At 33.8% G+C, this 72,089-nt stretch overlaps 3 protein-coding genes across 3 annotated transcripts; all 3 read right to left on the bottom strand.

Annotated features, from left to right (window-relative positions):
• Nucleotides 1-10,449: 10,449 nt before the first annotated feature.
• LOC100924237 (olfactory receptor 10X1-like) lies at nt 10,450-11,381 on the bottom strand. The gene is given in 2 exon segments (XM_012550101.1): nt 10,450-10,862; nt 10,865-11,381. Coding segments are annotated over 2 exon segments (930 nt in total).
• A 24,268-nt stretch (nt 11,382-35,649) lies between these two features.
• Nucleotides 35,650-61,411, bottom strand: LOC100923970 (olfactory receptor 10R2-like). The gene is given in 5 exon segments (XM_031968683.1): nt 35,650-36,615; nt 44,686-44,739; nt 44,741-44,768; nt 45,810-45,848; nt 61,398-61,411. Coding segments are annotated over 5 exon segments (1,101 nt in total).
• Nucleotides 61,412-67,290: 5,879 nt separating this feature from the next.
• LOC100926920 (olfactory receptor 10R2-like) lies at nt 67,291-68,352 on the bottom strand. The gene has a single exon (XM_003767902.1). It carries the CDS (start codon nt 68,350-68,352, stop codon nt 67,291-67,293), a length of 1,062 nt encoding a protein of 353 aa, XP_003767950.1.
• Between the last annotated feature and the right edge of the window lie 3,737 nt (nt 68,353-72,089).

The following is a 72,089-nucleotide window of genomic DNA, read 5'->3' as shown; positions in this document are numbered from 1 at the left end:
TCTCTAGAATAAAGAATTTCCTGAGATTGATACACGGTCTGTGTATACTTCACTTATGTAAACTTATGTTTTATAAGTTCTTGGAGTTGAGCAATAAAGCAGATTCCTATCTTTACCCTTCCTGCTGAGTCCTGCCTCCTCAAACTTCATCTATCACAGGATTCCAGCTGGCTTTAGGGCCCTTCCAACAACAGAGAATAGTACAAAGGAGGATATAGATACATTGGAGTTGTTCCTCTTCATTATATGGAGGGTTAAGATACCTACATGGCAGTCTTGTTGAGATCAAATGAGAGAAGAATGTGCCCCATAGTTTAGTTGGGACACTTTCCTATGGCTGAAGCTGAGAGTGAATCTGTTGCCTTCTACCATCTCTTCCTGCCTCTACCATAAGGAGGTTAGGGAGGGTTATTTGTCTTGCTTATTTTAGAATTTGGAAGTTATTCTTGCTTTGGGTATAGCTTACATTATATTTCTATTATTTATGTACAAATTTTAAAATTCATGTTCTTTGACTATTGATACCAAGCTCTTGATCTTATTAATTCTATTAATTCCCTACAAGTTTTTTCTTTTTTCAATTAACAAGTAACTGTTGGTCAATATGGCAAGAAAAGGCACGACTTTCTGTGACCTCCTCTGACCTTCTCTTAAACTAACAGTAGATTAAACCTCTAAACTGGAGTCACAGAATATGTAAATGTGAATGTGATGAACTCTCCCATAAAACAGAAGCAGATAACAAACTGGATTAAAAGCCAGAATATACTATACACAAATATTTGGAGTACAACACATTTCCAAAAGAAGATACCTTGGAAGAACTTCAGAGGACATCTGTTTCAAAAGAGGAAGGGAACAGTCTGCTGAGCCTAGACTGCAGAAGAGGGAAAACGGGCAAGGAGCTGAGGCAGGGGTCAGAGCATTGTAGCTTCCATGTGCAGGGGAATCTTCTGTGAGGTTCTCAGACTACTATGTCCTAGTTGCAAGTGAGTGATCTAGGAGATTGTAAATGACTGATCCATGGAAGAATGCAGGACCTAGTTGCAATTACTCATCACCAGAAGACAATCAGCAGAACTGTCCCAGGACAAAATAAAACAGCTGATGCTCCATTGCATTAAGAGCAAACCTCAAGCCTTAATAAATGAGCAAAAAACCAAAAAACATTCTCATCACAAACAGCTTTTATGGAAGGAGAGAAGGACAAACCTTAAATTCTGAAGTTCCTAAAGGAAAATCAACTCAAGATGACCCCCAAAGGGAGATATGAGGTGGTCCCCATTTCACAAAGCTTTCTTGGAAGATTTCATAAAGCATCTTACAAGAAAGTTAGAAGAAAAATGGAGAAAGGAAATGAAATCTTTGCAAGAAGGGATGGGAAAAGCAAATAACTTCTTATAAAATAGATTTGATGAAATGGAAAAATCATATAACTCTTTACAAAATAGATATGAAAAAGATACCAATTCATTGAAAAACAGAATTTGTGAAGAAAAAAATGCAATGAACAAAACAATTCAATTGGCCAAATACAAAAGGAGCTAAAAAAGGTAACTGAAGAAAATAATATACTAAAAATGAGAATTGAGCAAATGATAGTGAATGACTCAATAAGACTTCAAGAATCAGTCAAACAAAACCAAAAAGAAAAAAAGTAAAAATAGAAGAAAATATGAAATATCTGCTATGAAAAACAACTGACCTGGAAAATAGATCTAGGAGAGACAATCTAAGAATTACTGGATTTCCTGAAAGTCATGATGAAAAAAAGAATCTAGATATTATCTTACAAGAAATCATAATGAAAAAATTTTCCTGATGTCTTTGAATAAGAAGGTAAAATAGCCATTGAAAGAATTCATGAATCACCTCTAGAAAGAGACCCCAGAATTAGAACATTGATGAATATTGTGGCTAAATTTCAGAACTATTGAACCAAGGGAAAGATATTGCAGGCCGTCAGAAAGAAACAATTTAAATACCAAAGAGCCATAATCAAGATTACTCAGGACCTAGCAGCTTCCACCTCAAAGAATCAAAGAGCCTGTAATGTGATATTCTAAGATGCAAAGGAACTTAGATTACAGCCAAGAATAAGGTATTCAGCTAAAATGAGAATTACCTTTCAGGGAAGAAGATGGACATTCAATGAGATAGGTAAATAACACCTATTTCTGATGAAAAGACAAGAACTGAACAGAAAAAAATTGACCTCCAAACACAGAACTCAAAAGAAGGATACAAAGATAAAAGGTAAAAAGGAAAGAATTCTTGAGGACTATATTTCTATTATGAGTATACTTAGAGAATGTGAGTATAATGATTATATTATGATAATATGAAAAAGAAACTAGAGGTGGAAAAAGGATTATATCAGAAAAGAGGGAAAAGGAGGTAAATAAGAGAAATTACATCTCACAAAGAGGCAAAGAATACCTATTATAATTGAGGTGGGTAAAGGGAGGTGGATGAGCATTGTGTGAACTTACTCTCATCAGATTTGACTCAAAGAGAGAATATCAGACATATTTGCTTTCACAGAGAAACTTGTCTCACCTTATAAGAAAATGGGAGGAAAGAGGAGAATTGAAAGGAAAAGGCTAATAGACAGGGAAAAAAGAAGTAATAGGGGAAAGGTATAAAAAAGTAGGAAGGGTTTTAAAGGGGAAGAGTGAAAGAGGTGGTGATTAGAAGCAAAATAATGGGGAGGAAGGAAGGAAGAAAGGAAAGAGAAAAGCATAACAGTCTAACTAAGATGGTAGAAAATATAGAATTAGTTATTTTAATATGTGATGAACTCTCCCATAAAATAGAATCAGATAGCAAACTGGATTAAAAGCCAGAATCCTACCATATGTTGCTTACAAGAGATACATTTAAAACAAAGTGATACAAATAGAATGAAGGTAAAGAACTGGAGCAGAATTTATTATGCTTCAGGTAAAATAAAAAAAAAAAAACAGGGGTAGCAATCCTGATTTCAGATCAAGTGAAAGCAAAGATAGATCTAATCAAAAGAAGTAAGGAAGGGAACTATATCTTATTAAAGGATACCATAGATAATGAAGCAATATCAATTCTAAACATATATGCACCAACTGGTATAGCATCCAAATTCCTAGTGGAGAAATTAAGAGTAATGCAAGAAGAAATAAAAAGCAAAACTATACTAGCAGGATCTCAACCATGCTCTCTTAGAACTAGATAAACTGAACCACAAAATAAATAAGAAAGAAGTTAAGGAAGTAAACAGAATGTTAGAAAAGTGAAGTATGATAGATGTTTGGAGAAATTGATAGAAGACAGCAAGGAGTATACTTTTTTCTCGGTGGTTCATGGAACTTTTACAAAAATTGACCATGTATTAAGGGTATAAAGACTTCAAAATCAAATACAAAAAGGCAGTAATAGTAAATGCAGTTTTTTAGATCATGATACAATAAAAATCACATGAAATAAAAGACCAGGAGAAAATGGACCAAAATTAATTGGAAATTAAATAATTCTAGAGAATGAACGGATTAAACAACAAATTACAATCAATAACTTAATCCAAGAGAATAACAATAATGAGACAACAAAATTTGTGGGATGCAGCCAAAATGGTTATTTGGGCAAATTTTACATTTCTAAATGCTTATTTGCATAAAATAGAGAAAGAGAAGATTAATGAATTGGGCTTACAACTAAAAAAGCTAGAAAAAGAACAAATTAAAAACCCTCAATTAAATACCAAATTTGAAATTCTGAAAATAAAAGGCAAGATTAATAAAATTGAAAATAAGAAAACTATTGCATTAATCAATAAAACTAAGAGTTGATTTTATGAAAAGAAAAAGAAAAAAAATAAAATAAATCTTTAATTAATTTGATTAGAAAAACAAAAGAAGAAAATCAGATTGTTAGTCTCAAAAATGTAAAGGGAGAACTTTGCACAAATGAACAGAAAATTAGAGCAATAATTAGGAGTTATTTTGTCCAACTTTATGCCAATAAATTTGATAATCTAAGTGAAATGGAAGAATATGTGCAAAAATATAGATTGCCCAGTTTAACAGGAGAGGAAATAAATTATTTAAATAGTCCCTTTTTAGAAAAAGAAATATAACAAGCTATTAACCAACTCCCTAAGAAAAAAATCTCCAGGGTCAGATGAATTTACATGTGAACATTTAAAAAACAACTAATTCCAATGCTATATTTGGAATATATAATTATTTGAAAAAATAGGGAAAGAGGGACTCTTACCACATTCCTTTTATGACACAGATATGCTGCTGATAGCAAAACCAGGTAGGTTGAAAACAGAGAAAGAAAATTATACAAATATTTCCTTAATGAATATTGGAGCAAAAATTTAAATAAAACATTAGCAACAAGATTACAGAAAGTCATCCCCAGAATAATACACTATAACCAAATAGAATTTATACCAGAAATGCAGGGCTGGTTCAATATTAGGAAAACTTTTAGCAAAAATCGACTATATCAATAACCAAACTAAAAAAAAAAATCATATGACTGTAAAAAAGCATTTGATAAAATCCAACACCATTCCTATTAAAAACACTAAGGGTATAGAAATAAATGGATTTTTCCTTAAAATGATCAGGAGCATCTATTTAAAACCACCAGCAAGCGCCATATTTAATGGGGACAAAGTAGAACAATTCCCAATGAGATGGATAGTGAAACAAGGCTTCCCACTATCACCATTACTATTCAATATTGTATTAGGAATGTTAGCTTTGGCAATAAGAGAAGAAAAATAGATTAAATTAATTAGAGTAGGTCATGCGGAAACCAAACTATCACTCTTTGCAGATGATATGATGGTATACTTAGAAAACCCTAGAGAATCAACTAAAAAACTACTAGAAACAATTCACAACTTTAGCAAAGTTGCAGGATACAAAATAAATCCACATAAATCATCAGCATGTTATGTATTACCAACAAAGTCCAGCAGCAAGAGATACAAAAAGAAATTCCATTCAAAATAACTGTTGTAGTATAAAATATTTGGTACAAGGGAAAAATCATGAACTATAAGAACACAACTACAAAGCACTTTCCACATAAATAAAGTCAGACATAATCAGTTGGAAAAATATCTAGTGCTCATGGGTAGGCTGAACAAATATAATAAAAATGACAATACTACCTAAATTAATCTACTTATTTAGTACCATACCAATCAAATTCCTAAGAAATTATTTTACACACCTAGAAAAAATAATAACAAAGTTCATCTGAGAAGAACAAAAGGTCAAGAATTTCAAAGGAATTAATTTTAAAATGCTAATGAAGGTGGCCCAGCTGTGCCAGACCTAAAACTATATTATAAAGAAGTGGTCATCAAAACCCTTTTGATACTGGCTAAGAAATAGAGGAGTTGATCAGTGGAATAGGTTAAAATGACAGGACAAAGTTGTTAATAACTATAGCAATCTAGTGTTTGACAAACCCAATGACCCCAACTTCTGGGATAAGAACTTCCTATTTAACAAAAAACTGCTGGAAAAATTGGAAACTAATATGGAAGAAATGAGTTATTGACCCACAATTACCATCACATACCAAGATAAGGTTGAAATGGGTTCATGATTTAGACACAAAGAGTGATAGTATTAAGCAAATTAAAAGAACATAGGATAGTTTACCTCTCATTACTTTGGAAAAGGAAAGAATTTGTGTCCAAAGAAGAACTGGAACTCATAATTGAACATGAAATAGATAATTTCGATTATATTAAGTTAAAAGGTTTTTAAACACACACAACTAATGGCAATAAGATTAGAAGAGAAGCAATAAATTGGAAAAATATTTTTTACATTGAAGGGTTCTGATAAAGACCTCATTTCTAAAATATATAGATAATTGACTCAAATTTATAAGAATTCAAGCCATTGATCAATGGTCAATATGATCAATGGTATGAACAGACAATTTTCAGATCAAGAAATTAAAATCACTTCTAATCATATGAAAAGATGCTCTAAATCACTTTTCATCAGAAAAATGCAAACTACGATATTTCTGAGATACCACATAACACCTCTGAGATTAGCTAAGATGTCAGGAAAAGATAATGATAAATTTGGATGGGGATGTGGGAAAACTGGGACACTAATACATTGTTGATGAAACTGTGAACAGATCCAGCCATTCTGAAGACAATTTGGAACTATACTCAAAAAGATATCAAAAAGTGCATGCCCTTTGATCGATCCAGCAGTGTTTCTACTGGGCTTGTATCCCATAGAGATTTTAAAGGAGAGAAAGGGATTCACATGTGCAAAAATGTTTGTGGCAGCCCTTTTTGTAGTGCAAGAAACTGGAAACTCAGTGGATACCCAGCAGTTGGAGAATGGCTGAATAAGTTATGGTATAAGATGTTTTAGAATATTATTATTCTATAAGAAACAACCAGAAGGATGGTTTTAGAGAGATCTGGAGAGACTTATATGAACTGATGCTAAATGAAGTGAGTAGAACCAGGAGATCATTGTACATGGCAACATCAAGATTATATGATGATCAATTCTAATGGATGTGGCTCTTTTCAACAATGAGATGATTCAGGCCAGTTCCAATGGTCTTGTGATGAAGAGAGCCATCTGCATCCAGAGAGAGAACTGTGGGAACTGAATGAAGATCACAACGTAACATTCTCACTCTTTTTGATATTCACTTGTATTTTGTTTTCTTACTCATTTTCTTTCCTTTTTGATCTGATTTTTTCTTGTGCAACAAATGAATTGTATGTATTTATGTTTACACACATTGGATTTAACATATATTTTAAAATATATAAAATATATTGGATTGCTTGCCATCTAGGGAAGGGGGTGGGAGGAAGGATGGGGAAATATGAAACATAAGGCTATTCAAGGGTCACTGTTGAAAAATTATTGATGGGTATGTTTTGAAAATATAAAACTTTTAAAAAGTATTTGTCATCTTTGACTTTCTTCTTATCTCTACTGGAAAAAAAGAAAAGAGTAAGTGGACAGCATTCAAAATCCCCTAGATGGTGATTTTTTTTTATCAGAATTCTTAAGTCTTTCAAAATTTTTTATCTTTCCAATTTTGTTTTGGCAAAATTATTTTCATGGTTCTCTATGCTTCTTTCTGATCAGATCAGAGTGAGATTCAATGGTTCTAGTTCCCCCTTAACCCTTCCTCACTTGTATAGACTTTTAATGTTACCCTTCAATTTATGTGACATAATGTTCCTCCCATCCATTCTTCTCTTTTTTCTACTCCAGTATATATTCTTTTACTTTCTTTCTTTCATTTGTCTTTTTAAAACCACACGACATGACAAAAGAAAAACAAAAACCTTATTAACCCATCATCATATTGATGAACTCCATAATCCCTGTTGAGTCATAGTTTATAAAGGATGCTTATATAATATGTATATACATAAATATGTATATATACTTTTCCTTTCTTTTTGAATCTAAATATTTTATACTTATACAATATTTTTACTTGATTGAATTTGCCATTTTAATGTTTCTCTTTACTCTAAATTTGTATTTCAAAGTCCCTACTACATTTTGATCTTTTTATTAGGGATGCTTGGATATCTTTTATTTCTGTAAAAGAACATTTCCCCTCCCCCTTTAAGATTATATTCAGTTTTGCTTGATGAGTTATTTTTGGTTTAAGTCTTTATCTTTTGACTTTAAGAAAATCATATTCCATGTACTCTGTTTTTATAGTGGTAGCTCTTAAATCTTGTTTGATCCCAAATGTCGTTTCTGAGTACTTAAACTTTTTTTTAGCTTCTTACAATGTTTTCTTATTTGACAAGGAAGCTTTGGATTTTGGCTAAGATGTACCTAGAAGTTTTCTTTTTGAAGTTCCTTACAGAAGATTACTGATAGATTCCTTTTATTTTTACTTTGTTCTCTGCTTCTAAGAGATCTAGGCAATTCCTTTCATGATTTATTGAAACATTATTTCCAAGCTTTTTTCTTGTTTGTAGCTTTCATTTGTCCATAATTCTTTTAAAAATGGTTCCTAATTTTTAAAAAATTATTTTAACATTTTAAAAAGTTTTAACTTTCAAATACTACCTCTCTCTTAAGACCTTACCTACTGAAAAGGCAAGGAATGTGATACTCATAATATATGTGAAATAATGTAAAAAAAATATCCCTATTAACTATGCTGCAGATAGAGACAGAAACAGCGAGAGACATAGAGTGAGAAAAAAAAAAGAAGAAAAGGAAGGAAGGAAGGAAGGAGGGAAAGAAGGAAGCAAGACAAAAATTATGTTTCATCAATTCTCTCATGAAGAACCACAATTCTTAAATTGTTTCTTACTGATCAGTTTTCTAGGTTGACAGGAAATAGAAGAAATACCAGAAAGTTCTTCTATTTTTAATTTTGTTTTACTTCATTTTACTAATTCTTGTTGTCTCATGGAACTATTGTTTGATTTATTAACTTGTTTGATTCCTTCTACTTTTCAGAAAATCTATCATTTGTCTAGATTTATACACCTTCTACCAATTTGTTAATTTGCTGTCCAGTTCTCTCCAAGACTGCTCTTGTTTCTTTACTAATTCTTTCCTGTATCACTCTCACTTCATTAATAATATTTTTTAAACTTTTGCTTCATTTATTCTATGTGCAATCTATATTTGTTGTTGTTTGAGAGGAGGAAAGAGAGAAAGAAAAGAGGAAAGCATAACTTAGGGTAAATAAGATGTCAGGAATTAGTTATTTTAACTGTGAATATGATGAATTATCCCATAAAACAGAAGTGGATAGTAGACTGGATTAAAAGTTATGGATGTGCATCACAACATAACATTTTCACTATTTTTGTTGTTGTTCACTTGGATTTTGTTTTCTTAATCATTTACTCATTTACTTTCCTTTTAGATCTGCAGCAAAAGAATTGTATAAATATGTTTACACATATTGGATTTAACATATATTTTAACATGTATAACATATATTGGATTGCTTGCCATCTAGGGGAAGGGAAAGAGGGAAGGAGGGGAAAATCTGAAATACAAGCCTATGCAAGGGTTAATGTTGAAAAATTATCTGTGCATATGTTTTGAAAATAAAAAGCTTTAATAAAAAAAGAAAAATAAACCTAGTCCAACTTTCACAGGGAAAGGGGAGAAACTATTGCTCCTACAAAAACTGCTCTTACTGAGAAGGGTATTGGGAGGAATTTGGTAAATCTTAAAGTGCTATTAAAATAATATTTGTCATTCATCCTTTATTAATAAAATTTTATTTTACCATATGACCAGACCTTCATTATAGTCTTTACTACAAAAGGGTCTTTAAATGAATATGCATACATTGACAAAAACATCCAAGAGTCATATCATTCTGATTCATAGGTAATTACTGATTACCTTAATGAGACTAATTCAGGGACCTCAGGAAAGCTGCTATTTTTCTCTCCTCTTCTATAATAAGCTGATAATGCCTAAAAATTCTACCATAAAAAAATCATTGATTCCTTTAAATATTGCTCTCTTTGTGTTTTGTTTTACAGTACAGATTCTTCAGAAAAGAGTCAAATGTAAATGACCAATAAATTAGTTTGACTAGGTTTGCTAGGACTGGGGATTGGGGCTAATGTCAGAACACTAAGGGTCTAGTCCCAAAAAAAAGTGGACATATAAATGGGAGATGGCACTGTGTGCCAAAAGAGGCTTGAGCTATTGTACAATTAAGTTGAAGATTTGGTCTGTGTAACTTTGTCATTCTCAGCTTCACTCTTAATATCTTCAAAAACTGATCTCTCCACATCCAATTACATTTCCTGCATATCACCTCTATTCATTCTCCCAATAGCACATTCTAAATGCCCACAGGTAACTGGAATCATTCTCCATTGCCTGGATGTATATCTCTACCAATAGTCAATAGGAGGGTAGAGGTTTCTCTTTAGCAAGAAATGGCTATAAGGATAGGAAAACCTCCTTTAAGTACACTGGATACATTTATGTAATTTCTTGCCATCACTGTGAGGATGATACAGTTGGTGCTACCAAGCCCAAGGAAGAAAAACATTTGGAGTCCACATCCTGGGACAGAAATGCATCTATTGTTGGCCAACTGGTCTATCAGCATTTTGGGGATTATGGCTAATGTGTAGCAGGTCTCAGAGAAGGAAAGGGCAGCAAGGAAAATGTACATGGGGATATGGAGGACATAGTGAGGGCTATGGTGACCAAGTTGCCAGTGAGGGTAAGAAGGTAGACAAAAAAGAAGCAAACAAATAGGACAATCTGGCATTTTAGGTAGGCTGAGAATCCGAAGAAGATGAATTCTTCTAGGAATCTCATCTCAGAAACTGTTGATCTTTTCCTCAACTTTGGAGAAAGGGAAAAAATTCAGGTAATAAGACAAATGACTCAGTGATTCTGAGTGTTTATTGCAAATGGCAACTACTCAAGATCATTTGGTCAAGGCAACTTTCTTGTCTAGCACTCTCTTCAGAGAATTTTTCATGTCCTTGTTTCTCAGCGTGAAAATATTGGGACTGAGAAAGGATGTGACAACAGTATAGGGGATAGTCATAAGAGCATCATCTCCCTCTTGTGCCTCTGGCTTTAAGTAAACAATGGCAGCAAATCCAAAGTGAATGATGACCACAGTAAGGTGGGAAGCACAAGTAGAGAAGGCCTTTTTTCTCCCCTCAGCTGAGGGGATCTTCAGTACTGTAGAGAGAATGAACACATATGTAAGAATGATAAATAAGAATGTCCGCAGTAAACCTGATACTGGAATAACTATGACAGCAAGGTCTCTGATATCACTATTTAGACAGGATAATTTAACCACTGCTCGCATGTGGCAGAAGAACTGTTGATGAGATTGGGGCCACAGAAGGGTCCCCAAAAGATCAACATTGCCTCTGTCAAAGAAACAAAGAATCCATCAATCCAAGCTAAAGCCACAAGTTGCCCACATGCTTTGTTGGTCATGAGTGTGGAGTAGCGCAGAGGATGACAGATGGCCAGGAATCGATCAAGGCCCATCACTGTGAGGATGATACAGTTGGTGCCACCAAGCCCAAGGAAGAAAAACATTTGGAGTCCACATCCTGGGATAGAAATAGGTCTATTGTTGGCCAACAGGTCTACCAGCATTTTGGGGATTATGGCTAATGTGTAGCAGGTCTCAGAGAAGGAAAGGGCAGCAAGGAAGATGTACATGGGGATATGGAGGACATGGTCCACCCAGGTGAGGGCCATGATGACCAAGTTGCCAGTGAGGGTAAGAAGGTAGACAAAGAAGAAGCAAACAAATAGGACAATCTGCCATTCTAGGTAGGCTGAGAATCCAAGGAAGATGAATTCTTCTAGAAATGTCTGATTGATCTTCATTGTCCTGAATTTTAGAAAGTTGAAAAATATACTTAGAACATTTCATATATCACCAACTCTCCATTGATTACATTTTCATGAATGAAAATTGTGACAGCACATCATGCATAAATCTTGAATTAGTTGAAGAGGTCATTTACCTTTTTTTCCCTTTTTTTTCAAGAGAGAAAAATAATATCCAGAACTTATCTCCTCAATTCGTACATATAGTAGAGGCAGGATTTGAACTCAGATCTTCTTACACAGTCTTTTCCTGCTACCAAAGAGCATTTTTTTTTATTTAAACCACAGTGTATACAATTCTGTCATTACACTGGATATCTTTTTCTGGACAAATTTCTGGAGAAATCATCTTTTGCTTAGGGAAAATTTTGTGCCTTTGGATGAAAGTGAATTTTACACTCTTGACATGGAATTGTCAGAGTTTAAATAACAAGGAAAGTAATCTGGAATTTTCTGGGGGGACAGAGAAAAGCAAGATTTTGAATTCAATACTAGTTGCAAAACTACCCTTTCACTTCCACCATCAACAAGGATCATTATTTCATAGAGAGAAAATGATCCTGACCCAGTATCTTATGTATCTCAGATACTGAATCAATATTGATTGAATAAATCATTGGTGAGTTGAATGGGAAGTAACATTCTTAATTTCCATTCTACATTCTAAGAATAATTTTGGAAAATGACTTGGAAAATGTCAGAAATCTCAGTATGAAAAACTGTCAATGCAGATTCAAATGACATCCATTTATAAAGATAAAAGTAAAAAAAAAAAACCAATAATTATGAGAGAAGAAAGAGATAGAAAAAACAAATATAAAAAGCATCTCTCCAGATTTTTCAGGTTGGATATTCATTAAAAGAGATGGTTGATCATTTGTTCAGTCATTAGTTTATTACATTTACTTAGCACTTCCTATACACAAAAGGTTGTAGGTGATATAAAAAGATAGTTGCTGTCCTGCAGGACTTTACAGCCATACTTACAGATCACATATTTATGCTACTACTACCTTAGGAAGTGCTGCTCTGGTTAATAAGAACCCATCACAGGCTGAACTGATTCACAAGAGCTATTTTTCCCTGCTGTCATATTCCACCAATCTTCCTTGCTGTCTTGAAAACTATAATAAGATCACAACAACTATTGCATCTTGAAAGGGGCTGTCAATTAATTGCCCTATTGTTTCATTCACCTACTCTGTGATTTCCCAGACCAAAACACCTTTCCCAATTCAGCAGTTCTCTATGTATTGTATTACGTATTAGGATATAAGACTCTATGGACAGAGACTGTTCTTGCTTTCACCTTTTTTTTTTTTACCTTTTTACATATTTACACTTTTTGTATCTGGCACATGGATTTTTAATTCATCCATTTGTGACACAGAATAGAATAAATTTCTTAGGAATTATTTTTAGGGGCAAAAAGAGAGAGGGAGATATCTAGATTGTAGAGACTTGGCTTAGAGTTATAATATATGAATTTGAGTCATGTTTCTGAGTCTTGAGATTTACTTGTCTTTAAAATAAGAAAATAGAATCTCAAAGGTAGAGGGGACCTCAGAAGCCATCCAATACAAAGAAAACTGAACAAAATGGCCTTTTCCAATATAAGGATCTTCAAAAACCTCTAGTAGGCATTATAAAATTACTACCTTCTAAGGCAGCCCATTTTACCTTTGTAAAATAAAAAAAAAAGTCTTTAAGAGGTAGCAAGTAAGATTTTTTTTCTTTTCATCCAACTTCTCAACGTCCACCTATGCATACTCGTTCAGGGACTAAGAAGAAGAAGTCTAATCCCTCCACATTAAATGGCCCTTTATATTCACATATGAAGGCAATTCTCATGATCTTCTTGTTCATTCACTTTTTTTCAAGGTATTCTTCAAAATCCCCAATTATTTTAACTTTAAATTATTTAACTTTAATTTGTATTTTATTATATATAAATAATATTAAATATTATTTGTTAATATTTAACTTTAAATTATATTTAATTTTAAAGTAATGAGAATAATAAAGGCATTTAACTGCCTACAATGTCAGTTACTGTATATAGCACTTTATAGGCATTATCTCCTTTGATCTTTACAACCCTATAACATAGATGCTATTATCATCTTAATGGACAGACAGAGACACACACTCATGGTAGAGAGAGAGAGAGAAGGAGAGAGGGAAGGGGAGAAGACAAAGAGAGAAAGAGAGGAAGGGAAAGGGAGAAAAAGAAGGAGAGAGAGGGAGAGATGGGGAAAGGGGAGGGAGAGAGAGTTCCTGACTTCAAGGATCTTATACTCTATGGGAGAGACAATACATACAAATGATATATTTGAAATTATTTGAAGATAATTTCAAAGATAAAGCACTTAGAGACTAGAGTTGAAAAGATTTGCATTGAAATTGAGCTTCAGATAGTTACTATATTACTTAATTACCTATCTCAAACATTGATTTTTGTAAGATTTAAAATTTTTCTCCCTTCCTTGCTTACCTCCTTCCTCCCCAAGACAGAAAGCAAATTGATACAGTTTATATAAGTACAATCATTTTAAACACATTTCCAAATTCATCATGATGTACAAGAAAAATAAGGCCAAAAGGGGAAAGAAAAAACAGGAGAAAGAAAAATGAAACAAATCAAAAAAAGGTTGAAAATATTATGTTTCAAATAATTTTCAGCCTCCATAATTCTCTCTTTGAATATAGATGGAATTTTCCATCCTGAGTCTATTGGAATTATTTTGGTTTACCACATTGTCAAGAAAAGTTAAGTCTATCATGGTTGATCATTACATAATCTTACTTTATATGTACAGTGTTGTCCTGGTTCTGCTTACTTCACTCAGAATCATTTCACGGCAGTCTTTCCAAAATTATTTGAAATTAGCCTGCTCATCATTTCTTATATCAAAATAATTTTCCATAACATTCATATAGCATAATTTATTCAATCATCCTTCAACTGATGGGCATACACTCAATTTCAAGTTCCTTGACACTGAAAAAAGAGCTGCTACAAATATTTTAGTACATATAGGCCTTTTTCCCTCTTTTATGATCTCTTTAGGATACAAATCCAGAAGTGACATTGCAGGATCAAAGGATATCTACAGTTTTGTACTTCTTTGGGCATAGGTACAAATTGCTCTCCAGAATTGTTGGATCATTTCACAACTCCATCAACAATGCATTACCAGTTCATATTTCCCACATCCCCTCCAATATTTATCATAATTTTCCTTGTTATTTTAACCAAGTTGAGAGGTGTGAAGTGATAGGGCAGAATTGTTTTAATTTGCATTTTTCTAATTAGTATGAATATAGAGCATTTTTATGTGATGTTAAACGACTTGAATTTCTTCATCTAAATTTTTTCTGTTCATATCATTTGACCATTTGTCAATTGGGGAATGACTTGTATTTTTATAAATTTGATTCAGTACTCTTTATATTTTAGAAATGAGGACTTTATCAGAAATACTGGCTGTAAAATCATTTTTCCCAGATCTCTTTTTTTTATTTAATTAAAATTTAACATTTTGCATTTCACAATGGTCTCTATTTCTTGTTTGGTCACAAATTCCTCCCTTCTCCAAATACTTGACAGGCGAGCTGTCTCTTGTTCTTCTAATTTGCTTATAGTATCACCCTTTATGTCTAAGTCATGAACCCATTTCAACCTTATCTTGTGTTGATTTATGCCTCGTTTCTGTTATACTATTTTCCAATTTTTCCAGCAATTTTTATGAAATAGTGAGTTTTTATCCCAGAAGCTAGAATCTTTGCATTTATCAAAGAATGTATTACTAGTAATTGACTATTGTATCTTGTGTACCTAATCTGTTGCACTGATCCACTACTCTATTTCTTAGCCGGTGCTGAATGGTTTTGATGACTGCTGCTTTATAATACAGTTTTAGGGAGGGCTAGTATGACTAAGCCAAATGGTAGCTATTATTATTAATATTAAATAGATGGAAAAGACTTTCCCAGATGATAGGATTTTAATTGAGACAGGAAAGTCAGGAGCTATAGTTAAGAAGAGAGAATTTTAGAAGTGGAGAGGAAATAGTCTGTAAAAATGCACAAAACTCTTCTACCTTGGTGCTGGCTGGAGTAGGAAGGACAAACCTTTGAATTTGGAGACATTCGGGCAGAGCTCTTAAACCAAGTGGAGAGATAGGCCTCTGAGCTAACCGGGCTATATTGAAGGACACAATAAAAGATCTGAACTTTTATCAGCTGGCTGAGATTTTGGATCTTATTATTATATTATTATTTAAAAAAGAAAAAACACCAACAGGACTCTTTCATAGGGAACAGAAAATAAGCCAGTGTCACTGAACCACTGAATATATGGTGGGAGTAGAGGCAAAGGAGAAAGTGTTCTGTGTCTTTGTATCTATGAATATATTTCTTTTTCTCATCCCTCCCCTTCTTTCTTTGATGTAGGCAGTTTTGAGCAAGTATGAAAACAGAGGAGACAGATCTAAGTTAGAAGACTGAAGATGAGAAGAACTAGAGATTATTGGAATAAAATTAAGGAGAAAAACTAGAAGTGAGGAACAGAGGGAATAGGATCATGGATTCAGAAAAAGTGTAGGTTAAAAGATGTGTGGTCTGATGCAATGAGAATTGGTTTGGAAATTAGAAGACCTGAATTTCACTACCAGCTTTTCTATTTACCAACCTTGTGACAATTAACAAGTCATTCAATGTCCTTGAACACTAGTTTTCTCATCTGTAAAATGGGAATATTAATACTGGCATTACTTACCTCTCAGGATTATTGGAAGGAAAACACTTCATAACAATTCAAATATGCCATAAAAATATTGGTATTGGGGCTAGCACTTGGGGCTAGAAGTGAGGGTCACTTCTTCTTCAGTAACTAATCTTTTTAAGTAAGGTAATGGAAACTGCAAAGGAGACTTGGCCTCAGGATGGCACACAAAAAAAGCCTACAGGATCCCACCTACTTTATATTATTTGGGTTATTTCAACGAGCATGTGGCCATAGATTAACATCAATACTACATTTGGGATCCAACATTATGTCTGTTTTTGGAAGCTGAAAAGATGAATAACAGTATCCTTACCTTTCTAACTATAATCCATGGAATGAAAAAGAAAATTTTTCTTGGAGTGCCAAGAATAATAACTGGAAACTATGGGTTGTTTTTTGCTTTTTTGTTTTTATTTTTTTAAGTGTAGAATTAAGAACCTTTGGGATTAAAAAAAAGTCATATAGATAATCAGCCCACAAATTAAGGCACCTCTAGAGAATGAAGAGATAACTGTTGAAGAAAAAAAACTTAACAAGTCATTACCTCAAATAGCCCCTTAGGATCTCTTGCCCAGAAGCTGAGATTTTCATTCTCTTAGCAATTTTTAAACAGTTAATTGGAAAAGTATTAGATCAAAAAATGATAGAAATTCTTTCTAATGAAGTCAACAGAAAAATAAGACAACTATAATTAAGTTCAATGAAGCAAAAATAATAGATTCTGATAAAAATGATGAATACTGAATTCTAATATTTAAATATTGGGATGGCAATATTTCAAAATTTTCTTAGAAAACATAATACTTGGCTAAAATGATGATCTGATATGATTAAATGGTAACATCTTCCTGTACATGTTAAGAAGGAATGCTGTAGATTTTGATTTGATGGTAAATAGGAATAACATGAATCCCAAAGAAAGAGAAGTTACGGAGTAATGGAGAATCTGGAAGTGGCAATGACCAAAGACAATGTATAAAAGCACAGTTAGTACTAGAAAGGATGTACCTCAAGGGTAAAGCCAGATATCAGTAACAACAGATAGAAGTGAGAGAATAAAAGATTTAAGATGAAGGTAAGGTTTTCTGCCTATGGATTAAGCATTATACAGATCTTAGTGGAAGTGTGCTGGAATTTATTTGAAACTTCAGGATGGAAATAAAGAATCAGGTGGTAGGGACAGTTAATGTTATTTGAATGATGATCTATAAGAGTTCAGTCACCAGTAGGTAGAGGGTATGACAAAGTATGAGAATGTTTATTGTTGAGTAGAGGACACATTTCCCTTCCCAAAAGAGGTTGAAGATTAGGCAGGAGGCAAATGCAATAGTCTATAAAATACTGTAGAATGTCTATAAACTACTTCACCAAACTTTACCTATATTAGGTGCCTAAATCCATCAAGTTGCCATCATCAACCTATGTGTTGGGCCACGTGCCCAGGATGATCCTGTATTGGGTGAGTCCTTCTTCACCAACCACTCTTCTTTCTGGGATTATATATTACCCAAGAAGCTACAGCACTCTTTCAACAGCACAGATTATCTTTAGCCTAAATTCAACCAGGCCATCATCACCTACCACAGGAAAAACTTCCTCCACTTCTTGTTCTTGTTCTTCTTTTTTTTTCCTCCTCCTCTTCCTCCTCCTCCTCCTCTTCCTCCTTCTGATCCTCTTCCTCCTTCTTCCTTTTCTTTTTTCTCTTCCTTCTCCATCTTCTTTTTCCTCTTCCTGTTGCTCTCCTTTTCCTCTTCTTCCTTCTCTTTATTCTTTTCCTTTTCTTCCTTTCCTTATCCTTCCTCTCTTTATTATAGTGAACAAAGCCACCAAAATTATAGAAGGGCCATTATACAGTTATATTAAAAACAATAACTGTACCCAGATAGCAGGTTGCAGATACTGACATATAATGTGAAATGGAAATGGAACATAGTGAAGGACATTTTGTCATGATCTAGAGGCATTCCACCGCTAAAAAAGAGAGTGAAGAAGATATTCTGAATCATACAATAGGCTATAATTATCAGCCACTTTGAAATCAAGTAATACCTCTCTCTCTTATACAGATTGAAAACTCTGAGACAGTTTCATTTCAAAAGTCACTAGCAAAAAGTTTAGAAGGATGATCTTTTGCCAAAGCTAATGCAACACTTAAACATTGGTGCTTAACCCCAACATCCCAGAATACCTTTTTCTTAAGTCAAGAAGAAATATAATCAAAATAAGTTTTAATGATTTATTAAATTACTACTCAGACTGTTTACCTTTTATTGCCATTGAAATGACTACAATCCCTTGGGAAATCTGTACCACTACAAGGACTAGTTCATAGGATAACTGGAGCAATTATGTATTTGCTACCCCACACTATTCATTTCTTACCATCTTCCCCTCCCAAATCTCCATATAGGTCCTTATTGAGCCAAACCATACAAGGGAAGTTTGACTAATATGATAGAGATAGAAGGCACAAGAGAGAAACAGATTTTTTTAAAATAAGAAAAAGTGAGAAATCATTTGTCTTTCCTCCTAAAACAGCATGTTATGATTACTAAAATGGTGGTTAGTATGGAGAGAAGGTCAGGTAAAGGAGAGATGTGCTAGGGACAAGGGAAAGAGAAGGGACAAGCCATTGATTGCTTTTGTTTCCTTTTTGTTTTTTGTTTTTCTCAGCTTTGACTTGGGATGCTGTAACCTTTATGGTTTTGACCATGGATTCTTCGAGTCTTGGAAATTCATGGTCAGTGTGTTTCAGATTCTTGTCCAACTCATATACAATTGTAACACTTTTAGGCAAAGTCAGCTCCATAACTTCTTCAGACAGACCCTTATGGTATGTGATAATCCCACTAAGGCTAATGCAGTCTTCGTTGTCAGAATGCTTTATTTCATTAATCTGAGGAACAACTTCCTTATTCCCAAAGGATAGTGCTTCAGCAATGGTGTTGTTGGAGTTTCATTGTAGGATACCTGATCATCTTTAAGATTGGCATAGATTGTGACCTTACATATGTTTCTGCAGGAAGGGGGTGTTGCCTTTCGTTAGATATAGTGATATAACATCTAAGACCATATACCAAGATAAAGTTGAAATGCATTCATGGTATAGACATAGACAGTCATATTATAAGCAAATTAGAAGAACATAGGATAGTTTACCACTCAGATAGGTGAAGGAAGCAATTTGTGATGAAAGAAGAAATAGAACTCGTTGCTGAACATGAAATACATAATTTGATTATACTAAGTTAAAAAGTTTTTATACAGATTGGGGTAGAGCCAAGATGGTGGAGAAGGCACAAAGTGACATTCACTACTAATTACTAAATTCAGCCTCAAAAATAGCACTTGACTGGTAAAATTCATGAAGATCGGAAGTACAACAATTTACCAGCTGAAGATAATCTGGAAGATCACCAAAAAAGGTTTGTCCTGAGCAGCAGGAGCAGGCCAGTGCAAGCAGGGAGATAGGAAAGGCTAGCATAGAAAGCTAACAAGGGCGGGGGCCATTTCTGTGGCTTGAAAATTTATAGGGAGGACTCTACCACAGATTGGCTGCTCTGATTTGGTTGCAAAGTAGTAGACCAGTAAAGAAATTAAAGCCAAAGGTAGGGGGTACTCCAAAAAATGCCAGAATCTAACAGGATCTGGCTACACCCACCCAAAACTGGAAATGAGTGACTGAGCACAGACCACAGCACAGGTGTGCAGCTGCATTCTGCAGCACAGGGCTTTCTCCCTGGGCAGGCACAAATCTGCATGGTAGGGAGGCACAGCCTGGGGCAGCCTCTAATCTGCACAGTGGGGGTTTGGCCTGGGGCAATAGAACTTCCACAGGGCAACAGCACTCCCCAGGACAGAGACACTTCTGGTGCCATGGGGAATTATTCACAGGGCAACTGCTAATATTGAGAGTGGACTTCTACCTGGGGTAGTGACACTTTTGCTGCTCAGCCTCTAGCCCCAGGGCAGTCGCTAATCTGCACAGCAGGATTCTTCCCAGAGCACTTTTGCACCTTGGTCGCTCTTTGCAGCCCGTTGGCAAGATAACTAAGGTCCATATATCTATCCCTGCTCTGTGGAAGAAGCTGGTAACTTCCTTGCCCTGAAGGCAGACCCTAAGGGCTTTAAAAAATGAGTAAAAAAGACAAAAGAACCATTGATAGCATCTATACAGAAAGAGAACAAGTTTTCAACCCCAAGTAGACTAATAGCAGACAGTCTCCAGACAAAACCTCAAAGGGGAATGTAAGTAGTTCCCCATCACACAAGGCTCTCCTAGAAGAAAATATAAAAATCTTACAAGAGAGCTAGAAGGAAAAATGGGGAAAGGAAAGAGAAGCTATGCAAGAGAGTGCAGAAAAGGTATATAACTCACTTAAGGAAAAATTTGATAAAGTGGAAAAAGAAAACAACTTCATGAAAGATGAATTGGAAAAGGTAAAAAACTCAGGAAAACAGAATTTGTGAATTGAAAAAAATAAAGAACTCCATGGAAAGTAGGATTTGTGAATTGGAAAAAGAAAATAACTCAGTAAAAAACATTAGTGAAATGGGAAAAAATTCCATTTAAAAACTCAATTGGACATATACAAAAAGAAGTTAAAAAAGCTAATGAAGAAAATAACTCATTAAAAATCAGAACTGAACAAATAGAAATGAATGATTCATAGAGATATCAATGTTAAATATCAACTTGAAAAAACAGCAGACCTGGAAAATAAATCTAGGAGAGATAATCTGAGGGTTATTGGACTTCCTGAAAGTTATGATGAAAAAAAAGAGCCTATACATTGATGCATTGTTGGTGGAGTTGTGAACGAATCCAACCATTTTGGAGAGTAGTTTGGAACTATGCTCAAAAAGTTATCAAACTGTGCATACCCTTTGATCCAGCAGTGTTACTACTGGGATTATATCCCAAAGAGATTATAAAGAAGGGAAAGGGACCTGTATGTGCACGAATGTTTGTGGCAGCCCTTTTTGTAGTGGCTAGAAACTGGAAACTGAATGGATGTCCATCAGTTGGAGAATGGCTGAATAAATTGTGTTATATGAAAATTATGGAATATTACTGTTCTGTAAGAAATGACCAACAGGATGATTTCAGAAAGGCCTGGAGAGACTTACACGAACTGATGCTGAGTGAAATGAGCAGGACCAGGAGATCATTATATACTTCAACAACAATACTAGATGATGACCAGTTCTGATGGATCAGGCCATCCTCAGCAACGAGATCAACCAAATCATTTCTAATGGAGCAGTAATGAACTGAACTAGCTATGCCCAGAAAAATAACTCTGGGAGATGACTAAAAACCATTACATTAAATTCCCAATCCCTATATTTATACACACATGCATTTTTGATTTCCTTCACAAGCTAATTGTACAATAATTCAGAGCCTGATTCTTTTTGTACAGCAAAATAATGTTTTGGTCATGTATACTTATTGTGTATCTAAGTTCTATTTTAATATATTTAACATCTACTGGTCATCCTGCCATCTAGGGGAGGGGGTGGGGGGGGTAAGAGGTGAAAAATTGGAACAAGAGGTTTGGCAATTGTTAATGCTGTAAAGTTACCCATGTATATATCCTGTAAATAAAAGGCTATTAAATAAAAAAAAAGAAAAAAAGAAAAAAAAAGAGCCTAGATACTCATCAAAGAGAACTGCCCAGAAGTAATAGAACCAGAAGGTAAAATAGGCATTGAAAGAATTCATCGAACATCTTCTGAAAAAGACCCTAAAATAAAAACTCCAAGGAATGTTGTGGCCAAATTTCAGAACTATCAGACTAAAAAAATATATTACCACCAGCCAGGAAAAAACAATTCAAATACTGAGGTGCTACAATAAGGGTCACTCAAGATCTGGCTGCCTCAACAGTAAAGGATCAAAAAGCCTGGAATCTGATATTCTGAAAAGCAAAAGAACTTGGAATGCAGCCAAGAATAAACATCCAGCTAAGTTGAGCATTTTTTCCATGGAAGAAGATGGGACATTTAATGAAACAGAGGAATTCCATTTGTTTTTTTAAGGAAAAAAACAGATTTAAACAAACAAAAAAAAAAATTTGATTTCCAACCATAGGACTCAAGAGAAGCAGAAAAAGGTAAAAGGTACTCGAGAACTATATTTCTGTAGTGGATATACATAAAAGAAGTGTTTGGTTTACTCTCATTGTTCTGAGGTTTAGAAAGCAGAAAGAAACAACTAGAAAGTCACATATTCAGTCAAATTTAAGCTACACTCTCATAGAAGGCAATCAAAATAATGATAATCAAAATGCATTTTCCTTTAGATTTAAAAAACAATATATATGATTTGGGAGCCAATTTCCAGGTCAAATTTGTTCTATTTGGGTCAGTATTTTAAAAAGGGGGGGAGGATTTATTTTGCATGTCAGAGAATTATATAGTTTGATATGTATATTATATATATATAAACTATATGTGACATATATTTGTATATATATACGTATACACACACACACACACACACACACACACACACATATATATATATATATATATATATATATATGAAACTATATGCCAAGTGAGGAAGGAAGGTTCTGAGACTATCCCAGGGGATGAAGAAAGCAAGCTCTGGGATTAAACACTTTATCACACATAATCCAAATCATTGTTAATCTATATAGAGTTTTAAAAAATCCAGGACAGAGTCTCACACAATCACAATTAATTAATCAATTACACAATCAATCAGCATAAGACTTTAAGAGTACACTATGTACCAGATAGGATGATAAACTCTGTATATTCAAATAAATGTAATAATAGATCCCTGTCATCAAAGGATTTGTACTCAGTGGTCTCTAAGGTCCCTTATGGCTACACTATCTATGATAATTGGTTCTCTAAGATTTCAGAGACAGACAAGAATTCTGTATATTTCTTTTCTTTACAAGTGTTAAAAGGAAGACATACAATAAAGCTTCACTTAGGAGAAGGATTTGTTCTGAATCTAGAAGGAAGGTAGGATTTTTTAAAAGGTGGAAATGGTGGATTCAGGGAAATACCAGAGAGAGGACAAAGTAAGCAAAGTTGGAGAAGTAGGATATTGTAGAATATGTCTGATGCCTTCCATTTTAGCTAGAGTTTGTCTAAGATTTATAATAAATTATACTTGGCTACAGAAGAATAGATTACACCTCACAGAATAGATCCCTACCTGAATGTACTTTATTCAAAGATCTCAAAGTTCATTATTTCTCAGAATTTCATTTCTACTGGTCACAGACAATATTTTCAAATCTCTTGTATTCATTCTGAAGAAAAGTTAACATTTGATCATTTAAACAAATGTATGGGTTGGGCAGGAAAGTGTTTTCTTCCTAGCTGGGCAGATTGTCACTGCTTTGTATCAATGAGATCTAATGTTCTCCAGCTCCAGGGTTTGGGAGATAAGGATTCAAAGTCCATAGGGAACCATTATCCTTTCATCAGAAGAAACCAAGGAAATATTCTCACCCAATTTTGTAATTTGCTCTCATTATTTCCAGAGTGTTTCATACCATGTGACTTAAGGTATACCGAATATTGAAGTCTGTACAATCTATTCAGACTCTTGTTTCATAGCAATTTCCTTAAATGTCTTATGTTCATATATCTCCTCAATCCAGATCTCTATAGAGGCTACTTATTTCCCATCATACTGAAAGATTATTTGGTTGAATGATTAATTCATTCATCAATTACTTAGCACTAGTATATGCAGTGTTACAGATTGGTAATCCAAAGGTGTATGATACCATCTATTTCTAATCTCAAGGAGCTTATAGGCTTGGCAGAGAAAGATTAATTCATGAAAAATCAAATAAACTTACACAATCATATACTACAAGGTGGACTTTACCATCATAGTCCCTAATGGGCTGTATGAGGAGTTAAGTATTAAACTAAGTATTTATAGAAAAAAGTCTGTACTAGTACCAATCTAATTTTGAGGACAGCAAGAGTGAGGTATTGATATTTGAAGTACTTGAAAAAGGATTTATATCAAATTATTATCAAAATGAGTAAGAAAATATGCTTAATTCTGGATACAGGTACCTGTTTTCTTAATTCTACAAACTATTTATATAAAGAGTAAGTTATATATACACACTAAAGGAATCCCTGATAAAGATGTGGAAAGTAAACAGTCAAAGTTTTGCTAAAGCTATTTTGCAGCAAACCACATATTTATAGTCAAGTAATTTTATCAAATAATTTAACTAAAAGATACAAGATGTATTTCTATTTCTAGGCTCTAGCTTATTTTTCTAGCCTAAACGGCTGTTAGAAATTCCCACATTCTATAATTGAGTCAAATCGACTTCTTTCTGCTTCTCTCACATTATGCTCTTTGTCTGTTGCAATACGGGAGCCACCTGCCAGCAGCTGCTGAAGGTCTAACTCAGACCTGTAGAATAAATCTCTTCATGAGAGGATGAGGAGGAGAAGAAGGAAGACGAGGAGGAGGAGGATGAAGATGAGGATGATATAAGGAGACTGAGAAGCAGTTGCTGTTCTCTGACCTCTCTCCTCTTTCCTTTTGCCTCCAATTTATTTTATTCCCAATCCACAAAGAACATCTTCATAAGAAAAGGCTGCTTCACAACTCCTTCAAGTGTTATCATTCACAGCTGTAGATGCTCTTGGAGAATTGACCTGTCCCTTCACTTAGACATGGTTCTTAACAAAGCTCCATTTATTTATGCTGGCTGCTATACATAATTATAATGGAATCTCATCTTACTTCTGTCTCCAAGTATTCTTCTTTTCTTTAAAGATGCAAATCAAGCATCATCTTTTCCATAGTCTTTTCTGACTCTTGCAATTGTTTGTGATTTCCCTCTTGAACTACATCATGTTTTTTTGGAATTATTACTTTTGTATTTATTAAATAGCTATTAATTTATAAATATACATATATAATATATGCACACATATACACACTCACACACACATACACACATACACATTGTTGTTGGCTCCATTAAATGTAAGCTTGTTGAGAGTAGAGATTGTGTCATTCTTTATAGTTTTATCTCCTAGTGCCCAGAACATTATTTGTCTCATATTAATACATACTTAATAAAAACAATGAAGCATCTAAAATTAAAATGTAGGCCAAAACCTGAAATGAATTTGCTGTAAACTTCCTCACACCTCAACTCTTCACTAACTACGTTCTGTTACAGTGGGGAAAAAAGACTACTTATATACCTAGTTTGCTATCGCAATTACAAAAAAGGCTATGCTACTCTGCATTAATTACTCTGATTAATTGCTTTGTTGACTTTAAAAAATTTGATCTGATTCAACATGTCACTTAAAAGTCTCTTTCCCAAAATAGTATCTTGCACGCTTATGTCCAGATCATAGAAGATTCTTCGAAAAATTTAATAGCAGAGATGTGTTTGTTTGATGACTGGCCATTAACATGAAGTGAAATGTGCACAACTTGAGATGGATGATCACCAAAGACTTTCCACCATCATAGATAATATATAATATGCAATCCAAATGAAAGAAAAATGTATTATAAATACTGATGTTTTCCAGATATTCCTATTTTAGGATGATATTGTGTTTATTGCATCAAGGACTGAATTGTTATCAAGTGTTCTTAATAAGATGTAATCATTCTAAAGAGGTCATTGAAACCAAACACATTATTAAAAGTCAAATGGATGAAAAATGCCTGCTGTACAGATTATGTCATGCAGTTACATGGGTCAGATTTATGGGCAGTCTATCCAACTATATACACATTAGTATGGACAGTAAGCATTCTTTATCCACTGGAGACTGACAATGAACTGGGATCAGAATAGAATAGGAGGAGGAGAGCAGATTGGTTTACTTCAGGGAAATTGTGTCATGTTTTTATTGATTAACAAGTTTCTTCCTGAAACAAAGGCTCATTTTTTATAATACCAGTAAGCTTTTAATCAGAATACAAGGCTATACAAGTCTCTAAAGAATTAAATCTGTGGATCATTCAAAGACAAATTGAGAGGTATGATGGGCGGGAGTAGTTTATAATTACAAAATGCACAAAAGGATTCAGAAAGATTGCCATGCCAGACACAAAGTAAATGCTTAATTAATGCTTTTCTCCTTCCTTCCTTCATCAAAGAAATAGATGGGTTACTCAGTGAGAGTAAACCACTTTGGGCTGTAGTAATATCTGTGCATTGTTATAAATCTTGATGAAGAAAGCATTAACTTGAGAGCTATACTTCACCCTGCTTCGAGAATTATCTTCCTAAATCCTATGCACCCACTCCCTGTCATGTAGAGGTTAACTTCATCTTCCCAATCCCTCATGCTCATAATGGAGGAATCACTTCTATCTCCCACCACCACTCCCACAATCAAGCTGTTGTGTAGGTCTACTGCATCATTTTTTGCAACATCTCCTAAACAGATTCCATTTTTTCCTCTGCCATTGCCACCATTAGTGGTGGATCTGCTGGTGAATGTGCCTGCCTCAAATCTCTCTCCAATACATTCTTCATTCTGTCACTAAAGCGATTTTCCTACAACATGGGTCCAACCATGTCCATTTTCTCTTCAATAAACTCTAGTGGCTTCCTGTTGCTTCTAGAAGCAAATATAAAATGTTTTATTTTGCATCCAAAGCCCTTAATCACAAACCCCCCCCCTACTTCTCCAGTTTTCTTATAACTCATTCTCCAGCATGTATTCTTAGATTCATTTACACTAGTCTTCTAGCTGCTCCATGAACAAGATATTCCATCTCTCAGATTCAGGCATTCTCTCTCCCATGTCTGGAGTATTCTTCCTCCTCTGCTCTAACTACTGATCTCCCTGGCTTCCTTTTAGTCCCAAGTAAAATTTGATTTTCTGTAGGAAACTTTCCCTAACCCCTCAATACCAGTGTTTTTTCTCTTTAGATTATTTCCTTTCCATCCTATATATGGCAGTCATCCTTGTTACGCCCCTATGGACTACTCTACTCTGGTAGCTCCTCTTAGAGCTACTCTTAATGTCCCTTTGTCAACGGCAAGGCTAAGCCACACTTACCCGTCTTTGGGCACCAACCCGGATCCCATAGAAACAGACCACCAGTAGGTAGGAGTGAAGCGAAAGAGAACTTTATTCTTAGATAGCACATATTTATACCCCCCTGAAGATCTGGGGAAGGGGAGGTCCTCCAGCAACATGGCATAATGGGATTGGCCCAAGAAGAAGGAGGGAGGCATGCTAGGTTTTGAGAGCACTAAGGAGGGAGACGTGGTACCTGGGGTCAGACACCGCCTCTTGGGGCTATACCCCACCTCCACGTAGGACTCGCCTATGCCTCGGAACCTCTTATCCCTCAGGTCCTCCCACATGCCTTGAACTGCATTCCTTGCTTCTAGAGGCTTTTTAACCCTTATAATCCTGATCTATATCTTGCCACTGCATCCAGAGGGTCCTAGAGGAGAAAGTAAGGCTGGTGACTTTGAAGAGTGTACTCTCACTTAAATCCAGCTCACATGCATATCATGGCATCACTTCCCTGATGTCATGGTCCTCTTTAAAAATGAAGGACAAAGAACAACTTGCTTCGCATATATTTGTTTGCATGTTATGTTCCCAATTAGATTCTAAATTTCTCAAGGGCAGGGATTGTCTTTTGCCTCTTTTGTATCCCCAGAGCTCAGGGAGGTACTTGGTACACTCACCGTAGGCACTTAATAATTGTTTATGGATTGATTGATAGAAATCATATACAAGAATCTCTTGGTATGAGAGAGTATAAAAGAATTGACATTTGCACTATTGGAAAGACTACTAACTTAGATGAGTCACAGATCCATCAAAACCTTTAAATATCTAAATAAAGGTTTGAGATCCAAACATGGAAAGGCTTTACCATCAACTTATATTCTACTTCCTTCCTCACCTCTGCTAATTGGATTCTGCTCCAATAGGGGGAAAAAACTACTTTTGCTCCTGGTTTGATGTCACCCAAATTTTATTTATTTGGGGGGAAGGTATCTTATTTATTTATTTTTTATTATAGTTTTTTATTGACAGAACATATGCATGGGTAATTTTTCAACATTGTCCCTTGCACTCACTTCTGTTCCATCTTTTCCCTTCCCTCCTCCCACCCCCTCCCCTAAATGACAGGCAGTCTCATACATGCTAAACATGTTAAAGTATATCTTAAATACAATATATGTGTACAGGCCAGTACAGTTCTCTTGTTGCACAAGAAAAATTGGATTCAGAAGGTAAAACAATCTGGGAAGAAGAACAAAAATGCAAGTAGTCCACATTCATTTCCCAATATTCTTTCTCTGGGTGTAGCTGATTCTGTCCATCATTGATCAATTGGAACTGAATTGGATCTTCTCATTGTCGAAGATATCCACTTCCATCAGAATATATCCTCATAAAATATTGGTTTTGAAGTATATAATGATCTCCTGGCTCTGTTCATTGAACTTGGCATCAGTTCATCTAAGTCTCTCCAAATCTCTCTGTATTCATCCTGCTGGTCATTTCTTACAGAACAGTAATATTGCATAGCATCCATAACACAATTTCCCCAACCATTCTCCAATTAATAGGCATCCATTCAGTTTCCAATTACTAGCCACTACAAAAAGGGACGCCATATTTGGCACATAAAGGTCCCTTTCCCTTCTTTAATATCTTTTTGGGATATAAGCCCATTAGTAACACTGCTAGATCAAAGGGCATGCACAGAATGATAACTTTTAAGCATACTTCCAAATTGTTCTCCAGAATGGTTGGATTTGTTCACAACTTTACCAACAATGCATCAGTGTACCAGTTTTCCCGCATCCCTTCCAACATTCAGCATTATCTTTTCCTGTCATCTTAGCCAATCTGACAGGTATATAGTGGTATCTCAGAGTTGTCTTAATTTGCATTTCTCTGATTAATAGTGATATGGAACACCCTTTCATATGAGTAGAAATAGTTTCATTTTCAGCCTTTGAAAATTATATGTTCATATGCTTGGACCATTTATCAATTGGAGAATGGATCCATTTCTTATAAATTAGAGTCAATCATCCATATGTTTTGGAAATGAGGCCTTTATCAGAACCTTTAACTGTAAAAATGTTTTCCCAGTTTATTGCTTCCCTTCTATTCGTGTTTGCATTACATTTGTTTGAACAAAAGCTTTTTAATTTGATATAATCAAAATTTTCTATTTTGTGATCAATAATGATCTCTAGTTCTTCTTTGGTCACAAATTCCTTTCTCCACCACAAGTCTGAGAGGTAAACTATCTTATATTCTTCTAATTTATTTATAATCTCATTCTTTATACCTAAATCATGAACCTATTTTGATCTTATCTTGGTATTTGGTGTTAAGTGTGGGTCAATGCCAGTTTCTGCCATACTAATTTCCATTTTTCCCAACAGTTTTTGTCAAATAGTGAATTCTTATCCCAAAAGTTGGGAACTTTGGGTTTGTCAAACACTAAATTGCTATACTTATTAATTATTTTGTCCTGTGAACCTAACCTATTTCAATGATCAACTGGTCTTTTTAACCAATACCAAATAGTATTGGTGACTGCTGCTTTGTAATATAGTTTTAGATCAGATACACCTAGGCTGCCTTCATTTGATTTTTTTTTCATTGATTCCCTTGAAATTCTTGACCTTTTGTTCTTCCATATGAATTTTGTTATTTTTCTAGGTCATCAAAATAGTTTCTTGGGAGTCTGATTGGTATAGCACTAAATAAATAGATTAGTTTAGGTAGTATTGTCATCTTTATCATATTTGCTCAGCCTATCCAAGAGCTCTTAATATTTTTTCCAATTGTTTAGATCTGACTTTATTTGTGTGGAAAGTGTTTTGTAGTTTTGCTCATATAGTGCCTGACTTTCCTTTGGCAAATAGATTCCCAAATATTTTATGCTATCAACAATTATTTTAAATGGAATTTCTCTTTGTATCTCTTGCAGTTGGATTTTGTTGGTGGTGTATAAAAATACTGAGGATTTATGTGGATTTATTTTGTATCCTGCAACTTTGCTAATGTTGTGGATTATTTCTAGTAGCTTTTTAGCAGAATCTCTGGGGTTCTCTAAGTATACTATCATATTTTCTGCAAAGATTGATAATTTGGTTTTCTCATTACCTGCCCTAATTCCTTTAATCTCTTTCTCAACTCTTATTGCCAAAGCTAGCATTTCTAATACAATATTGAATAATAATGGTGATAGTGGGCAACCTTATTTCACTCCTGATTTTACTGGGGATGGTTCCAATTTATCCTCATTATATATGATGCTTACTGATGGTTTTAAATAAATGCTCCTGACCATTTTAAGGAAAAGTCTATTTATTCCTATATTCTCAAGTGTTTTTAATATGAATGGATGTTGGATTTTATCAAATGCTTTTTCTGCATCTATTGAGATGATCATGTGGTTTTTGCTAATTTGGTTATTGCTATAGTCAATTATACTAATAGTTTTCCTAATATTGAACCAGCACTGCATTCCTGGTATAAATCCTACTTGGTCTGGTATATTATCCTGGGGATGATTTTTTTGTGATCTTTTTGCTAATACTAAGATGCTCCTCCAAAAACAAAAGAAAGGGGGAGCCACAAGTAACCCTTGAGAACTTCTAAATCTAACCTTTATACTATTAACTTCTTGATTTTTGACAAAGATGCACTGGCTCCGGAAGACAGGTTTTATTACCCAGTGGAAGGGCAGTGTCCAGTGCGAGTGGCTCCCCTATCTTTTGATAATCACCAGGTGATGTGGAGAAACCCAGAAAGTGGTGAATGGAAGGGACCAGATAGGCTAACTGCTTGGGGGAGAGGGTTTGCTTGTATCTCTACAGGTGCAGAAGGAATCAGATGGGTGCCAATGAGTTGTATTCACCTTGTCCATCGCAGAGAGATGGGGCAGACCCTTGAAACGAAGGAGAAGACCCAAGAAATATCGGATGGTTCTGTTGCTGATTGTGCTCACCATTGAAAGAGCATGGCAGTTACGGTGTTTGACTCATGGACATTGGAAATTGTTGGATTTCAAAACCCTCAAGAATCATTGGGTTCTCTGAGACATAAGATTGTTGTAGGACTTGAAAACCCTCAGGAATCATTGGCTTCTCTGAGACATAAGACTTGATTTTCTGAGACATGATAAGACTGTTACAGGACTTCAAAATCTGCTGGAATCACTGGATTCCCTAACACATAAAAAGACTTTTGGAGGACTTCAAAAACTTGGGGGGATCATTGGATTCCCTGACATGTGAAGCAATGGATAATAGATTGTTTTTGGACTATCTCTTGGCTGCTGAAGAAGGCATATGTATGGCTGTTGTTTACATACCCTCCTTCTAGGACTTCTGGCAATCTTTTACAACACCATGTTGATGTATATTGTTTGTTATACTGCTACTTGAGTGTACAATTCATGTTTGTTACATCACATCCAGCCTGCACTGACTATTGGGAGAGTCATCACTAATAGCCTCTGTGTTATTGCTATGTGCTTGTGTAATACCTCCCATGCTGATGGGTTTGTGCATAATAAGACCCTTCAGCCCAGAAACCTGCTAGCAACCCCCACTTCCCTTTGGTGCTTTTCATCTCAATGTGAGGTCATTTGTCCTGACTAATCAGGGCAAAGATTCAACCTATAAGGAGTGTTACCCCAGATCTATATATAACCATTGTCTGTTTACCATACATTGACTCTCCTTCTTTGATTGTTTATTGGGAAGAAGATGCCCTTTCTCAGGAGATTATAATAAAACTACCTTCTGCTCCTACTTCGAGAATATCCTTGATTTATTTGAGCCAGTGGGCTCTGTACCACACAGACTCATTTGGTGAAATAAGGAGAAATCCACAAGAGTCATATAAGATTTGTAGTCATGGATGGATTATGATCTGTATCATTAAAGGAAGCTACCAAATTAATGAGATCCCAAATCAATTTGAATATAATATTTAACCTAATTATTTTACAAATTTTTCCTTGTACCAGATTTATGATTCCAGCAATGAAATAATGTGCTTAATATATTTTTATTGAAGTATTGAATTGAATCATTACTTTATTGGAAGTGTTGTATGTTCTTTAAGGGGTGTGTGTGTGTGTGTGTGTGAGACCTTCTGAAATATTTCATTTTGGTTACATCCCATACATTTTGGTATGTTGGTTCATTATTTTTATTTTCTCTAATGGAATCAGTGAGTGCTACTATTGTTTATTCTTTGACATACTTATTCTTTAGCATTCAATTATTTAATTTCCAATTAATTTTTAATCTATCTTTTGACTATCCTTTTTAATGTAATATTTATTGTGTTATCTCAAAAGAAAAAATTTAGTTTTTTTATATTTGTTTGTAAGGTTTTATGCAATAATATAATATGTCAGTTTTTAGTTAAATAACGTGCCACAGAGAAAAAAGCATATTCATTTCTATTCCATTCAATTTTCTCCAGAGCTCTATTATATCTTACTTTTCTAATATTCGATTTACCACTCTAACTTCCTTCTTGTTGATTTTTAATTCGCTTTACCTACTTCTAAGAGGAAAAAGTTGAAGTCTTCTAGTTGCATATTTTTAGTATTTACTCCTAATTATTATATTTATTTTTAAATTTAGATTATCATTTGGTACAGATGAAATGAGAATTCATTAAGCGTTATGTATCAAAAAGTGGTCTTGTGAATATAAGAACAAATAAAGATAGCCCCAATTCAGTAAGATTTTGATGTTCAGAATTTCAGGAATAGAAACTAGAGGAGAATGAATGCTAATCTAGGTGCTTCCACAAATGAAGGTTCTCAGAAAAATTCATCAATAGGAAACAGAAAGCCTGAGTTACAGAGAAATATCTACAATAAGCAGGACACAGTCAGACAAGTCATTTTTGAGTTAGGAGATACTTAGAGAAGTTCTAGGTAAATAGAAAATAATTTTTAAAGGTCAGAATTAAATGTATTGAAACTTATAATAATCAATTTTGTCCCCAAAGTGATATAAAATTAGCCTTCATTTATTTTTTTAAAAAGTAAATGGATGAGGGGAATGGAATATTTCTTCTAATGATGGAATTTAATGATATTTAAATTAGTTTGGGGTTTTTCTTCTTTGTTATAAGAAACAATTTTTTGGGAAGGGAAGTGGAGGGAATGTTGGGAAATGAAGAATGATGTAAAAACACAAGGTAGAAACAAAAGTTTAAATAATAAAGCAATATTGGCTTATATTTTGATTTATTTCGATATTTCCTTCTGTTGTTGACCTCCTTGAGGCTGGCAATCTGAATTAAATGATGGGAACATTTTTCATATTTAGGGCATAAATTCTATATTTTATGAGAAAGTTTGAATAACTCACAGTGTATCCAATAGTGTTAATTATTCTGTTTTCCTTCCACTCTCATAATCTTGACTATTCCATCTTTTCATAATCAAAAACAAATTGTAGAGGGGCTCTCCCTGTGGACCATTCTTTCTCTTTCTCTCATCTTCAGTCTCTTTACATCTACAGGTTCATTCCCTACTACATTTAAATATCCCCAGGCCTATTTTTTTCCTCTTTGGATGGAAAATCATCCTGCTCATTAAGGCTTTAATCATGAACTTGGTAGAAAATTGTACTAGCTGGAAGAGTTGTGTGAGTTTAGGCAAATTAGGATTTCCATGAGTGTCAATTCCTCATCTGTAAAATAAGGTCATGGGACTAAATTATTTATAATCTCTTCCACCTTTCTATCTATGACATTATCTTGTGACAAAACACAAATCCCCCATCAATGTGACAATGAAAGTTCAACAAATCCCAGCAATGGCTGTGTTACTATTATATGATGTTCCTACCTCCAAAGCCTCCACACAATATTTGGGTTGTCTGGTAGTTCTTGAAGACATTCTCTGTCTGAAATGAGACTTGAAGCAGATCCAAAAATGAATATGACTGCAAAATATAAATTCCTTTTAGGCAAATATTGTTATTTTTGTCTTTGCATTCTGAATTTCTGTCAGGAAAAATCAAGGAAGACTTATAGGAGATCAGATGGTTCCATATGAAGGTTTTTATTAAAAATAATTAAGAGATGAATATTATAGACAGCTATGGATGGTTTATCATCTGCATCATTGAGGAAACACCAAAATCAATGAAATTACAACTTCAATTAAATACTGATTATTCTAAGTATATTAATTTTAAAGTGGACTTGTAACTTAATCAGCAAAAAGACAGGCTTAAATGTTTATTGATATTAATTTCTAATTTGGAAATATTATATGCTGTATAGAAAGCATAAACACTGTTCCTATATCCCACACACATCAACATTATTTTCTCCATATAGGGACAGAATATCCAAGGAAAATGCAATAGTAAAATATGCCTTGCAACCTCCCACATTCATTCTCTGGTCACTCACTGAATTTTATCTCTATATCTACCTTCTAGAACTTTTAGCACCCAAGCTGATTTCTCAACATTTTTTATATAAATGTTCTCTGCATCCTAGGCCCCAGTGTGCTGAAGTAAGACCTAGATTACAGTGTATTTGAATGCCATTTCTCAGGGTACAGGATGCTTTGTGGCAATACTTGGCACCATTCACATGACAAAGATTAAGTTTTCCAATAATAAAAAAAATATTTTATGGAATGGTAATTAAGATCCACCCTTAAAGGTATACAGTCTGTTTAAAGTTAGACTAAAACTTTTCTGAGATTTACAGAGAATTAACTGAGTGAACAACCTCCACCTCCCCATTTAAATTCTCTCCTAATAATAGTGCTTTCCATATGTTTTCTCATTTGACCCTCACAACTAAACTGTGAAGTCATTTATATATAATTATTAATATATGTTATACACATTTCATATATTAATAATAATTCTAATATTAATATATGTTAATAAACATAGTTCATATGTACTACATATGTATATATGTACACTATATATAGGTGTATTCTACATGTATAGAATATATACATATAACATATAACACATTGTGATATATATTATATATAGGACATAAATATATATCATACTATATACATACACACATATAGAATATATATATACACATATGAACATATTTTCCATTTTGTGGATAGGAAAATTGAGGTTTATGATGTCTAAATACAGTTAATATAAGAGAAGAGATCAAATCCAGGGATTCCTGATTTCAAAATCAGTACTTTCTGCTACCCCATGCTGCTTTAAAATACATCATGCCCCTTTTCCTAGCATTAAATAATCCCACCAATTCTCACAGATGGTATTCTGAAATGTTTTAGATGTATACATACTGTAGTCAGAAAAAAATCTCTACACAAAGCATGTAGCAAATATAAAAAGCATCTAGTTAGTAATACCTAACCAAGGCATATGGCAACATAAGTTTATGACATGATTATGTATTTGGATTTGTGAAATGTTAAAATTATATAGTTTTGTGGGAAAACTCTCTCCAGCTGATCACTTTCTGAATGACTACCTGGACAGCTCTATTCCTGAGGCTGTAAACCATAGGATTCAGCAAGGGAGTAATAATTGTATAAGTAACTGTTATCAACTGGTCTTTAATTGATGTCACCCTGGATGAGGGTCTCAGATAGACAAAGGATGCACAGCCATAGTGGACTACTACCACTGTTAAGTGGGAGACACAAGTAGAGAAGGCCTTCTTCTTCCCTTCAGTGGATGGAATCTTCAAGATGGTACTCACAATGAAGCCATAGGAGACACAGATGAAAATAAATGGGACCACAAGCACAAAAACACTACAGATAAATATGAACAGCTCATTGACATAAGTGACACCACAAGCAAGATGAATAACAGGTGAAATGTCACAGAAGTAGTGATTGATCTTATTAGAGTTACAGAAGGGTAAGCTGAAGACCAGGGTTGTAATTGCTGCTGAGATAAGAAAGCCAGTCACCCCACATGTGACTACCAGTAGTCTACATGTTCTCCAGTTCATGATAATAGGGTAACGCAGAAGGTGGCAGATAGCAACATAGAGATCATAACCCATTACAACCAACAATAAACAGTTGTTGCCTGCAAAGCTAAGGAATAAGAACATTTGAAGTGCACAGTTGGTAAAGGAGATGATCCTGAGCACAGAGAGAAGATTGATGAGCATCTTTGGCAAGATAGCAAAGGTATAACAAGTCTCAGACACAGAGAGAGCACCCAAGAAGAAGTACATCAGGGTATGGAGGCTGTGTTCCAGGATTATGACAGTGACAATGGTGATATTCCCAATCAGGATGACAAGATAGAGAAAAAGGAAGTTAACAAAGAGCAAAAGCTGCATTTCTTGAAGTTTGGAAAAGCCCATCAAGAGGAATTCAGTGACCATGGTTATGTTCTCAGAAGGAAGTTGCCTCCATGGAATGACCTGCAAAGAAGAGTGAGGAAGAAAGAGGCTGCTGAGTTCAATAGCTGTAGAACATTTATTCAGAACTATGTAGGAGATTGCTATCACTTTGGATTTGTCCAATATAGTCCATATATTGGTCAATAGGTATAGTCAAAAACCTTAAGTGAAAGAAAAGAACTGTGAGGAGAATTAAAAGTAGTAGTTAGTAGTGAGTGAGATATAAATATATTTAAATGAGAAGTTTAAAGCCCTAAAAAGTACATTTTGACTATTCCCACTGACTAGATTCAACCTGTATCAAATTTAGGGTACTATATTTGGGATTTACTGAGACCAAGAGGATAAAAATTTGGGTTTAAATTTTTCGCAAACATTCAAAAGAACAATCAGGGTTAAGTAACTTGCCCAGGGTCAAACAGCTAGGGAATGTTAAGTGTTTGAGACCATATTTGAACTCTGGTCCTCTTGATTTCAGGGCTGGTGCTCTATCCACTGTAGCACCTGGCTGCAACTATAGTAGTTTCTTAAGATTCCCTTAACAGGGAAAACATATTTGACTAGAATCAATCTTTATTAACAAATAATTGATTCACTTAATAAGCAAGTAATTATGGAAATCAGGGGTACTATCTCAAAAATTATGATAACTCTAATTTCAATAGCCACTCCCAATGAGATTACAGATACTGATATTGTATCTTTAAAAAGCAATTCAATTTTAGGGAATTGTAATTTTATTTGTCATCTGGAGATACAGTTAATTCTAATGTCTGAAAACAATATCAAATAAGGTAATGATGATAATAATAATAACTCCTTTCATGGAAATCTGACTTAAATTATTAATTTTGCAAAGAAAAATAATTAGTGGTATACTTGAAAGATTTTGACTACTCTTATGTATGATCTAAACAATGTGACTGTGTTTCCATAACTGAGAAATTAAATGTTTCAGTTATGGTTAGAAATAACTTCTGTTATGATCTTCTTTGAAAATGTCACTATAAATAAGTACTTTTGTCTCTGTTTTGTTAGGGGTTTTATACCGTGAATAAATGGTATAGTCAAAAATCTTGATATTGTTATGGTTAGAAGATTAGGGGACTAAAGAAAGAGAGGTAGAGTTAAAGATTATGGGAAAAAGAGGATTTTCTAGTATATATGTGACTCAGAATTAATTAACTAGTAAGAGAAGTGCTACAATTTTAAGTATAATGAAAAAATATAGATCAGACCTAACTTGTGATTTTTTTTTAAATACAAGATATGATTCTTTATGACCAAGTGAGATTTATACTGGAAATGTAAGGATGCAGCAATACTAGAGGGGGAAATGCAGTAAATCATATCAAAACAAAAACATATAAAAGATATGACTTTTTAAAATAAATGTAGAAAAAGTCTTTGATTAAATATAATACTCATTTATATATAAAAAAACAAGAATCAGCACTTAACCCTAGAAGAGCTTTTTTAAATATAATAAAATATGTATCTAAAACCAAAAGCAAGCTTCCTATGCCATGGAAATACACTAAAACTTTTTCCCAATAAAAGGGAACAAAGATGTAGAACAAAGATGCCTACTTTTCTATCTAGAATTTATTGCTATAATTATAGAAAATCTAATATAAACAATGAGAAGGAAAAGAAATAAATAACCTAATACCAATAATAAGATTGTGTCCTCCAAATCCTTAGCATCTATATTCATAATGAAAATTAACTGCATTTCAAAAAAATTTTAACAATTAAAATAGAAAACCTTTCTCACTCTACTCCTTTCCCCAATTACACTTTCACTCTGCCTTAACTAAATGCAAAGATAGTCATATTCTTGATCTTAGCATCACCCACAACTTTACCAATCTCATATTCAAAAGTGCAGAAATCGCTTTATCTGACTGTAACATATTGCTTTTTCATCTCTCTTTCTGCCTTCTTTTTCGGTGTCTACTCTTCATCATTTTATGTAGAAAGGAGATTTTTTTCCTAACTCCTCTTAATATGCTGATCTTTTATTTCCTTTATATGTTGTATATAACTTGTTTGTACATATTCATTTATTTTCTTCTTCACAATTTACGCCCTCCTCAAAGGTAGCAGTTGACTTGTGTTTTGGTTTTTTGGTTGTTTTGTTTTGTTTTGTTTTTTATCCCCAACATTTAGCACAGTGATTGGCACATAATATATGTTTAATAGAAGTTGATTGATTAATGTACCTCCTGGTTTTAGACAAAACTAACAGAAAGATAAACATGTGTGAACATAAAGAATTGATCAGATTACTGGAGAAACAAGTGCTAAAAGAATTACATTGCTTCCTAAATAGGACTGGTAAGGAATTTTTTTTTTAAGTATCGCATAACACTTTTAGGAAAAAATGACCACCTGCTATCTGGGGGAGGGGATGGGGGGAAGGAGGGGAAAAATTGGAACAAAGCGTTTGGCAATTGTCAATGCTGTAAAATTACCCATGCATATAACTTGTAAATAAAAAGCTATAATAAAAAAAAAAAGAAAAAATGACCAAGTACTAGGGCACTGACAGATTTCAAATAAATGTAAAAGACAGAAAAAACAAATACATCCTTTACAAACCATACTGAAAATAATAATAATAATTAGATTAGGGAGTATAAGCAAAAGATGGGTACAAATAGAAACAATAATGAAATCCTAAATAATTAGTAGTTCAAGGAAAAATCACAGAAACAAAATTATGTAAAAGAAAATGAAAATGATAAAAATAATATATTGAAACTTCTAAAATACAACTAAAGTAGTCCTCAAACATATATGTATTGTGATACATATACACGTGCATACATGTGTGTACATGTACGTACATATATGTGCACATTGCACATAAATATAAACATCCATATCTATCACTAAAATATGTATGGATGAAATAGAAAAGTAGAGGACTAATAAGGTGAATATGAGTTAAAAAATTTGATAGCCTCTAAATCAAGAAATCCAAGTAAGCTCAATAGTGAAGATAATGAAAATTCAAAAAGAAATAGATAATCTGAAAACTAAAAAATACTATAAAACAATAACTAAAAGTCTTTTGAAATAACTATCAAAATTGATAAATATTTATCTAATTTGTCTCAAGTTTTCTCAACTGTAACAGTAACTACTTTGCAGAATTGTAATAAGGATCAGATGAGATAATATTTGCAAAATGGACTTATCACAGTGTTTGACATATAGTATTATTTAAATGCCTAGTCCCTTCCTCTTTCCCTCTATTCTTTTCCTTTACAATCCAAGCCCAAAAGTTCAGAACAACGCTTAATTTTTACTGTGCCACTTTCCTGCCAAGGAATATTTAGTTCATTCTTTTTGATTGTGGGATAAAATAAAAACTCCTCAACATCACATTTAAAACCCTAAACAATCTGGCTCCAGTCTGGACTTAATTAACACTGCTTCTTCACCCCTCTTCCTTCAATCATAATGACTATTTTTGCTACTGACTAATGACTAAACATGTTTTGTTGCTCCTGAATTTTATCCAGCCTTCTCAAACTACTACTCCATAAATTCTCGCATAAGACTGTCTTGTCATTCCTGGAACATTCTTCCCCATTTGTACATTTTGAGACCTTTATTAGGGTTGAATCAACACGATGAAGTGAGAATCAGCAATTTTTTCCTCTGATTACCTTACACACCTCTTCCAAAACACCTAAAAAATGTGCCAGATCACATTTTGATCAGGAAAAACCAATAAAAAGTCAAAAGGAATATTTTTTCCAGCTTAGGGCAGCTTAAGAATATAAACAGAGAGAACTTTGGTAAGGTAAGGTGCCTGGCCAGGAGCACAGCACATCAGCAATGGAGGAAACAATAGCAAGCATTATAGGACCCAGGGAAGGTAAAAGATCTGAGAATGAATACATGTTGGTGCTAAATCACACAATCTTGAAAGTACTAAAAACATACAGGTACTCAAAATGAGCTGTTGAAACAGCAGAAAAACATAAAATGACAGAAGTTCAAATCAGACATTGTCCCAAAAATAAGCAGAATCCAAAACTAACAAAAGTCCAAAGGCAAAGAGAAGCCTAGAAAAATGAGCAAATAAAAAAAGAACCTGACCCCCACAAAAAGCTAGATGGTGAAAAGAAAGCTCAAGAAACAAAACACAGAAGACAATGACATGAAGAGACAGACCTACAGACAAAGCTGGAAAAAAATGCTGATTGGACACAGTGCCAAGAAGAATTCTTAAAAAAAAAAAAAATAAGATTTTTTTTACCAAAAATTAAAAAAAAAAGATTTTTTAAAAACCAGATAAGAGTGATAGGAAGAAAAAAATAGAATTATACAAGAAAGTTACAAAGAGAGAAGTAACAGTTGTGTAAAAGATATATAAAACACACATAAGAAAATAATTCCTTAAAAATTAGAATTGACAAAATGGTAAAGGAAATATAAAATGTTACTGAAAAAAAGAACTGCTAAGAAAGCGAAAAACAGAGAAAGATAGCTATAGACCAATTCCCCTAATAAAAATTGGTGCAAATTCTTAAAACAAAATATTAATAAGGAGAATACAACATACTACAAAGATTATATTTTATGACCAAGCCAGATTTATATCAGGAATGTCAGACTGGTTCTGCATTACAAAAACTATAAGAATATCAACATCAATATCATATTAATAATCAAAAAAAATTATAGAATCATATGAATTGATGCAGTAAAAGCTTTATCTAATGGGGATCCTTTCCAATAAGATCAGGGATGAAACAAAGATGCCATTAACACCATTACTGTTTAATAATGTATTAGAAATGGCAGGTAGAAGAATAAGACAAGAAAAAGAAATAAACGGGAAAGGAATAAATAATGACTTACTTTTTGCAGATGATATAATAATTTACTTACAGAGCTCTACAAAGTCAACTTAAAAACTAGTTAAAGCAATTAACAACTTCAGCTAAGGGGTGAGATATAAAATAAACTATGCAAATCACCATCATTTCTACATATATATATTCTTTTAAAAATCAGAAAAAAGAAACAAAAAGAAATTCCATCAAAAATAACTAACAATGACATAAATCACACCCAGAAACTAATATGAACACAGTTACAAAATTCTTTTCACACAAATAAAGATACATCTAAATAATTATAAAAGTATAACAAATAATTGGATATATAATAAATATAATAATATTATATATAACAATATATGTCATTTAAATAAATTATATATAAATATAATAAATAATTGGAAAATATAAAAAAAGAAAATGTTACCCAAATTAATTTGCTTATTTAGTACCATAGCAATAAAACTACCAGTGAATTACATTATAGAGATATAAAAAATAATAAAATTCTTCTGGGGAAAAAAATGGTCAAAAATATCAAGGAAGTCAATGAAAAACAATGGGAAAGAATGTACTTAGAAGTACAAAACTTCACATTGCACAATAAAGTTGTGAACATCAAAACAATTTGGTACGAGATAAAAATTAGAGTGATTGATCAATGGAACAGATTAAATATATGATATAAAGAAGCAAATAAATACCAATTATGCCCTATGAATATGATGGAATACTCTTCTGCTGCCAGAAATGACAAAGGCAAGATTTCAGAAAAACCTGGCAAAACTTCTGTGAACTGATGCAAAGTAAATTGAGCAGAGGTAGATAATGATCTAAATAGTAATACCAATATTATAAAGATAATCAACTTTAGAAGACTTAATAACCTAATACAATGATTCAACACAATTTCTAAGAACCTTTGATGAAATATCTATTTCTACAGCCTCCCCTCAATTGGTACCATTGTTCAGTGCTCTTATGCATTCCCAGGTCCCTACTAAAATCATAATGACATCAGATCTTTCCAAGGTAGAGTCAACTTTTTGGGAATGAATGAATAATTACAATTAAATATGTTTCTAAAGTCCAAATACAGGCAATTCTTTTTTTGTTCCTTTCATTTTCTACTGCTCAAGTATATGGCATATTGGAAAAAATACTCCAATATGGGGTGGGAGGAAATGAATTCAAATACTGTTTCTTATACCCAAATACTGAGTATAAGCTAGTATTAGGCTATTTCACCATCTCTTTTCCTCTATAAAATAAGGAGACTATGTTATTTCTAAAATTTCTTCCAACTCTAAATCTATAAACCTAATCAATTCCAGCCAATTTAATTCAACAAACATTAAGTACCTAGTAGACAATTCACTCTAATATCTTCCTTTTAAGTCCCTTAATTATTCCTGTTTCCCGTCAGAAGGCAGTAGTAGTTGTCATCAAAATTCTGTTAATACTTGTCCTAGCAATTCTGTTATTTTGAAGCTCCTTTATCAAATTCCAAATTATTGCTGCTAAATATGTTTTTGCCTTACTAGTGAAAGACACTGATCACTATCAAGAAAATGTTAAGTAAAATAACTCAATACCATTAGTTTCCTGATAGTCTTTATTTAATCAACTTTAAATTAGTCATCAAAATTATTTATTAAGTGCTTATTAGGTGCCATATACACTGTGCTATTACCTAGTTTTAATCATTGAATAGGTGCAGCCTCAGTCAAACTAAAATTTGTTGAATATCTTAGCTTAAAAAGGTCAAGGTCTCCCATTTCATCCAAGGCCATCTTCATTTGTCTTGATCTATGTCTTGCCACTGAAACCCAATGGCTCTGGAAGACAAAGTGAGGCAAGTGACTTTGCACGGCACTCCCTCACTTAAATCCAATTCACTTGCATGTCATGGCATCACCTCCCTGATATCATGGTCCTCTTCGAGAATGAAGAACAAAACAACAGTAAACCATAGAATCCAGAGGTGGAAGGAACTTGAGGGATTATGTAGCATGACTCCTGCTTAAATCATGAATTCCCACTGTAACATGATCATGGCAAGTGATTACAAGGACACCCTTAATAAGTGATCATTACCTGTAGTGATTAGGAAGTTACTATCTCATAAAGCAGCCCATTTGATATTCAAATAACTCAATGTTAGGGATGTTTTTCTTAAATTAAGTTAAAATTTCTCTCCTTGTAACTTTTTGATCAGGACCAGTTTTACTTACTGTAGTCAAGGAGAATAAATTCCTGTTCAACACAGCAATCTGTTAAATGTTTCAAAACCAATTAGTATCTAAGGGAGAATTTGAACTTTGATTCTCCTGAATCCAGGTAAGCACTGTCTATTATATCACTGCAAAGATTGTTTCTTACATATATTTATTTCCTCTTTTCTGAGAGTAAGATATTATTATTTTTATCAGATATGAATTGGTCAAGGTGGCTAGTTAGGCCCTTTCTAACTAAAATGCTGCGATTCTGGGATCCTTACTTTATAGATAAGGAAATTAAATCCCTAAGAGGTTAAATGAGGCAGGTTGGGTAGTGCAGTAGATAGAGAACTGAATTGGAGTCAGGAACATATTATTTTAAATCTAGTCTCAGACATATACTAACTGTATAACCTGAGAAAATTATTTCTTTTTTTTTTGAGAAAATTATTTCACTTCTGTCTGCTTCTGTTTTCTCTACTATGAAATAGGCAGAAACATCTGCCTCCCAGGATTGTTGTGAGAATCAATGAGATAATATTTATAAAACTCTTGGCAAAACTTAAAAGTTCTAGATACATACATGCATAGTAATAGTAGTAGCAGTAGTAGTAGCAATAGCAGTAGTGGTAGTAGTAGTCATTTTGCCAAAGCTTAAACACATTTCAATTAATAGTTCCAGGAGAAAATCAGGGTTTTCTTAGTCCCAATCCTATATTCTGCCCACATCATCAGAGAACTAGGGAATAAGGATACTTATTGAGTTAGCATAACTCCTCTAGTTTTTGTGCTAGTATGGATAAATTGTCGCAGCTGTTAGTGGAATGAACAATTCATTTAAGTGTCTATTATATGTCAGGCACTATGTTAGCCACTGGGGATATAAGCCCAAAGAATGAAACAGTCCCTAGTTGAAATAAACTTTCATTCCATTGAAGGATGTGATTGACAAATAGAATTATGTGGAATTGCCTCCAGGATTTTCCCCAGCCAAAGTGGGTCTCACTTACCTCTTCACTATTCTGGCTCTTCATTCTTGATATTGATTCTATGGTAGATGGTCCTCAGAGTGAGGCAGAAAAGTGAGATCCAATTAAAAAAAAAAAAAGCTTTCCAAAGAGGAAGATTACCTTCACTTATTCCTCTTTTTATATAATGTGAGTTTTTATGATGACATAACGCAGCTCTGCACTGGCAAAGGATAGGAAGAAAGAGTAGTTAGTACGTCAATACATTTATCTCCCTACTAATTCAGAAAACTACCATAAAAGGTGGGTTTTCTGGGGTGACAGACAAGAAAGATGAAATTGAGAGATGTGGAGACACTTGCATGTGAAAAGGAGGGAAACTCTAATGGGGGAGGGGTCAGAGATAAAAGATAAATAAGGATAATTGCTCAATTGGCCAGAAAAAAAAAAAAAGATATACAGAACATAAAGGACACTGGATCTTCTGGAATAGAATACAAAGGGAGAAACAGTCAGAGTTTGAAAGTTCCTTGGCTTTTCTACATCTGCTTTGCTACTTATGAAATAAAATGATCTTTGACAATTTCAATGACAGTACTGCCTTTTTTCCCTTCCTGAGTCTTTGTTTTTTCATTCCTGTCATTTTAGTTCCATTATCTCCTTACAATGTCCTATTCAACTTCCCCAGTCTCCAGCATAGATAAGCACTTTGGGACTCTCTTCACTCCCATATAATCTTCTCCCCTTATTTATTTGTCAGCTATTTCAGGGAGTAAAGGACAAGGCTATAGTTCAAGAGCAATATGATCATTCATTAAATAAGCATAGGTACATATTTTAATAGTCAGAAAATGCTAAAATCTCTATACCCTTAATGTCCTTATCTGTTCCATATAATGTGAGCTCTAAGGCCCAATGTCATTGTTTCCAATCTGTCTACAATTGATTCTTTTTCTAAACTAGGAACTTCCTGGCTGAAAAATCTCCATAAAAATCTCCTCTTGCCATGTGATATGGAAGGTCCTCCATGAACCCCAAGTACTATGTCCTCTCTAAAGTAGACCTAACTCCAAGATATCTCATCACATACCTTCACTTCACATCCTTACAAAAGATTCCTTCAGTCTGTTCTCCATGGAAATTTCTTTTGTTTCTGTGTTACTTAGGGCCCCAAAGTCTTTCTCAGAAAAAGTGTTACTATTACCCTAAAGAGTCATTACTATACTGAATTTTTACCCCCAAATATAAGCCAATGGGTGAAACCAAGACCAACAAAGTAATTTCAACATCTATGCCCAAATTGAAAAAAAAATGAGACTGATAATGAGAATTAGCTGGTCACCTCTCAAGGGATCATTGTTGATTTATTAAGAAGTTAATAGCTGATGTGAAACATCAGTGAAGAAAACAAGTTCCCTCCCTTAGGTTTCTCTGTCCCAAATCCCCAAGTTCTCATTTTTCAGATTCAAACTAGACACAGCTTCCTTCTTGTTCTCTGTTACACTTACTCCATCTGAATTTCCTATCTGGTCTTCAAAAAAGAAGACTGAGGAAAAAAAGAAAAGTAAAATGAACAGAAGTAGAAAAAATTATTTTAAAAAAAGGAAGAGTAAGTTTTGAGGGACTGAATAAAGGTAACTTGAAGTAACAGAGACAGAAGAGATAATAAAGCAATGATCACCAAGTCTGGGAAACAGAAGAAAATAGATACATGCCTCTCTCTGATTCAGGAAACAGAAGAGTTCTGTATCTAGGGAGCTAACTCTTCATAGGGAATTAGCTAGGAAAATAATATCATATGTCTCTTCCTATAGAGCTCAGAAATGTTTCCACTTAGCTTTCTTTTGCACAGGGACTCAGCCTTAGGCCAGGTAATAACAGCACCAGAGGAAAATACCAGAGTAGGAATAGAAAGTTCAGTTCCATTTGAGATAACATTGAAAAGCCAATCAATCCTGCAGTCAAAGAGGAATGAAAGCTAAAACTAAAGCTAAATCTTGCCCCTTACTGGCTCTTTCTTTTGAAAGAGGTGACTCTGGATTCTATGTGTGCTTTGTTCTATATGAAGTTGAAAGATGATGTATGTTATTCATCAGTACACATAAGCCAAATTGGCTCCATCATCTGCTGGTGCAATGAAAAGAACATTGATTATTAAATACAAAAACAACTTCAAATCAAAATCCATTCCTTAACATGGAATTTTGTGCTACACTGAACAAATAATAGAATTTTTCTGAATTTCAATGTAGTGTTATGGATAATAAACATATTAATATTTTTATTAAAGTTTCCCAGGGGACACATCACCTAAAACCAATTGATGCACTCCCTGTGACTACTGCCTTTATTCCTAAACATTCCTGGGGAGCTTATAATAATAAATTTGCTAATAAATTTGATAACCTAAGTGAAATGGATGACTAGTTCCAAAAATATAGGCTTCCCAGATTAACAGAGAAGGAAGTAAATTGCTTAAATAGTCCCATTTCAGAAAAAGAAATAGAACAAGCTATTAATCAACTCCCTAAAAAAAAATCCCCAGGACCAGATGGATTTACATGTGAATTCTACCAAACATTTAAAGAACAATTAGCCCCAATTGTTGGAATCCTTAGAAAGTATTAACTCATTAGAGTTGATAGAGACAATAATTATCTAATTTAGCATGGTTCAGTATGATTGCTCTGATCTTACAAGGAGATATTATGGGTCAGAAGAAACATGGTACTAAGTGGAACTAATAGAAACAATGCTTGTGTTCACACCTTTAGAGAGCTCACATAAGCAAGAAGCTCTTAGGGCCAGAGAGCACTCTGGGAGGAAACCCATAATCCCACTCTAGGATCCCACAAGCCCACTCTCAGAGGTAGAGTCTGATTCATTCCATCTTCCACCTTTGTGCTGGCTGAAGGCTGAGGCAGAAGCAAAGGACAACCAGACACAGAGCATTCTGGGAGATTGAGAGCCAGGAGTGCTCTGGGAGATACAGAAGTCCACAAGCCCTCTCTCAGAAGCAAGACAGATTCATTCCAACTTTCACCTTGGTGCTGGCTGGAGATATTTGGAAGAAGAGAAGCTGAAGCTGGCAGAGGCAAAAGATTAGCAGCAAAAGCTGTTGGAACCAAGCAGAAAGATAGGTCTCTAAGAAAACTAACCAGGATATCTTGGAGGAAGCAATAAAAGATCTGAACTTTTAACACCTGGCTGTATTTGAGGTGATTATTACTTTTAACTGAAACTAAGGCTGCCTCCAGAAAACTCCCCAAGAAATCTGCTCAGAGAAAACCATTATATTTTAAAGAAGAAAAACACCACACCCAGTGCTATATAAACTATTTCAAAAAATAAGGAATGAAGGAGTCATACCAAATTCCTTTTATGTCACAGACATGGTACTGATACCTAAACCAGTTAGGTTGAAAACATAGAAAGAAAATTATAGAACAATCTCCCTAATGAATATTGATGCTAAAATTTTAAATAAGATATTAACAAAAAGACTACAGAAAATCATCCCCAGGATAATACACCATGATCAAGTAGATTTATACCAGGAATGCAGGGTTGGTTCAATATTAGGAAAATTATCAGTATAATTGGCCATATTAATAACCAAATTAACAAAAACCATATGATCATCTCAATAGATGCAGAAAAAGCATTTGATAAAACCCAACATCCATTCCTATTAAAAACACTTGAGAGTACAGGAATAAATGGACTTTTCCTTAAAATAATCAGTAGCATCTATTTAAAACCATCAGTAAGCATCATATGTAATCGGGAAAAACTATAACCATTCCCAATAAGATCAGGAGTGAAACAAGGTTGCCCACTATCACCATTACTATTCAATATTGTATTATAAATGCTAGCTTTGGCAATAAGAGTTGAGAAAGAGATTAAAGGAATTAGAGTAGGTAATAAGGAAACCAAATTATTACTCTTTGCTGATCATATGATGGTATACTTAGAGAACCCCAGAGATTCTATTAAAAAGTTATTAGAAATAATCCACACCTTTAGCAAAGTTGCAGGATACAAAATAAACCCACATAAGTCATCAGCATTCTTATATATCACTAACAAAATCCAACAGTTAGAGTTACAAAGACAAATTCCATTTAAAGTAACTACTGATGGTATAAAATATTTAGAAATCTATCTGCCAAGGGAAAATCAGAAACTTTATGAGCAAAGCTACAAAACACTTTCCACACAAATTAAGTCTGATCTAACCAATTTTAATCTTGGATAGGGCAAGCAAATATAATTAAGATGACAATACTATCTAAACTAATCTGTTTATTTAGCACTATGCCAATCAGACTCCCCAAAAACTATTTTAATGACCTAGAAAAAAATAACAATGAAGTTCATATGGAAAAACAAAAGGTCAAGAATTTCAAGGGAATTAATGGAAAAAAATCAAATGAAGGTGGCCTAGCTGTACCAGATTTAAAATTATATTATAAAGCAGTGGTTACCAAAACCATTTAGTATTGGCTGAGAAAGAGTAGTTGATCAATGGAACAGGTTAGGTTCAAAAGACAAAACAGCCAATAACTTTGATAATTTAGTGTTTGACAAACCCAAAGACCCCAGTTTTTGGGATAAAAACTCACTATTTGACAAAAATTGCTGGGAAAATTGGAAATTAGTATGGCAGAAACTAGGCATTGACCCACACCTTCACACCGTACACAAAGATAAGGCCAAAATGGGCTCATGACCTAGGCATAAAGAATGAGATTATAAATAAATTGTAAGAGCATAGGATAGTTTACCTCTCACACCCGTGGAAGAGGAAGGAATTTATGACCAAAGAAGACCTAGAAATCATTATTGATCACAAAATAGAAAATTTTAATTATATCAAATTGAAAAGTTTTTATACAAACAAAATTAATGCAGACAAGATTAGAAGGGAAGCAATAACCCGGGAAAACATTTTTACAGTCAAAGGTTCTGATAAAGGCCTCATTTCCAAAATATACAGAGAATTGGCTCTAATTTATAAAAATTCAAGCCATTCTCCAATTGATAAATAGTCAAAGGATATGAACAGACAATTCTCGATGAAGAAATTGAAACTATTTCTAGTCATATGAAAAGATGTTCCAAGTTATTATTAATCAGAGAAATGCAAATTAAGACAACTCTGAGATATCACTACACACCTGTCAGACTGACTAGAGTGACAGGGAAAGATAATGCAGAATGTTGGAGGGGATGTGGGAAAACAGGGACACTAATGCATTGTTGGTGGAATTGTGAATACATCTAGCCATTCTGAAGAGCAATTTGGAACTATGCTCAAAAAGTTATCAAACTATGCATACCCTTTGCCCCAGCAGTGTTTTTACTGAGCTTATATCCCAAAGAAATCTTAAAGAAGAGAAAGGGACCTGTATGTGCACTAATGTTGTGGCAGGTCTCTTTGTAGTGGCCAGAAACTGGAAACTGAGTGGATGCCCATCAATTGGAGAATGGCTGAATAAATTGTGATATAGGAATATTATTGAATATTATTGTTCTGTAAGAAATAACCAGCAGGAGGATTTCAGAAAGGCCTGGAGAGACTAACATGAATTGATGCTGAATGAAATGAGCAGGACCAGGAGATCATTATATACTTCAACAACAATACTATATGATGATCAATTCTGATGGACGTGGCCCTCTTCAACAATGAGATTAACCAAATCATCTCCAATAGCACAGTAATGAATTGAACCAACTACACCCAGCAAAAGAACTCTGGGACATGCCTATGGACCATTACATAGAATTCCCAATTCCTATATTTTTGTCCATCTGCATTTTTTATTTCCTTCATAGGGTAATAGTACACTATTTCAAACTCCAATTCTTTTTGTACAGCAAAATAACTGTTAGGACATGAATGCTTATATTGTATTTAATTTATATTTTAACATACTTAACATGTATTGGTCAACCTGTCACCAGGGAGAGAGGATGAGGGGAAGGAGGGGAAAAATTGGAACAAAAGGTTTGGCAATTGTCAATGCTGAAAAATTACCCATGCATATAACTTGTAAATAAAAAGCTATAATAAATAAATAAGTAAGTACATGAATGAATGAAGAAATAAATAAATAAGATAGAGGGCCACAAGGGTTCATTCAGCAAGAATAAGTAGTAGGTTGTTTCCTTGCCAGGGAATATTCAATTAAGGTGGTTTTTCTGACCGGTTAATATAAGAATAATAAAACAGTCATGTAAGAACAAGTTAAACTAAATACAGCACAAGCTATAGTAAGAGAATCTAAAACTATAGATTAAATTTAGAAGGGAGATTTTCACTTTTCAAGATAAGTAAGAAAAAACAATAAAAAAATACAGTGTAACAAAAGCCAAAGTAACAAAATTATGCCCATCAACAATAACTAACATCAAGTCTCCTAGTACCTCAGTAATCCAGTCCCAATGTCCATTTAATCATTGCATTTTATCTTAAAGGTTCCAAGTAATTGTCTAGTCTTCAGTTCCATCTTAGACATTCTAGAATAGAGCTCATTCTCAAAGCAGCTCTAAAAAGGGTCTTCTTCAGTAGATTTGTTTCTTTGATGACATGTCATCATTTTATCATGTCATCATAGATTCTTAAATGTTCCTGCTAAAAATCTTTTACAAAATAAATCATGATGTACCTTACATTCTCATAAATACATCACTTCTCCAGTAACTAGTTCATATTTTGTCAACCAACCAAAACATCAAATTAGTATGCATAACCCACTTAAAACTTTAGAGAATTTAAATTCTTACATACCCCTTTCTGTTTCTGTATTTATCTAACTTTTATACTGATATAAATATCAACAACAACAATCCAAAGAATCTTTAAAAATTTCTGAGGATCTGACATGTAAAGAAAAATCTGACATATAAAATGAGGTTTTGTGGTTAAAGGTTTAATATTTACCAGAGTAGATCTGTAAACTAAGTTACAATGTCTGTCTGAATTGACATTAATTGCATTATCATTTATCTTTCTGCATTGTAAGTTGGAAAATTGTTATGTTGACATATTTAGGAAATTCAAATACCAACTGAAAAATGGAAAATTAAATTTTAACATATCAAAGAAGGCAGAATTCTTAAAAAATCTTTAAAATGCATATATAAACATTTGATCTTGTTTGCTCTCAAAAATATTTCAATTAAGTTTCCAGTTTAAGTTTTTAGAACTCCAGTGAATTCCAATTCCTTCCTTTGGAGGAGTAAAGACTAATAAGGATTTAACTTTAATCTATGAAAGCATAGATAATAAAAATCTTTGAGAACAAATGACCTATAGTACACAAATGAATTTACTTTAAAATTGCAAATACCACTCCTACTATAGTAAAAATGATATATAAGTAATTAATTTCATAGAGAAAATAGTGCTTATTAAATGCATTTTACTCATAACAATGGCTATAGTTTCACTTTGAAAACAATGAGATTTTAAATAACTGTTGTGTCTTTTATTAACCATGTACCCTATTATAGAAAGTTGCTATAAAATGAAAAAGCAATGATAGAGTATGATAGTATTAAATCTGATTCTCCAAGCCTAAGCTTAAGGGTTTAGCATTAGTATATTAATTAATAATACTGTATTAAAATAACAATTTTTTTATACTTTACCTGCCTTGGTTGTATAAATTTGATATTAAAAGGGAAAGGAAGGACATGCTTATGATAATAACAAGATTGTCCCTTCAAGGGCACAGACTAACCTGACATGAGGCATAAAAATAGAAAAACTTCCTTACCTATGTTTGGTTCTAGGTAAGAGTAATACTTAACAGCTAACCATGCAACAAAGTTTCACATTATTCACAGGGTGTAATTGCCAGGTGGAAAAATTTACTGTTGAGAAAGGAGATAACACAATGGGGTAACTGAGTTAAGATGTTTTGAAATTTGTTCAATTAAGTCTTCCTCCTCAACTTTCTCAGGCACAGACATAACATCTATAGTAATTTTCAGAGTCTATTCCTTTTGGGCATTCCTTTTGAATGATGAACTGTTAGCTTATCGAGAATCCAGACAATTGTACCTGAAATCAAACTCAGAAAAATGTTAAATTATAGTTCTGAGAAATTTTACCTTAAATGAAATTTTACTAATTTTAGCTTACAGTTAGAATATTGTAATTTTTCTCAGATTGCAATTACAATTAACAATGAGCAAATTAAGGACGTAATATTTATTTCATATATAAATGAAGAATAATTACATTCAGGAAGTTAGCATATACAGTGAATATACTTCACTGCTGATAGTTTGCATGAATCCCAGAAAGATATTAGCTACAGTAAGTGCCCAATATGGATTGTCTATTAACCCTAAGTAAAAAAAAATTAAGATCTTTGAATATAAAGTTTATTGATACTAAGTTGGCTCAGAGATAAAACCAGTACATATCATTTATGTGCAAGTGAAACTTTATGATTTCCATAACTGAGAATCAAATAATTTATCAGATAAAACTCATTCTTTAAACACATTTGTAAGTCCCCCCAACTTTGACCAGGAGTGGTCCTAGCTGGCAGCAGGGCCAATAGTATTTTGTGACCATTTGAACAGAAAGTCCTAAAAACTTGACTGATTAGAGCAATTTAAGAAATTTTTGCAACTTCCCCCCCAAAAAAACAGTAAGTAAGCATTTTAATATTTAAATTTCGAAACATTTTAATCATATTCAAATATAATATAGAATACTTATACTTAATAAAAATAATAATAGCCAATATTTATATAGTGTTTACCATACCTCAGGTACTATGATAAATAAGTGCCTTACAATTATTCTGTTTTTGGTTTTTGCTATTGTTTTTGTTGATGAGGAAATTGGGGTTAAATAACTTGCCTATGGTCATTCAGTAAGTATTTAGTGTCTGGGGTCAGATTTGAACTCAGGTTCTCCTAACTTCAGGGTCACTGCTCTATCTACTGTACCATCTTGCTGCCCAATAATTATTACATTACCTGATCTTCACAGCAATCTTTTAAGTTGTCTTAATGCCAAATAACAAATGTACTTTGCATTATATTCTGATATATTAAAATTACATTAGTAGAAGAATCCATCTAGTCATAAATGAAATGACAGTATAGTTTAGTTTTAGAACAAACCTCAACCAAATCAAATCAAATCCTTATCATCATGACTGATAACATTCAGAATTCTTAATTTTTCCAAGAGTCATTAGCTTCCTGCACCTCAAATTATAGACTTTTGGTTATTTCACTTTCCAAGACTCATGGTAGTCCTCTAACCTTCCCATAAACTTTTTAGGTTCCTTTAAAATCTTTCAATAAGCCAAATAAATTTCTTTGTGTTTTTAATCTTACCATACTAGGGGGAAAGAATCAGCTTGGTTTTGGGAATTGTATCTCCTTTTCCTTTGAGATTGGGAGATTTAATTCTCCAACCATTTCACAGTTGATTAACCATTGAGGAATTGGACACTGATTTTTATTCTGACAAAGGCCCAAGTGCTGGCTTCCAGTGGAATAGGCCTCTCTTGGTGTTAATGATTTGAGTGAAGGGGCCATCCTGGCTGGTTTACCATATTTAGCTCCTTGAAGAAAAGAAAAAAGACTCTGCCCTGATGAATGGGGCAAACTCTGGAAGAGAAAATTAAGAGGATTGTATTCATGAGTCAAGGCAGTAAGCTCTGAATGGGCTAGTCACCATTTGAACTATGCACTACTTTTTATAGACAGAACTAAGCAATTTCTATATAAGGACAAAAATATCTTGATGGGAGTAGGTAACCATGAAGAATTGGGATTAGGGGACATGGACACTCTTGCCAATTTATACAAGCTAGCTGCCTTGTATTCAAAGTTTCAAATAATGTTTTAAAATTGAGTCACCTTGTCTGATTGCACAAATGTTAGAATTTACTACTAATAAAAGAAATGCACATTTCACTTCATATCCTGAACTTTTAAAAAGATGACAAAAGATTAGAATAGTCAAAGTTAAAAGGATTGTGGAAAGATAATAATCCTAACACAATTTTTTGTGAATGAAATCAGTAAACCTTTTAGGAAAGCAATATGAATTATCCAAATAAAGTGATGCAATACCCAGAGAGTCTACTATACTCCAAGCTAATACTTGGCTTTTACTCCAAACAAGACATTGATAAGAAGAAAGTTATAAACACCAAAATGTTTATATCAGTACTTTTTGTGACAGTAAGGAATTAGGAACAAAGTACAGAGTGCATCATTGATCAGTGAATGACTAAACAAATTGCAGAACATGAACATAATAGAATTATTGTAGAAAAATATAAAAAGAAGCATGCAAAAATTTACAAGAACTGATTCACAGTTGAATAACATAGAAAATGACTGAAATGGCCCAGGCAATAAAATTCAAGACAGCCATGATGGTTCATAATTTAGAGATAATTTATTTCTTACCGGCCTAGATGGCCTACATGGCTAAAACAGACCTCCAGTAGGATTCTGGCATGGTTCCATGCCGAACTGAAGTAGGGACAGCCTTATAAGCATTCTTATTCACCCTTGCTGGCACATTTTGACATTAAACAGTGATTCGACTTTAGAGGACCAAAGATACAATGGCAGATGTTTAACATAGTTTATAGGTCAGGGTTATAGAACAGATACCCCTCAATGTTGAGCAGGCACTTTGAAGTGCAAAACACCTCCTTTAATCTAGATGAGCAGACATTTCTCTGTGAGCCTGAGGCCCTTTAACCTAAAACTGAGGGAGGGGAGGGGTGGCCAGTCCTTTGTCCATTTCATGACTACAATACTATGACTACACAATGGAAAGAGAAAAAAACTATGCACACTACACATATATAAAAATTAAAATGAATATTGAAAAATTTTAAAAATCTGAATATAGCTCAATAAAAGAAATAGGAAAATAGACAAATTTACTTCTTCAGAGTGATGTACATTACATGCACTTTCTGACTTATTTGATGATCCAATCAATTATACTGGATTTTTTTCCTCTAAAAAGATTGTTATATAGAAGGAAACAAGTATTTACTAAGTAACTACTATGTCAAATTTGTTCACCAGGAAGTCAAGATAGGAACCAGAGAAGAAAGTGGCTAGTATAGGGAAGATGAGCTGGAAAAAAAAGTGTGGGATTAAGGGATTGGAGGTCATTAAAAGTAGTTTTTTCTAAGGGAAAACAAAGAGATTAAAAAGCCAATAAATCATGGTAAAATGGGGGAATTCCTGAATATAAAATTGGTACCTTTGGAGGTGGTGACAAGATCAGGGATATGACCATTATTTGTATAGTGGAGATGGAATAGAACTTTGGCCCACTTTCTTATTCATTACTAGGTGCAAGTGGGTGAATTAATCATATGAAAACCTCTGATTCTTAAGGGCTATTTATTGTACAATAATCCACCATGGCTTTAGATATATCATCAATTTTTTTTATCATCTATGTCTTTCTTTTTTGGACTTTTCCTCATGCAAAATTTTCTTTGCTTGAATCTGATACTAGAGAACTTCTAACTTTATATAGCATTTAATTTACCATCACTATGCCATCCCTAGTGTCTCCCTATTTCTTCTTATAAAGATGAGAAAACAGAAGTGTCTAAACACAACTTTGTTTCTTCTGTGAAAATCCTCAATTCTTGCCTACATAGCTCTTTCCATTTCCACCAATGTGATTACAATTTACACAAAAAGAAAAAAAAATAATTAAAACAATATAGTTATTCAACATAAAGCAAGTGAAAGAAAAATGAGTACATTGAAGTCCACTCATAAACCTGACTTTCTTTCACTCATACATAGTTTTCAGGAGAAGAATAACACATACCCTAGAAACCTAGAAAGGAATTTTTTAAGTAAAGAAAACTCATATGCTTGAATCAACTTGTAGCTTTTGACCACAAGTCTTACTTTTATCTTCAGGAATAATCTTTACCACACAAATTTTCTATAATAGTTGTACTTTTTGTAGTTCTCACCTGTCTTTTACTTTTGAACAAATAAAGCAGTGACAGGGTACTTTAACTAGTAATTACTCTTAAAAACCTAATGAACATAAAAGCAAAACAATTTTAAGTAAAATATTAGTAGGAAGTTACAACAACAGATTATGTTTATAATGTCAAGAAATCAAAGAAGCAAGAAAATGATTTATGTTTATAAATTATATTCATTGTAGCTATTTTTAATGGCTGCCCCAAATGGAAAACTAAACAAATGTCCTTCTATAAGAAATAACTAAAAACTTGTGATAAGATCTTTATAAACTGAAAGATCAGTAATTTCTTTTTCTCCTTTCCCTTGCTCCCTCTCTATTTCTCCTATTTCTTTTCTCTTGCTTTCTCCTTTCTTCCTTTGTCCTTCCCTCCATCCTTCTTTTCTCCCTCTCTCCCTCCTTCCTCCCTTGCTTGCTTCCTTCCTTGCTTGCTTCACTCTTTCCTTCCCTCTCATCCTCCTTCCTACCCTTCTTCCCTCCCTCCTTCCTTCCTTCCTTGCTTTCTTCCTTCTTTCATTCCTTCATTCCTTCTTCCTTTTCTTCCTTCCTCCCTCCCTCCCTCCCTCCCTTCCTTCCTTCCTTCCTGTTAGGTAGCATAACCTTAGTGAGATACAATAATGCAAATGTATGATCATTAGAATCACATTGAGCTCTGTATATATGTTAACATTCTTATTCATTTAGGCTCTACTCCTCTATCTTGTCCTTTAGTTGTTTCAGTTATGTCCAATTCTTCAATTTGGAGTTTTTTGGCAAAGATACTGAAGTGGTTTGCCATGTCCTTTACCAGTTCATTTTACAGATGAGAAAACTGAGGCAAACATTTTTAAGTGAACTGTCCAAGGTCAACACAGTTAGTAGGTATTTGAAGTCATATTTGAATTCAGAAAAAAGAATCTTCCTGACTTGAAGTCCAACACTCTATTAACTGTATCGCCTAGCTGCTTTCCCGCTCCTCCATAGTGCACATTATCCTTGGTTCTCCCATTCACCACCCCCTCTTAAGTCCTCCATTTACACCTGCATAAAATAACCAATATTTATACAAAGTGACCCAAGAGTCTTAAAGCAATTTTAAGCTACTTTTTTAAATGCAACATTTCATTTTATTTAATTTTTAAAATATCAACATTTTAAAACAAGTGAAAACTTACTTCAGCACTGTCTTTGTAACATCATATGGCGATTAATTTGTTGAGAGCCTCAGTTTTGTTCTTAATCATTTATCCTTATTATTCATGTTAATCTTAAAAGCTATTATATTAAATTATTAATGTTTAAAACTGCTTTAATACTTTTATGTCACTCTGTGCAGCCCTTTGAAGTTTTCTAAGTACTTTCTAAGTACTTTATATATATTATCTCATTTAAGTCTTTAAAAAACTATATGAAATAGGTAACAGAATACCAAGATCTTTACTTTATATATGAAGAAATTATAGCTCAGAGAGATTGTGATATTTATATAATGAATAATATTTTAACTTGTCTTCCTGACTTCAAAACTATCACTCTATAAATGGTCTCAAAAGAAAGAAGCCCACCCCATGGCGTTGTGTGGTGCAATGGTTTTATATAACCTTGTAATGCTTAATTTTTTTTCCATCCGATCCAACCATTCTAAAGAGCAATTTGGAAAACTGTTCATACCCTTTGATTCAACAGTTATGCTACTGGGTCTGTATCTCAAGGAAATCATAAAGGAGGGAAAAGGACCACATGAGCAAAAAATGTTCATAGCAACTCTTTTTTGTGGTAATGAAGAATTGGAAAATGAATAGATGCCCAACAACTGAGGAATGGCTGAATTAGTTATGATATATGGTATATGGAAAATTATTGTTTTATAAAATGATGAACAAGCTGATTTTAAAAAGGGTGGGAAATATTTACACAAACTGATGGTGAGCAAAACAAACAGAACCAGGAATACATTGTACACAGTAACAGCAAGATTGTGCAATGATCAAATAAAAGATGGTGATTCCAGTGGTTTAGTGTTCCAAGGCAATTCCAATAAAATTTAGATAGAAAACACTTTATGCATTCAGAAAAAGGAGACTGAATACAAATAAGCACATACTACATTCACCATTTTTTCTTCTATTGTTTTTCTCTCATGGTTTTTCCCTTTTGTTCTGATTTTTCTGTCCCAACACGATTCATAAAGACTTGTGGTAGTTTGTTGTTGTTGTTCTTGTTCTTTTCTTTTCTTTTCTTTTCTTTTCTTTTCTTTTCTTTTCACTGAGACATTTGGGGTTAAGTGACTTGCCCAGAGTCACATAGCTAGGAAATGTTAAGTGTGTGAGACCAGATTTGAACTCAGGTCCTCCTGATGTCAGGGCTGTTCTATCTGCTGTACCACCTAGCTGCCCCAAGAAATGTGTTTTGTTTTTTTTTGTTTGTTTGTTTCTTTGTTTGTTGTTGTTGTTGTTCTTATGAATGTACATGTATAACCAGAAAAAAATAAAATAATTTCATCAATAAAATTTATCATCTTCAAATCTTCTTTACTTAACTATAGACTTTGTGTGGAATAGAGAGAGATAAGATGAAGAACTTACAGGAATGTATGAACTCTTTTTCTGTATTTTATTTTCATTATTTCTGTGTTTCCCCTATGATCTGTATAATATGTGCAGGCTCATATTTACTTGAGCCTTGGCCAGCCATAAACATATTTACTTAACCTGAGCTGGTGACATTTATCAGTATTTGACATTTATTGATATTTAGTCTATTAGCTGAACCACTATCTGCTTGATTAAGCCTGAAGGTCCGATTTTCTGTTTTCTAGAAATCAGGAAAATTCAGGGAAACAGAAACATTCCATTCCAATATCTCCAAATAGCAACAACCAATTAGATGCTTCCCCCTCCCCTTCTCAATGCACCCTTATTTGTGATATAATCTCTTGTAGAAAAGCTATGTATCTTTACTACTCCTTTAGCCCTCCTACCATGAGTTTTCTTTTTCTTATCATGTGATGGGACAGCTCATCCTCTGGAGGTTTTCAATAAACAACTTTTCTGCCTTTTACTGAATGATCTCTGAGTAGTCATTTTGGATAAGGGTCTTCTACATCCCTCACAGTTGGGGGCTTGTCTGGGATGGAGTCTTTGGGGGAGACAGCTGTGTGCACCCCAGAGAGGGACAGGTGCCCACTGAGTAGTTTTCTCCATGGTCTCTGGCTCTGGGTGACCAGCCTCCTTCCCCTCTTAGACAAAGACCTAAGGCAAGGATACTCAGTGGAAAGCAGAATTGAAGACTAAAGGAAGCAGAGTCCTAATGCCCCGCAGTTGAAGTTTGAAAGATATGTACACGTGTCAACTCAAGGTAACTGCTCTTGGGAGTCTGGAGGTCTATTGGCTGGGTCAAGGGAGACCCCAATGGATTAGCCCTCCTAAATTTGTTTTTGGTATAGTCTGCTGTAGACCCCAATGATAAAGGACTTTTCCTGTGGAAGCTCTTGGGTGGCTGCAGGGGCGTAAGGGTAACGAAGGACCTCATGCCAAACACCTGGACTAGGTCCAAGATGGTAAAATGGGACAGAAGCAGTCCAAGAATTTGTATCAGGACATTTGCTAAGGAATTCAAGACTGGAATGAACTTCCCAGATATAAAAGGGAAGAAAAGTGGGAGGATGTATATCCCAGGACCATTTGGGTATATCATACTTAAATCTATATGTAAAAGGTGAAAATAGAGTTTTGTGTTTGTCTGTGTGTATATGTCTGCTTTGCATTTTGTTCTATGTTAAAAGTTAGCAAGCTCATAAGAAAACAATTCAGCCTCTGTGTTGCAGGCTTAGAAAAATATCAGGCTAAATTGTAGAAATTGGAATTCATTCAGAGTAGTAATTCTTTCAGAGTGTCTCAGAATGTATTGGTAAGTTGGGAACTAGTTTTGGGCTTCTCAAGAAAAGAAAATATTTTTTCTCTTTCTCTCCCTCTGCCTCTGGCAGTGGCTTTGCAGGAAGGGGGAGAGAAGGGGAAAAAATAAAAACATAGATTGAAAGTTTGGAAAGATTTAAGAAAATAGAAGAATGGTGGCTATCACTCCTAAACAAGAAGCCTGTTAACAGGACTCAGTCAGATTAAAAAAAAAAATTCATGGTAAAGCAGGGATTGATGATTAATTCTTTCCTGGCTTACTAAAGAAAAGAAATTTGAATGGAATATCTAGGTAGATTTTAGAAAATTTTACAAACTAAAGTACTGGTTAATTTTTAAATAATTTTAAATTGGTGTGTGTGTTAAGATTGGAAACAAGAAATTGCAGATACTGGGAATAAAAATAGAGTAAGAGAAGTAAATAGCTGAACACGGGGGCTCTCTGACCTGTTGGACCTGTGGGAAAACTAGGCATGTTTCTAAAAAAAATTGTCCCAGGAGAAAGAGAAAATCATTATTAGTAACTTTGCTTTCATGGAATTAGAGAACGGAAAGTTTAAGAAGGCTAAATTTGGTAATTGTTTGTCTGCAACATTTGATTAAAAGTTTTGGGAACTTACTATATTTTAAAGAGGTACTATAATTTTGAAACTGGGGGGAAATAATTTTACTGTTGCCTTGCACATGTTAGATTTATTCTGGGTAAAAATCTTAAGAATTATTTGAATATTGAGACCTTTACAACTGAAGAGAAAAAATTTTCTTTTTTTATTATTTGGTTGGACTTCAAATTGAAATATAGATTATTAAACAAAATGCCAGTTGCTTACCTTAGGGGAGCCATGTTTGTATCTCCCTGCTTAAATGGTATGTTGCTTTTTTAAAGTATTGGGTAATTTGTAAACTATATTATTAATTTTATGAAATTTGGTTCAAAATTAATTGTGAATCCTGAAGTTTAAAGTTTTTTTTTAAAGGTGATTTAAAGACAAGGGAAAAGAGAGATTGGTTTACAAAAAGCAATTAATAGTTTAAATAGGGAGCATCTAGTCATAAGGGTTATTGGTTTGGGAGTCTTTAAAGTATGTTGGAGAAGGTTTGAGCAAGTAGGCATTGGGAGGAGAAAGACAGAGAGATGGGAGGGGAAAATAAAGGTGCTTTAAGAATGATTGATTAGTAGAAGCAAATGATTTCAAGAAGAATCAATAGGAAAAAGAAAGAATTGGTTAGAAAGGGTAGTCACAGAGAGACAGCTGTGAGTCAGGAATCTGTTTTTGTGGGGGGAGAGCAGCAGAGCAGCAGTGGAAAGCTGTCTTTGCTGAAGAAAACAAACTGTGAGTTAAAGGGACAGGCTGCTCTTACAAGACGTTTTGATTGAATATTTGTTTCTTTAGATACATAATGGTTTTTTTGTTTAAAGAGTATGATCAGAAATATGATCTATAGTTTGAAAGGGATATTTCAAAAATTTTAATTGATGTTTTCAAGAACTTTTCAGATTCTTCTTATGTGAAAATAGGAAGTTTTAATTAACTGTACTGATGCCAATTATCTGAAAGGGATTCCAAGAATAATAGTTTTTGCCTTCTTCCTTTTGAAAATGTTTTTGTTGTGAACAATATGTAGTTTGGTATTTTCTGTGTATTGGGTATTTTAAAAGCAAAATGATTGGTATAATATTCAACTTATTCAAGAATCAACATCTATTTGGGTATGTAAGAATTGTGTGAATTTTCTGGGATAAATTTCTTACTGTTACAGATATAAGGTTATGGTAAATAACTGTTTGGGATTTATCTGAAACTTTGGAGATAAAATCTATTGGACTTGTAATTAATGCTATTTGGGAGTTTTAAAGCTCCACTCTCTTATGTGCTGAAGGTTGAGTTTTAACTGCTTATGTTATGTTATAGTTATGTTCTTGCATTTTTTTCTTCCTGTGACTGATTTCTATGATCAGAAAAATAATTAATAAGAACTGTTAATGCAATTCAATATGTCATACCTTGCTATTTCCAATCTGGTTATATGTAATCATTATATCCCAAATTATTAGGCAAATGAGTATTTACCCTGGTCATCTATCTGTTACTGGATATTTGTGTCTGTGGATATTCAGAGTTTTTTTTTTTTTTTTTTAATAATGAGAGGACAATTAGCACAGTGATCTGTGAAACCTAACTACTGTTTATTGGGACTATAGCCATCTGCCTGTCCTGTAAAACAAACTCGTTCCTTCACATAGAAACTGCTGGCCAATCTATACTGGCCTCCCCACATGTTGTTGCAGTTCCAGACTGTTCTAATCTTTATCAGTTAAATTTGTTTTTTGTTCCAGATTTTGGTCACATTACAGCTATAGTGACCTGCTTTTGGGACCTGGATCAGCCCATTGATTGTTGTCAGTACACCATAGCCACCCCCCTGCTTGGACTGAGAGCCAGTTCTTCACCCCTTATCAGCATAAAGCAGTTTTTTGAATGAGAGATCATTGCCCATGCTACTGATGTAATTTGGACTGATATGGGGGACTTGGGAATGGTTGATGAATGATTGTTAAACCCTAACTTGGTCACCTATTACTGTGTGTTTAAGATTTGGGATGGAAATTGTTAAAATTGGTAACTGTTGCTGTTAAGGAAATTATAATATGTTTATAATATCTATGTTCATTTCAGAATATGTAATTGTTTGAGGGATTTTTTTTTAGGAAACTCCTCCTATACTATTCTGTTATGTGTAGGAACTTTAATTCACTCTTGGGATTTATATATGGGATGGTTATTTGACTATTTTTTTTGGATGATTCCTTTCCATGAGAAAAAAAAAAAGGAGAGGAAGAGATAAAGGGAAACTGGTGGATTTTTCCCAAAATACCTAAAAGAGTGGGAACCCTTGGTTTTTGTTCATTCTACGTTAGGTATTTCTGCCCCATCCCCTATCTCACCAGTCCAGATTGAATTGGAAGTCCTTAAGCAGCCATTTTTTGTTTTTACTGTGCTTTAGCTCTGAAACCCCTTATACTGTTTGAATTGCTCTGGCAGACTATTCTCTGATTGCCTGTTTTTAGGAAATCTCCAAGATATAGACATCTGTTTGGGGACCGGCAGTCTCCAGCCCTGTAATCCCAGTTTCTTAATTGTTACCTCAGCATTTTCAAAGGATATTGCAGTTTTGAGATCAAGCTTCTAAAGTTCAGGGTTTGCCTGCCTTTATGATCTAACTGTGCATATTCTGCTCAGAAATCCTTTCTGGATCCTAGTAGCAGCTCCTGTTCTATCAGAGGGAACAGGTGGAGCTACTCCAGCCCCCACTCTTCCCCTCCTTTGAAATCCCTGACAGACTTGGGGTGCCCCTCCTAGCATGGGGCTGTCTTGAGCACTGCTACTCTCTATATAAGCAGAAGCTAAGTTAAGTGCACAAATGACTGAAGACCACCTAATACAATGAATTGTCCATCTCAAATTGGATTCTCTGACTGAGATGAGGGTCCTTGTACTGCTGATAACTCTGGGGTTGTCAGGAAGAGACTTGCCCTTGTCATAAGTCCTTGCATTTTCTATTTTCATTTTGCTTTATTTGCTTCACATTGGGTTGGCTAAAATTATGATGCTGAGACCTCCCTGGTATCTAGAGGGGGTAATTCAATAATTCAAATATTCAGAAGGAATGTGTAATGTTGTACCTCAGTTTCCCTAGATTGTCATCTTTGTTAATTTATCTTTGTATTTTTATGTCTGCCAAATGCCAATCTGTTCCATGATAACTGTTTCTAAGACAGTTGGGGGAAGCAATTTTTATGGTATGAACTTATTGCAATCAGTGGTATTATTCTGTTGCCACTATGTCTACCCTGTATAATTACATTAGTAACCAGAATAGTTCAATGATCCCTATCAAAATATTGCATACAGAAGATGCTATTAAAATGATAATCCTTCATAGAAAAGGCTTGAATATATCAAAGAGAGATGATCTTGATGGTGAACTTGATAAGGAATATATAGATATGTTAACTGATTTTGAATAAGTTCTATCATCATGCCCATCACAGATGTTGTGTAGTTTTATTTTGTTTTATTTTTCTTGATAAATACTATTGCCAGCTATTTTTGTCTATTCTAACCTCTATTTTTCCAACTTCAAGAAGTAGTAGTTCATATTACAAATAAATCATAACAATCTTTCCCTCATCAGATTTTTTTGAAGATCTTTATTTTCTAAAAGAAATGAAGCTGTGTTGTAGAAAACAATTTGTCAGTTCTTAATGTTTTTCATTATCCATGTCATTTATCTTTTCAATTCAATATGACTGATCTTATTTCATTATGGTCTTGAATGGTTATTCAAATACTTGACTCCCTTATAGCAATAACTGCTATAATATCTCTAATAGCCATTAAGGTATGCTCTGTAAGAACACTGTATACATTTCCTTGAAATATTACCTATTATTTAGCATAACGGAATTAAAAATACAGCAGAATAAAACAATAAGATATATACACACTATGAACTCTAGCACTAAACTAACAAAAAAGTAAAATTGGGGAAATCAGCTCAATATGATCTATTTCACATGTTCTAGGTCAATATAGTTTCTGCCAAAGCACACATGCATGAACAGCATTGTCATAAAATGAAATCTATTTAAAATTATTGTTTGTTTTAGATAATTCTTATTGAAGCCATCACCACCACCATCATCTAGTGGCATCTTTGAGTTTTCTATTTTACCCATATATATGTTCAAGCCATGGCCTGGTCTTGTTTCTAACTCTGTAACACGCCCAACTTCAATTCCTTTCTCAGCAACAACACTTTCACCACCTTAGTTCAGGTCCTCACCACATCTTTCTTGAACTATTACATCAGTCTCAATTCATTTGCCTGCTTGAACTCTCTCCCCATTTCAATATATTTCCTTATTTCTCATAAGATATTTTTTAAAGCACCCATATCACCTCCTGCTTATTAAACTCCTGGTTCCATGTGAATTCTGAAATCAAATATAAACTCTTCTATTTGACATTTAAAGGCCTTTAAGACCTGCTTGCAACCAACCTTTCAAGTTTTACCATACCTTATACTATTTCCTGCCTTTGCAATGCAGTCAAGTTAACTTTCTTCCTATTCCTCCCACTCATAAAAAAAAACAAGTAAAACACTCAAAGATATATGACAACATCCATTAAGCAGAATTGTGTAAACAAAGAGGAAAAGATTTATATTGAAAAAATTTTGCTGAAGTAAAACATAAACAGCTTATATATTTTTTTCATACAGTATCTACAGAGAGAAATGTAACTCCTGTTAAAAAGCCATTATTTTAAGGTGACTGCTATGATTTGTTTTTGATTACTATATTGTATATACTTAAAATTTTAATATAAAAAAGTTTTCTATTTGGCTAGCTAAATTGATAAAAGTAATTGAAAAACTACTTACAAAAGACAATTATTTAAATGTCTTTCAAGGCATTCATGAGAATTTTTCAAAAATAATGGATGACATTTAATTAATTTTATTGATCACTGATATCAGTAAAATTATTTTTTTATTTAATAGCCTTTTATTTACAGGATATATACATGGGTAACTTTACAGCATTAACAATTGCCAAACCTCTTGTTCCAATTTTTCACCTCTTACCTCCCCACCCCCTCCCCTAGATGGCAGGATGACCAGTAGATGTTAAATATATTAAAATATAAATTAGATACACAATAAGTATACCTGACCAAAACGTTATTTTGCTGTACAAAAAGAATCAGACTATCAGTAAAATTATTATTGAGGATGATTAATGGAAGAGAAAGATTTTCCATGACTGTTCCCTCCTCAATTTGAAATTTACTTTGGCCATGCAATCTTCTTCTCCAAAAATCTTAACTTTGAAAAGAGTATCAAGTCAGTGAAATCTTTCATTTCTTTTCCAGTATTGCTTTTAATTTTCTTGACTTCACCATCATTCTGCCTCTGTTACCTTCTTGTCCTGGAAACTCCTTCTCAACCTGACATATTCCTTTAAAACTGATTCCTCTTCTCCAATTGGTAAATTCTTCCTGGATCCTCCACTTTAAAGAAGAGCCTAGGTAAGTCATCCTTCACTCTTCTCTCTGCCTTAATTTTGACTGTCCAGACTTAACCACAATGCCTTCATATTGGTATTTGCTCCTTCCCCTTGCTTTTCTGCTCAGTTTTCTATGTATCTTCCTTTATTAGTATATAAGCTCCTTGAAAGCAAGGACTATCTTAATTTTGCTTATATTTGTATCTCTAGGATTTAGTATGGTGCCTTTCATATAATAAGTAATGAATAAAAATGCTTGCTGATTATTGATATATATATAAAATCAATAAAATAAAATACTTAAGTAATATACAATTCATCTTCATTTCATTCTTTTTAAATTTCTATTTTATTTACATTTTATATTAAACATAATATATCAACAAATATACATATGTTAGGAATTTATGCTCAAAAAATTTACTTATAGAAATGTGAATAAAAATAAAAGCTTGAAGAATACTCCTCTACACCATATTACCTCATAATCCATTATTCTGCTATCTATGGTAACCATAGTTGACAAAATTATTTTAATCCCTATACAAATTTTAAAAGTATTCATCCCTGAAAGCAGCAGCAAATTCACATCTCTGTCAAATCAAGCAATATCTTAGAAAGCTATTTATTCACAATTGTTGAGTTTGAAATTATATGGTTTTTAGGGAAAACCCTCCCCAAGTGATCACTTTCCGGATGGCTATTTGGACATCCTTGTTCCGTAAACTATAAATCAAAGGATTCAATAAGGGGGTGATAATGGTATAAGTCACTGTCACCAGTTGGTCTTTACTTGATGAAATCCTGGAGGGCCTGAGGTAGACAAATGATGCACAACCATAGTGAACTACAACCACAGTGAGGTGAGAGGCACAGGTAGAAAAGGCCTTCCGTTTTCCCTCAGCAGATGGAATCTTTAAGATGGTACTAACAATGAAACCGTAAGAAATGCAGATGAAGGTCAAAGGGAAAACAAGCACCAGGACACCGCAGATGAATATGACAAACTCATTGATAGAAGCATCACCACAGGCAAGGTGAATAACCGGTGAAATATCACAGAAGTAGTGTTCAACCTTGTTGGAGTTGCAGAAAGGAAGAATGAAGACCAAGGTGGTGCCTACCAAGGAAATTAAAAAGCCACTTAGTCCACAAGTGACTGCTAACAGTCTGCAGACCCTCCAGTTCATGAGGATTGGGTAGCGCAATGGGTGGCATATGGCAGCATAGCGATCATAACCCATCACACCAAGTAGCAAGCAGTTGGAAACACCAAAGCCAAGAAAAAAGAACATCTGGACAGCACAGCTGATGAAGGAGATGGTCCTGAGCACAGAGAACAAGTTGACAAGCATCTTGGGCAGAACAACGAATGTATAACAGGTTTCAGAAATAGAGAGGACCCCTAAGAAAAAGTACATGGGGATGTGGAGACTGTGTTCCAAGCAGATAACAGTGACAATAGTGATATTCCCACTGAGGATGAGTAGGTAGAGGCAAAGAAAGATAGGGAAAAGCACAAGCTGCTTTTCTTGGAGATTAGAGAAACCCAGCAACAAGAATTCAGTAATAGTGGTTTGGTTCTCTTGAGGAAGTTGTTCCCAAGGAATAATCTGCAGAGAGGAGTGAGGGAAGAAAAGTATGCTCAATTCTGTAAATGAATGAAGCTGAGAGTCTTCATTATGAGTTTTCCAGATAATTGTCTGTAGCATAGTTTATTTTAATAACTGCTTAAGGAAAAGGAGGCAGAGAAGAAGGAAGTTCTATATGCTAACAAAGGGAAATCTAGCTGCAATACACATGGACTTAGGGCATCACTAAGAGATAGTAACCAACAAGACAGCAAGGAGAATAGTCATGGAGATACATGGACAGATAGATAGATGAATGAATGGATGGATTATTTCTAATAATTAGAGTTTAGCAATGAAAAGAGAATATTTGTTGAGAGTAATGATAGTTGTCTTCAAATATTTTAAGTATTGTCATATGAAAGGCAATTTAGATATATTCTTGACTCTCAAAATGGAATTTGGCACAATCCATAGATGCTGAAGAAATAAAGATATCAGCTTATTATAAGGAAAGAGATTTCTAATAAATCTGTAAACATAATAGAGATAAATGTAAAGTCCTACACTTGGGTTCAAAAATTCAACTTCAGAAGTACAAGATGGTAGAAACTTTAATAAACAGTTGTTCTCTGAAACAAATGGACATTTCAGGGGACTGCAAATGCAATAGGAGCCAATAATGTTATATGGCAACCAAAAAAACACATTCAATCTCAGGTGTTTTAAAAGTGGAAGAGAATTTAGAATGAGAGAGGTTTTAGTTCTGAAAGTTTTATTCTTCCTGATCAGATTTTATCAGGAATTTAGGATTTAATTAATGGTGTCATTTTGGGAAGGACAGGAACAATATGAAGTATTTCAAAAGAAGAAAAACATAGAGTGATCTGGAGGAGGAACTGGAGATCATTCTTTATAAAAAAAAATCACCCAGAAAATTGGGAAGATTTACCTAGAGGAGAAAACATTAAAGGAAATAGTGGTCAATGTCTTCAAACATTTGAAGTGATGAATTTGGAAAGAGCACATCAAGTCCAGTTTCTCTCTAAATTTAGGAAGTCCTTCTACATTCTACCAAAGGCAGCTGATGGTACAATGGAAAGAGTGCTAGACCTAGAGTCAGAAAGACTAGAGTTAGTTCAAATCTAGCCTCAAATATTTATGAGTTAACCTTGGTCAAGTCACTTAACTTTTCTTTACCTCAGTTTCCTCAGCTGTAAAATGAAGATAATAATAGCATCTACTTTGTGGAGTTATTGTGAGGACAAGATGAAATATTAGTTAAAAGTACTTAGCATGGTACTTGGTAGAGGGTAGTTGCCATATAAATGTTTATTCCTTTCCTCCTTACCTGGTGTCATCTATGGTCATATAATCTTTCCTTGGAGATAGATAATGCTATCCTTTCCTCTTTCCACATCACTTATTCTAGTATTAGCACATGTAAGGTAGAAGTTGATCTGTTTACTCTATTTTTCATTTTAATATTTTTTCTACCTGTGCATTAATTTTTATCATTGATATATTAATAATTTTGAAAAGTTTAAAGATCTATATAAATACTATTTATTATTGCTATTACTTTTATTATGACTATTATTTTGGCTCTAAAAATTGGAGGTTTGATGATATATAGAAATATGGTTAATTCACCAATGACTCCCATATTAATAGCAAATAATTTTTGCCTTAAAGTATTCTAGGTTTTACTCAACATGTCAATTATTTTTCTGATCCATTTCTTAGAGGAAATAGGTATGATGCATAGGCCTCAAGAATTTTTGATTTATACATCTTTGACCACCATCATTATTCATTTCCCAACATAGTTTTTATTGTTCTTCCCAATGTGAACGTTTTCTTTGAAGTCACTGGATATCAAATTATATCTTTATTTAAAAAACTTTGTCAAATTCTTTGAAACATTTTTCTATTTGGGGAGAGGATGAAACAATGATTGTAAGAAGGTTAAATCTAACCAACAATCTAAGAATGTTGTTTTTTCTCATATTTTTCAATACATGAATATGTTATCATAAAATGTAAAAATAATTTTTAGCTAGGAGCATGCAAAAAATGGATATGGGTGGGATTTGGTATTATAGACCATACTATAGACCCCGATCTACTTCTTCATACGTTGCAATGAATAATGGTGCATAAGAATAAGAAAGAGAATAAAGCCAAGAAAAAGAAAAAGGAAAGAATAAGCCAAGATCATGGATTATTTCCAGCAGAATATGCCAATATTTCCATCCAAATAAATTTAAAATGATTCAAATCAAGTTTTGGAATGACAGAGACAATCTCAAGTGCCATGGTGAGACACTTCTTCAGTCTAAGACAAATTAGAAAATTGGCATCTAGACATCATACTTCCAAGAAATTATCAAGAAAAACTGCTCTATTACCCTAGAAACAGAAGATAAAATAAAATTGAAGACTCCCCTCATCATTTCCTAAAAGAAATCCCAAAATAAAAACTCCGAGGGATATTATAGGCAAATTACAGAGCTCTCAAGTCAAGGAGAAAATATCGCAAGCAGACAAAAAATAACCATTCAAATATCAAGATCAAACAAGATTTAGCAGCTTCTACATTAAAGGAGTAAAGAATTTTAAATATAAGATTCCAGAAAGCAAAAGAATTAGGATTACAACCAAGAATAATCCACTCAACAAAACTGACTATGATCCTTGGGGGGGGGGAGGGGAGGGAAGGAAGAAGGGAGAGAGGGAGGGAGGGAGGAAAGGAGGGAGAGAGGGAGGGAGGGAGCGAGGGAGAGATGGAGGGAGAGAGAGAGGGAGGGAGGAAGAGAGAGGGAGGGAGGAAGAGAGAAGGAGGGAGGGAAGGAGGGAGGGAGGGAGAGAGGGAGGGAGAGAAAGAGAGAGAGAGAGAGAGAGAGAGAGAGAGAGACAGAGAGAGAGAGAGAGACAGAGAGAGAGAGAGAGAGAGAGAGAATATGGATATTTAATGAAATAGAAGGCTCTTAAGAATTACTGATTAAAAGACCAAAGCTGAATATAAAATTTGGCATTCAAACACAACATTCAAATAAAGTATAGAAAGGTAAATAAGAAAGAGAAATCATAAGAATTCTATAAGATTAAATTGTTTACTTGCCACATGACTCCTTAGCACTTTATCATCATTAAAGCAGTTAGAGGAAGTCTACATAGACAGAGGGCTTGGGTATGTGTTGATTATATTGAGTTAATCTCAAAAATACATGAAGGATTGAGAAAAAGGTTGCATTGAAAGAAGGGGGAAGGATGAGATGGATGGAAAAATTTGTCTCATAAAAGAGGCATGTAAGAAATAACTTTCATAGTGAATGGGGAAATGGAGGGAGATAAGCTATGTTTGAATCTCATTCTCATCAGAAATTATTTGAAAAGGAGAGAATATATATTATACATACACAGTTGGTTATAGAAATCTATCTTATCCAATAGGGATAAAAGATAGGAAAAAAATAAAGAGGGGGGTATGATAATAAAGGGGAGGGACAATTAAAGAAGTCAGCAGTCAGATGAAAAATAAACTTTTGAGGAGGAATAGAGTAAAAAAGGAACGAGAAGGATAAATGGAAGAAAATAGGATAGATGAAAACACATAACTAGTAATCAAAATTGTGAATATGAATAAAATAAACTTCCCCATAAAACAGAAGCAGATAGAATGGATTAGAAACTAGAATCCAACAATATGTTGTTTACAAGAAACACACTTGAAATAGAAAGACAGTCACAGAGTTAAAATAGGTGACAGCAGAATCTATTATGCTTCAACACAAGGAACATGAAAAAGCAGGGGGAGCAACCATGATCTCAGATAAAGTAAAAGTAAAAAGAAATCTAATTAAAGGAGATAATCA

Source organism: Sarcophilus harrisii, chromosome 4, assembly GCF_902635505.1.
Source record: "Sarcophilus harrisii chromosome 4, mSarHar1.11, whole genome shotgun sequence".
NCBI classification, from domain to species: domain Eukaryota; kingdom Metazoa; phylum Chordata; class Mammalia; order Dasyuromorphia; family Dasyuridae; genus Sarcophilus; species Sarcophilus harrisii.
Note: the sequence above shows the minus strand (reverse complement) of the source record. Positions and strands in the feature narration are given on the sequence as shown.

What these genes read in the sequence shown, in the direction of transcription:
- LOC100926920 (XM_003767902.1), bottom strand. Translation starts at nt 68,352, where the DNA reads ATGCTACAGACAATTATCTGGAAAACTCATAATGAAGACTCTCAGCTT.